Below are 72,089 nucleotides of genomic sequence, written 5' to 3'. Positions count from 1 at the left end.
TTAAGGCATTCCCCTCGTAATATGAAGGTTGCGGGTTCGAATCCCCGTCACACCAAACATGCTGTTTGGGGCATTATAATGAGACGTTCAATCCCACTATTTGTTGGTAAAAGAATAGTCCAAAACTTGGCGGTTGGTGGTGATGACAAGCTGCCTTCTCTTCAGTCTTACACTGCTAAATTAGAGACGTATAGCTTTGCGTGAAATTAAAAACAAACAACAAATATTAAGTGAATATACAATGAATTTATCATTTGGCTTAAAACAGCTGTGAGTACGTTTTAAAGTTACAATAAATCCAATTTTTATTTGGTGGTGGATCGCGTTGATTAGCTACCTTCCCTCTCATCTATCATTCCTAAAATAGGGGCGGCCAGCGCAGATAATCCTCGTGTGGTTTTGCGCTAAATTTTAAAATAAGCCAAACACTTTTGATTTTTGAGAATAATTATGTAGTGAATGCTCACTTTTTTCTTGGTCATGTGAACTCGCAACATTAAATTATGCTATTTCTTTTTAAGCCCCTGTAAACCACTGGATACAGGTTTCACAGTCTAACTCTTCCATTGTTGAAAGAGAAGAATTTTTTATTTTCAGCCACTCATCTTAATGAGTATTTGTAAATAGACTTTCAGCCCAACAAGTTAACCATTAGCTCGTACTGTTCTTTAAGAGGGGAAGACAACAGAATATATTCAAATAATCCATTGAAGGTGGTTTGATATAAATCTACTTTATATGGCAATGCGAAAAACAACAAATGAGAAAAAAATAACAACAATAATACATGCAAACATCTCCTCAGATTAGGATAACTATTAAAATAGTCTTTATTTCACGGGAAAATACCCTAATAGAATAACTGTCTTCCAATATCTATTAACTATTGGGAGAACAACCTCTGTGGTAAATAAAGAATTAGAAAAAAAAATTATTTCAGTAATAAATCACATTTATTAATAAATAAGTACTCCAACAACAGATGACGCTGTTAACAGTTTTTTCAAGATTTCAGGGACTAAGTTTTATATGAAGCAAAAACGTTATTCGTCTTGGAAACAATATTTTCAATGTTCGAACGATTTTAAAACCGGTATGCTATAAACAATAAGTTGAAGATATCTATGTTTTCTGCTTACATTTCTAATACTGAACTTTTTTTTATAAGTTTGTGATTAACCCGTCTAGTTTCTTTTGTGTTATTATTCTGTGTCTGTTCGTGCATTATATAATTAAAGACAACATCCTACGACCTTTCAATATAACTCTCGTGGACTCTCAAGGGTTCGGGGACTTCAGGATGGAAACCACTTCTAGATTCTACAGTAATAAACAGGACTGTAGAATGTTTAATCTTTCTACTTTGGCTTGCACGCACTATACAACTAAAAGACTTTAATTATGAATTAGAAATTAATTGTTTTTCCCTTCATAGCTATAAGTGTAATACTTGGGAAAAGAGGGGTAGGAGTGATAAATATAAGAGCTTGTGGTAAAAAAGGTCACATGAGGAAAACATGCAGAAACGCAATTTTGTATTTAATAAAATCCAGTTTCAATAAAAATACGCATTTCTTCTAATGTCTGTTAGGTTATGACGACGTATCTGGTACAAAATATTTAAATATACATTGTGGTTACAACATACATTTAGGGTTATTACCTTTGAAATGAAAAAAAAGAGAAAGAAACAAAACCTTCATTCCTCCCACCCCTGAACAGGGAACTATGAAACCCCTATAGACGGTTCAAACAGTGAATTAAAGGACTAAATAAATAACACACTACACTAGTATAATACGACAGCTGTAAGTTTTCAGATTTACAAAGCAGAAATTAAAGTTTGGTTTACCCTTGAAAAAAACAGCAGATAGCCCTTTATGGCGTGGCTGTAAGAAAAACACACAAAGACAGCAACTTATATTAGCATATTTACAAGCACTCTAGCAAATACTAACCAAATAGACACCTGTTATATTTTCAGTTTTGTTTTTCTGGTAACTGGAAAACACATTTAAAAAAATAATATCGGTTAAGCTGGTCTAAAAATTAGCAGTTATGAACCATTGATTACTTATAATACAGACTGTGATAACCCTAAGCACAGCTTACTTACAAATTACCTGAGCACTGCGGTAGAGTTACATTTAATTTCCATAGTGTCAAATGTACAGCTGATTACAGTGGTAATGGAAAGTGCCACCTAGCGGAAGAATAAAATAGCATTTATGATTAAACGATGTAGCGATTCATATATTATGAGCCAGCTTGCGTTTGGGAAGAGAGGTACTACAGTTCAGTATCATCACTAGCAATATCTAAATTATGAAACTCGCAGCAACAGGAAATTCACAGCTCAACCAAGGAAAGTCCGTCTTACTGCTATTGTTTAAACTGTAAATGTCTCATCCACTACATTCATGGAAACATTTTTTTCTACTTTCTGAAGAACTGTGTAAGTCTGAAATCTTTAGTGCATCATGGAAATGGGTTGAGGGAAGGAAAATAATGGTTCTTTGATGACGTCATCGATTAGATCGATTGAATGTTATTAAATATTTTCAATATACGAAGAAGAAACAGCGAAACATGAAGGGTTCGTAAAAATTAGAAGCCTTATCCCTGGGTCTTATTTAATGACTGCGTTTACTCAGAATAGCTAATGTCTTGCTTCTCTATATAAGATTATAACTGACTTTAAAAGTTGTGACAGCTTTAAACTACTAGCAGTACTCATAAAAGCTATTTGCTTGTTTCTATTTATATTATTATAACTGATTTTAAGTGTTGTGCTAACTTTAAACATGTAGCATTATTAAGAAAAACTATTTGCTTCTTTTTGTTTATGTGATTATAACTGATTTTAAGGGTTGTGCCAAATTTAAACTATTAACATTATTTAGAAAAGCTATTATCTTGCTTCTGTTTATCTGATTATAACTCATTTTAAGGATTGTGCCAAATTTAAGCTGTTAACATTAGTCAGAAAATCTATTTTCTTGTTTCTGTTTGCCCCCCGCTAGTACAGCGCTATGTCTCCGAATTTACAACGCTAAAATTAGGGGTTCGATTCCCCTCGGTGGGATGAGCAGATAGCCCTTTGCTCTAAGAAAAACACATAAACACACACTTGTTTCTGTTTATATGATTTTTAACTGATTTTAAGCGTGCCAACTATAAACTACAAACATTACTCAGAAAAGCTATTTGTTTGTTTCTGTTTATTTGACTGTAACTAACTGTAAGCGTTGTGCCAAATTTAAACTACTAGCATGAGAAGTCTTTTAAACTTGACTTTTAGCAACTCTCTATATTTACCTGTAACAAATGTCGCAGGCCGTTATACCTGAAGAAAAGAACATCGTATCAATGAAATCTCATTTCTATTTCTATAATGAATTATTTTTATTTGTGTTTTAACTTTCTTTCTACTTGCCACTAATACAGATATTTTTATTTTCCATGCCTTTATTAATTATATTTGTAGTAGATTTATATATCAGTTTGTCTCTTGGGGTTCAGCTAAAGCTTTAAAGCTTGTGACGCTATAATTCGAGGTTCTACACAGGCTACGGAGACAGTAAATGCATAGTATTTTGCAGCTTTGTGCTAAAACAAATCAAACAGGCATACATCGACCAGTCTGTCCTATTTACAATATTACGTCATCGAATGTAACTAGTTCTAATACAAAGTTAGTGCACTTAGTTTTCAATCATGTTTGGCTAAAATTATTGTCCCCCGCTGGTACAGCGGTAAGACTTCGGATTTACAAAGCTAAAATTAGAGGTTTAATTTTCCTTGGTGGACGCAGCAGATAGCCTGTTGTTCACTAAAATAATTCTCCAGTAGTTAAATCAAACAGTTTGAGACTACAATTTACTACCGTTTTCATGTTAATTGGCTATTTATGGGGCAGTGTTTTGATACTTGAGAACTAACTTCGCCTTATAATTACTAGTGATATAAGTTCAATGAGTAGCACGTAGCTACAGATGTCAGCTAAAACAAGGGAACTTTTAAAAGCCTAGGTATTTGGTTTATGACATATTCCGGTCCATACGATAGTGCAATGCTTTAATAGGTAATTTTGTCATTGAGGGTTTATATGACACGTCTCTACCAGGAAGAAGGTTTGCATCGAGAGAATGTTAAACCATGTTGAGCCAAATAACACAACATTTCGAAAAAGATAGCCTTCAGTGTTTTCTATGAGAGTAGAAGATTTCTTACAACAGAGCGTTTAGAACAATAGCATACAGGGCTTCAAACTTACAATCTGATCCAAACATCCTCACCTGTAAAGTGTAGGCTGTGAATACAAAAGAGAAGCTTTTGACCTAAAACAAATCATTGCGATAAAGGTGGGCACATCTCATGGTACATTTAACAAGTGAATAAGCCAGGATTTGAAGCTTATAAACGTACAATAGTTTCAGTTATATCTCTGTATCAGTCATTGTTTTCACGAGAAGGATGGCAGAGAAACTAGGATCACAACAAATACCTGTGATACCTCCCCCGCGAAAATACAATGACATATTGTGCATTTGGTCGGCTTAATCGTGGCTTTGTGGGTTGACGTCCATGGATCGTTTCTTCAAGCTATATGGTTTAAAAGTAGCTTCGCATAACCATAGTAATCAGACTTAGGAAAATCGAGGATGGAATAAAAGTTCCAGGAGCAGCATGAGATGTAAAATATCCTTTTTGTAAAATGCGATTAACCCTCAAAGAAACAGTTTTCTTGTTATACACTGTGTTGAAGCTAAATTCTATCATTTAGTAACAAAATGTATTATTGTATACTTCTTAAGTCTTCTTGTGGCGACAGCTAAAGTATCTTAGAGGAAAACTTTTTTCTTCAACTGAAATATAATATGAATGTAAAAGACAGATGGCACAAAACAAACTTTATGACTGCCTAATGTGAAAGATAATTTAATTTCTATTTCGATTTCATTTATATTTTATCTATCACGTGAGTTGGAGATCCGGCAAAGCATTCATCTAACTGCAGAGTCCGACATAACTTTTATTCGATCGCTGTCCAATTATAACTGTAATTTTCTTTTACGTCATCACTCAGCTCTCAGGTTTTGTTCCGATTTGATAATATTCATTGTAAGAAATTATTATTATTCATTCTTTCTTTTTATACTTTCTTCTAAAATGTTAATAACTGATGGACATGACGCAATCAGTTTCCGAGATCAGTGATTTGTGTGTACTACAAAGACAATAGCAAACTTTCGGTAATGATGTTATAACAAACTTTCCTTCTGGCTGCAGCTAACTGTAGTGATTATTCTTAACTCATTCTTCTATATTAGATAACTATTCGGTTCTCTGTTAGTAGCGGACTTCAGATTTTATATTAATGACATTGCTATATATTTTCTACATAAGATCAAACTTTAATTGTAAACCCATGTAATCTTATGATTTATTACCTTAATCTCTTAATCATGTCCTTTCTGCTCATTATTTCTGGCTGCGAGACTCGTTTAGATACTAAAATTGAGATCACTATAGGTCACAATAAAACTTTAACACCTTGAAGGTTTTTTTTTCGTCTCTAAACCAGACTACCCTTCGTCTCTCAAACAACAACAGAAAACAAACAAGTTGACACAAGAATACTACCCGGTCTGTTTTTTGGTTGTTTTTTTTCTGCAACTAACAGTGAATTAGAGTTAAAATATTATATTAATTTGCGTTACAGGTGTACTCAGATTTAAACACAGAGGATACGGTGATGGGTTCGCTAGTTTACTGTATACACTATAAGAAGGGTTGTAAGTGGATGGTTTGTTTTAAATTTCGCACAAAGCTACTCAAGGGCTATCTGTGCTAGCCGTTCCTAATTTAGCAGTGTAAGACTAGAGGGTAGGCAGTTAATCATCACTACCTACCGCCAACTCTTGGGCTACTCTTTTACCAACGAATAGTGGGATTGACTGTCACATTATAACGCCCCTACGGCTGAAAGGGCGAGCATGTTTAGTGCGACCAGGACGTAAGTGGATGGACGAACTTAGAATATTACAGGTAAGGCCTGATGAGAAAAAGAATTCATTTCTAGACTTAGCGATTTTATTTATTCACTTTAAATATGAATTAAAAAGAACTTCACATCAAAACATTTTCTTCTTACAAGATGTTCCTTTAAAAAAATTAAGCAATTTGTAAAAATTGTTCCAAATGAATAATAGCTTCACAACAACTTTTCAGATTACTGGTTAAGGGGCAAACATAAATATTTTAAAAGAATAGTTAAAGGGCGTGTTAAAATATTTCAAATAATTGGCCAAGAGCTTTGCGAAAACATTCCAACTGATTGGTCAAAACATCATAAACAGGTGACTTTCACTAATTAATCACAGTTCAATTTTATTTTGTTCTTCAAGCTTCGAATCTTAATATCGCTCGCAATCGGTGAAAGGAGAATTATAATTATATATGCAACAAAATTTTTACTTTTTCATGTTCCTGGGCTGAAAGTGTTATTTTCCAATTGCTTATGCCTCAAGTATATGGAAAATATTTATTCTTCTCTATTTTTCTCTTCAAACTTCTCTTTTGTTACCTGGGTAATTAAATTTTCAAATTTACCCATTTTCCAGAACATTTCAGGTAGATTCAGTGCTGAGTAGCCGATAGAGAATTTCTCGAACTTACAAGAATTTGGCGTGAAATCACTGACTACTCAAGCAATTACTTCTGCATGGTGGACTCTTCTAAACTTCAGGCTGGCAAGAATGCATCTGCGATCGTGTATCTGAACCTTCCATCATCCATCGCCCCAGTGCACTGCTTCGAGCTCCCTATATCCACTTCGTCAGAGAGAAACCAGCCATCCTTAGAAGAGAGCAGCAAATCAGAAGAGTAGGTAGACTTTGAAGATCCAGATTACAATTCCAGAGATGTAAGAGAAACCCATACTACCCCAACCAAAGAGCTCTCAATGACTTGATCACAGATCTTGGGCTAACAAAGTCAAATGCCGAGCTTTTGACATCTAGGCTTAAGGAATGGGATTTGTTAGATGAAAGTGTGAAAGTCGCAAGTCAGAGGAAGCGTCACCGATATTTTTCAAGCTTCTCTCGTCGAGATGGGCTCTGCTTCTGCCACAATGTATGTGGTCTGTGCGAGGCAATTGGAATTGCCTGTAACCCGGATGAGTGGCGCCTCTTCATTGATATATCATCCAGAAGCCTCAACGTTGTGCTGCTCCATAACGGGAATAAGTATCCGTCTTTTCCTCTGGCTCATTCGGTGCACCTTAAAGAGCAAGACGAGCGCTTCCGCCAAGATATACTGAACTTTGAACGTCGCTACCAAGGGGCGTATAACGAAAATATGATGGAAGACTATATTTGGGGACTCATACGTGAAAGTGATTTACATTACATTCGCAAATGTCGAAAAACTACTCACTTCAATAATTTTTGTTTATTTTTGTATAACATAAGTATAAATACATGTAAATCTTGATTCATATGTTGTTTTATTTAGTCCTTATGTAAATGAAAATGTGCAAATTTGCCCGTTTTTACATAGAAAATAGGTTAATTTCTAAACTTCATTATCCAGGTCACGAACGCAAAGTTTGAAGGAGAATAATGGCCATTTTCTGTATTTCTACAACATAAGCAATTAAGAAATAACATGTAGTATTCAAGAACAATATTTGTGTTACATAATCGGGTCTAGCTGGAAGAGCACTTACTTAGTGCACGTAAGGTTCTGAGTTCAAACCGTTGTGATTGGCTGCATTTATACCAATTCCGTTTTTGCATTTTCCACGAACAGGGTTGAAGTTGTTACATTAGTTTTTCAAAACATCTCATCCAGAAATAAAGGACTTCAATGCTACATAAGTTTGAGCGTTTCTTCATCGCTAGGATTATATTCGCGTGTAGGTTTATCAGCAAATATGAGGCAATTAGCAATGAACACAAATAGTGTAGTTGAAACAAGAATAACGGACAGCTGTTAGCCAGACATAGATATGATGTAGTCCTATAAGCAACGCAGAAGCTTAAAAATCTCTTACCAGCTACAATAAGTCCTTCTATTTTTTTTTAAATCCACACACATATTATTGTGGCACAAGTACAAATATCAATCACAAAACGAGTAGATAGTATCCTATTTATTTTTACGTGAAATTTTATCAGTAATGAAAGTGTAAGAAATTATGAAATAAAGTCAAAAGCAGAGACGTTTGCCTTTCTTGGTTTGGTTCGTTGTTTCTCAGTATATTCCTGTATAGCACATTCTACAGCTTGTTCTTAACGTGTGTGTACGTAGTAAATCTCGTATTTTCTAGGACCTAACGACTGACTGATGTAGAGAAATTGAACTTCTACTTTTTGCAAGCACTTTGTAAATTTCGACTGAAATAAATAAATGATATTCGAGTGCTTTTCACCACGGTAACAATATCAAGAGTGGAATAGACACGGAGGATTAGTTATACAAGTTAATTATTATACCTTCATTTGAACTGTAGACAAAATAACCAAGAGTAAGTTACTCTGTTCACAGTTTATGAAAAGGGTTCACTTAGTCAGTTCAGAAACTGTTTATATTTAAACAACCCGTCTCATAAAATCATTTATTTTTTTTCGACGTTTCGTGCAAAATATCATTGTTAAGCCTTAAGCCATTTTTGATTACAACAACTTTAGCATTTCTTACTTACAAAAATATCTCATAAAACATCAACTTTATGATTGAAAAGATCGATTGTACCACATTGTTCCAAAATAAATCAGGCTCGACACGGGAAGGTCGGTTAAGGCGTTCCACTCGTAATCTGAAGGTCATTGATTCGATTACCCGTCGCGCCAAACATGCCCACCCTTTCAGCCGTGGGGGTATATAACGTGACGGTCAATTCCACAATTCTTTGGTAAAAGAGTAGTCCAAGAGTTGGCGGTGGGTAGTGATGACTAGCTGCCTTTCCTTTAGTCTTTCATTGCTAACTTAGGGACGGCTGGCGCAGATGGTTATCGTGTAGCTTTGCGCGAAATCCAAAAACAAACTCTACCAGCTAATCTAATGGAATTATCCACCAGTTACTAAAGCACTTTCTATCAACTGAAACCACAACAATCTTTCATTCTCGCAAACAAAGCCTATTTTCAGTCTTTATATTAGAATCGTAGGATAACCGTTAAGGAGGCAGATCTTTTTCTGAGGTAATCCAGTTTTGTAAGCCTCTAACCCTAAAAATTTAATTTCGATAACAGCGGTGAACACTGGGTATATAGCTCATTGTGTAGATTTGTATTTTTTTTTATACAAAATTACTTTATTTTATTTTTTTAATTTGATTATCAATCCGAAACTTTTTGCATACCATAATTAATATATACTAACAGTTTCTCGTAAAGTAGGTTTTAAGAAGTCCAACTACCTTATGTATAAATCTTGCACATGGCAGAGTTCTGTCACTTTTATTATAATGTTTGACCTCAAAATACGAAATATTGCAACATTTTGTGCCATCACTAATCGTATCAAATAGATTATCTGTCGTTTGTGGCCCTTTTTTAATTTTTTTATCTCGGTGTTTCTCTTATTGGATTGTTTGTAATAACGCACAAAGCTACACAGAGCAGCGAAACTCGGTTTATAGTGTTGAAAGTCCGTAGATATTCCACTGTGTTACTGGTGGTTCTGAAATTGGAGTCTCGACTCAAAAGGAGGGTCATAAGGCCATAAGAATTGCGATAAAGGACAAATCAGAACAAGTACAGTAATATGCTATCAGTTTGTACGTGTGTTTAGAGATAGTTGAGTCGTAACATAAAATATTTTCATAGTTGCGAGGTGAGCGTTGGTAACCCCTGCTTTATGTTATCGTTTATTTATCTACCTACATCAAATTTAGTTCAGAAATGTTGTTTTGTTTATAATTAGTTTTTTTTAAATGAAAATCGTAAACCTGTCGAACTTTATGGGGAGAGGGGATAAAGGTGTAGCTGACTACTTGTATTGAATGGTATATTTGGCCCATCTACACTGTTCTGTCGTCTATATATGGGGTTTGTAATTTTTTTTTAAAAATCGTTATGATTCAGTTTTTCTGTATAAGCGGTTAAACTGTTCTTCCTAACTGTTTGAAAACGTACTGCTGGCGGTGTTATGTTAATATAAAAAATTGTACAGGTGGTTTAAAGTTTTATATTGTAATATATTTCTGTATTTGTTTTTAGCCGCGGCGTAGTGGCTCATAGAATTGCTATGAATTTTTGTTTCTTTAAGTACACGGTTTTAGATTACAAACTATTTCTTTAGCGCTTAGAGATCTGGTTATAGCCACGGCTGTTGAGGATTCCCTTTTGTTTTGTTACTATATCTATGCATATTACATGGTTTTAGAACACTATGCTAATGTTTAGTATTAAATGTAATTCACACATTCTTCATCTGATAGTCATTATTGGTAAAAGATAAATGACATATTGCTATTTCATGCTTAGGTTTCTGTATCTTTCGTTTACTTTCCAATTATGTAAATGATACATATTATGCTCTCATTAGTCGATTGTTTGAAACACTACACTTAGTTATAAAATGATGTGTTGTAATTATTACTAGTTCCACTGTATTTATGTTTGTTATTGTGATGCACATACGGGATATCCGGAAGTTGTTATCAAGTCACATATTCAGAAGAAAGTAGTTTCTTAACGATTTCCGGACATCCTGTTATATATTAATAACTTTTCTAACTCATGTTTTCTCTGACATTGTTTCTTTCATATACAAGTTTGAAATGTTTAAGTAAAGAGATTGTTTTTCATCGAATCGTTGCTCTTTTTTTTTCACGTAGGGCCATTTGAATACATGTAAATACGATGCGATCCCTTGCACCAATCAGTGTGCAGCTATGATTCCCAGGTTGCTGATGGAAGACCACCTGTTCTGTACGTGTCCTAATCGGAGGACCAGATGTAAATTCTGCAACATGGAGTACAATGAAAAGACATTAGAGGTAAGTTGCTCGTAGTTCGTTGTGCTGACTGTTTTTCTTTTATCTTTAAGGTTCGTCGCTTGATGGGACAGCGGAAAAACTTCGTATTTACAAGAGTAAAACCTGAGATTCGATTCCTTTTGGTGGACACATCAGATAGCTCATTGAGACATTTTGAAGCTCTTGAACGTGTTAAATCACTGAGAATGCTTAATACATTTCAACATTTGTTTTTGTTAATCTTAAAGCTTCAAAATAGGGTATCTGTGGTCTTGTTCACGCAAATATCGAAACCAGATTTTTAGTTTCCTAAACCCTCGACGTTACTCATTCTGATGCTTACTCATCACCAAATTGACTTTTATTTTTGATATAAGTAGATAATTTGTTTTATATCCACTCATTATTTCAGTTTACTTAGAAATGTTACACGCTCTGAATTTTCATGTACACAATATTGTTAAAGATAGAGATCAGAATTAGCAAAACGCTAAATGAAATTTTTTTACCAGAAAACTAAACTTATGGTGTTTAAAGTTACACTGTTGTATTTAACCATTTGTGTTACGGACAAGTCTTATTATGTAACGTACGTTACGTATTACGAATTCAAATAACTGGAAATTTAATTTTAATTCAGAAATTAATAAATGTTAATATGTATCAAATTTATGATATTTTTAATTATACTTATACACACAGTTTTCTTTACTTTAACACAAACATGTTTTAATATATAAACAAAAACACAATAAAATTTATAGTGAGGGTTATTAGCAACAGCTATTATAAATGATGGTTTATTTACAAGAGTTTTACAAACGTACAAACAATACTGAGTCTTATAACAGGTATAGAACTGAATATTTTATCGACGATCTACGTTGACGACGAAAAATTAATTTTGAGTGTATATTGTGACATCTCCCTTAAGCAAGCTAGCTTGATTGGCTTCATACCGCTGTCTTTTAACCGAAGGAAATATTCAATGTACTTGTAGAAATACTAACGTCCGAAGTTAATTCACTGAAATTAAAAAGTTTTTTCGAAATCTGTATACACTCTGGGTCAAAATTCAACAGTTTTCCGAATAATTGTCTTTAATCACAATTATAGCTTCAGAGACCTAAAGCACACTGACTGCAACTGTAATTTTCTATTACTGTCACTCGGCTAGCTGCTTTTACATAAATCATAAGGAATTTCCCGAAGGTTCAAGAATGTTCAAAAACACGCTAACGTTTTTATAAACCACATATTATTGTTTGCTACTTTCCAGAATCTTCCAAAAATTTAAACAAGAGACAGAACTTGCGCAATACGCCTCCAGCCATATACTTGACATGCTTTAAACAACAATACTAAGACAAACATAGGTACTAAAACAAATGTACAATGGTAAATCTGTTACACCTCCCGCCTTAGACAATTAAAAATTGGTGTTAGACAATTTTTAGTCAGATGTTACATAAATATACACATTGATAAGAATACATTAAATACAATACATTTTCAAAGAATTATACAATTTCACAAATCATGACAATATATAACAGAATTAATACAAATAACCTAGTGATAATAAAAATCCATAGCACTCGAAAGTGATTAAACACAAATGTTATTTTTCTGGCTTAACACAATCACTAGTTGTATGACTGAGGTGTTTTTTAAAAGCTGGGATAGGTTTGAAAGGAGACAGAAACTTTTTATAGGGTTTTCTATCTAATTGGTATATATGACAGGTTTTAAAAAAGCGAGAAACTTCTTGCCTGATTTTTGGCCAAAAGAAATGTCTACAATTTTGTCACACATATTATTAATACCTCCATGACCTCTTATGGGAAGTTCACAGCAACTTTGATTTGCTTTGCCAACAACTATTTAGTAAACTATAACCTAGTCCTCTGAAGGTGGCGTATCTGATGGTCTCCATATCCTCATAAGCGCACCATTTTGGAACAAATAATCGTTTGGAACTTTATCTAGTTCATCTTTTAGGACTGAATATTTAAATAGTGAAAACATATTTGGATCCTCTTCCTGCCTGATGATTAGTTTACATCAACCCGGCATGGCCAGGAGGTTAAGGCACTCGACTCGTAATCTGAGGATCCATAGTTCGAATCTCCGTTGCACTAAACATGCTCGACCTTTCAGCCATGAGGGCGTTATAATTTACGATTAATCCCACTTTTCGTTGGCAAAAGAGTAAGAAAGAGTTGCCGGTGGGTGGTGATGGCTAGTTGCCATCCCTCTAGTGTTACTCTGATAAATTAGGGATGGGTAGAGAAGATAGATCTCGTGTATTTTTATATGAAATTCAAAAACACACAGTTTACATCAAGGAAACAGAATCTCACCAGATGAACCATATTTCTTACGTTTATTATTTTCACTCACCGAAGAATTGTCAGTAGGAACAGTTAGTTATTTACAATATTCCCATCGGATCCAAAATATGTCTGAGATAAATCTATCATGTCTTCCTCTGAACACGTGTCTAACATATCTTTTTGACTTAATTTCTTAGCCTAAGTTTGAGTCACAGCACACGAGGGAAACACTTTTCGATTCTTTTAAACAACATAATCCTCAGATGAAACAGTGATCAGCTTCACAACATATCTGGTTCGTCAAAACGACTTTCCCCCAGTCAACTGTTTCCCTACAGTAATAATAAACCCTGAATTAGCAGGGTAGGTTTTACTGCAACAACAATTGGTCCTTAAATAGGTGTGATGCTAAGTAAATGTTACAAGAAGAATATTAATAAAACCACCCTCGATACCCTGAGGAATAACTAACTCACCAATGGCAGAATTTAAATATAACAACAATTATTGAGTCGTCACAGTGTAGAATACGTATAAGTATGGAATTAGCAGTCCCATTTGTCAAAAACACAGAACAAACAGACACAAAAGGCCTAAATACCTCTCTGAATACATCAACCTTTTTATCATGGGCTAAATCAACAACATTGTTCATATGTTGACACAAACATACTGTGTGCTGCCTTCTTTTTTTTCACCTTCTACCAATCGGTCTCAACATAAGTGGTTCTGTTAAAAATGGCCGACAGGTCTTGATGATTTTGACGAAGTTTCATTCTGATTCTCTGAAGATTTCGAACTGGAGGAGCTGGAATTTTTTGAGAAATCTTGAATTTTAGTGGTTCTTGTGCTCAAGCATCTTCCATAAATTTAGAGAATAGGCAGAACTTGTGCAGTACGCATCCCATAATATAGAGTACCTGATAATATAAGAATATTAGTATTTTTGTTATTTTCTTTTTAGTTCTGGGTATTAGTTCTGCCTAATATTTCAAGATAACGTTTCTGTTCAAACGTCAATTAGAAAATACATTTCAATAATATTTGTAGTTATACTCAGGACAATATGAAAATTTTCTGTATCGTCATGTCTCTTGAATTGATGATGTAGATTGTTTTAAGTTATTTAAAAGTTTTCTCTATAATGTCGAATGTAAATAATTGAAAATTCTCGGAGAAAACATGGATGCTCATTGAAGGACCACTAGCGATCCGTAATGTTCATTGTCGTTGGAAGTGATATGCGTTGGAAACTCATTGTAATTTTAATTCTGATATTCTTTAGTCTAATGTGTTCTAGTCAAACCTAAGTCAGGACAAAAATTTAAAGTTTCGTCGTGAATGTATGTGATTTATTCAGGATGGACGAAAAGCGTATGCATAAAACTTATAAGCCAAGAAGGTTCTATAAGACAGAAATGTAACACCAGTAACACTGGTGGCATGTCGATATTGCCAGAAAGAGTTTGTTTATGATACATTAAAGGTTAGATTTTCTTTAAAAAATTCCTTGTAGTCTAGAAAATTTTCTAAATTTGTCATAAGAAAAGCTTTGTGTGTATTTATGTTATTAAAATAACATGGTACCTTGTAGTACTGAATTATATATGTCGATCCATTTTTTGTATTCACAAATAAGTTCTTTATAGATGAAAGTTTGGAACCTACTTACGCAGGCCTACAACAACCCTATTAGCTGTCGCGTCACGTTTAACACCACAATTAATTTTCATTTACTTAATTTTGATGTTGTAAATTTATCACTTAAATTCTAAATTTTAAGAGATATCGACTGTAGAGGATAACTAATATAAATCTTATTGTTAAATTTCTAATTAAAGTATTTCATTAGGTAACGGTTAGTGATTGAATCACTTAAGAAGATAATGTTAAGTTTGTTCTGTGAAAGAAACGGAGTAGTGTCAAATTTGTAGTAGTAGGAGTCGATTGCAGACAGCGACATCGCAGACATTAAGAGTTAAACGAAAATTGCCTAAGTAAAATATTCTTCAAATGATAAGATATGGGAACATTTTACACTAAACTACGCTGCTGGAAAAAATTAAATTGAGAAAAATTTTTGTTATATGAAAAAGTTGCACTTTTAAAATTAAAAACCGTATAACATGAACATGTTTTCATACTTGTAAAAATATTGTTTCACTGATTGGTAACAAATATTTAATTGTTTTAATTGATAAAACATTTCAAAATTGAACTTTCTCTGCAGTGTAGGACTGTGGTCACTGTCTGACCAGTATTATTGTATTATCATATGTGCCGAAAATTATGGTTTTATTTTTTAAAGAAAAAGCTTAAATTAAAGTGTATTTTGTATTAACAGACAAACACGTATCCATTTTATTTTTGAGGTATTTCATTAATAAAGGATATACTAAAGTGTTCATAATAAATTGATATAAAAATCATGTTTTGTACAAAAAATAGCAGTTTTAGTTAGAAAGGCTTTCCATGTTTGGCAACTATTTCCTTATTTTTCGAATTACATATTAATCTCAACTAGAGAATTGTACAGCTGGCAACTGTTTTTACATATCAATAATTTCTGATTCTATATGGGAGTACTGTGTAGCTGACAGTGTGTTTTTTACGTCTCAATAAACTCCGATTCTAGGTAAAAGTAGTATTTGGTCGACAATGTGTTTTTACATCTCAACAATCTCTGATTTTGGATTGAAGTATTATATAGTATTATAAAGAACGAGTAAGAAAGCTGTTTGTTGACTAACTAATTAAATTTAGGAAGTGGAAAGATTGACTGTCGGAGGCCGAAAATATTGTTAACAACGATGGCACTGCCACCTAGTGACCTGGCATGGCCAAACAGTTAGATCGCTCATGTCGCAATCTCAGGGTTGCGGGTTCGAATCACCGTTTTATCAAATACGCTAGCCCTATGGCGGTGGGTGGTGTTGACTATCTATCTATCTTCCCTGTTGTCTTACACTGCTAAATTAAGGACGGCGGGCAGAGTTAGCCCTCGTGTAGCTTTGCGCGAAATTCAAAAACAACAATAACACCCCATCGTCAGTAGCACAACGACATGTCTGCAGACTTACAACGCCAGAAACCGGGTGTCTATATCCGTGATGGGCAGAGCACAAATAGTGCATTGTATAGTTATATGCTTTATTACAAATAATGCGATGGTACGCAATTAAAAAATAATGAATTCTAATCTTTATTAGTAGTTACTTAACTATACTAATGGTTTAAAAAAACCCATGAAGAAACTATTTCTTACAAAGTTTTACAGTAATGGTTTAGTTGATCTTTAGGTTAGTTTTAAGTACACAACTAACTGTGAGAGGAAGTTAATATTATTCATGCTTTGTTTCAGAGAAAGTATCTCACGGACAAATAAATTTCTTTGTTGCTCAACGTGTTAAGGCACTTTATAACCGAACAGCTTTTCGTAATGTTGTGAAACTGCAATGAGTTTTGAAAAAAATATTAAAAATAATTACACCATTGTTAACGGTACAAACGGTAGATACTGAGATATGTTTGTGTCATTGTGTCATTTATATTTACAGAACCACACAACCAAATGTCCCAGGTATCCAGTGCCACGTCCTAACCACTGTGAATCATCGAAGGTCCCCAGAGATATGGAAGTCCATCTGAATGGACAATGTCCATCTGTAGCACTTTATTGTATTTTCAGAGATATGGGTTGCAAGTTTCAGGTGAGGTTTTTTGGAACATTCTTTTGTAAGTCCTAAATGAACTAACTGAAATATTGAACATATATTGAAACAAATAAATTATTTCTAACTCAAGAAGAAACAACTGCCCAACATTTAGATAATTTAGACATTTTTGAAGATCACTAAACGAAGTCAAAATTTATACACCTGGAGTTACAGGCCTCTGTTTTTTAATTGTTTTTTAATTACCTTTTTAGAAATATGGTAATTGAGCCTTTATATGTATTTGACCTTGATTATACACAATTTTTGATGTACTGTTAGTTTGTTCGCTTTTGTAGTTTATTTAAATTGTCTTTCTAAATTTAAAAATAATAAGCATCGTTTACCACATTTGCAAAGTAGTTTCAGTTATATTTAACAAGGTTAAAGTAGATTCTAATTAAATTGCAGCACTATGAAATAGTTATAATGTGACAGTCAATCCTACTATTCGTTGGTAAGAGTTGCTGGTGGGTGGTTATGAATAGCTGCCTTCCCTCCAATCTTCCCTCGAGTAGTTTTGCGCAAAATTGATAAAAATACAAAACAAATACTATAAAATATTAACTTTTTGGTAATTTGTTATAAACTCATTATAAAAAACTAGAAACTTTTAGTGTTGTATTTTTAGTTCCTATGTGTGTGTTGATTTTTATTACTTACAGTTACAATATTTTTGTAACATCTGATCTTTTTTAAATCCGCTGTATTGAAGTTATATTACAGATTATCAACATAAAATTTTGGCGTTTGATATACTGTCACAAATAATTAAATGAGTAAGATGTTATTATTATTATTGTTTTGCATACTTCTAGATTGTTCTAGAACCCTCAAGAAACGTACCGGGAGGTACAGGTGGTTTCTGTGCTACTCCTAATCTGAGGGTCGCGAGTTTAATTTTTATCACACCAATAATGCTTGGCCTTTCAGTCGTGAGTGTGTTATAATGGCTCGATCAATCCCACTATTTGTTGGTAGATAGAGTAGTACCAAAGTTGGCGGTTAGTGGTAATGACTAACTGCATTTTTTCTTTTCTTACACTGCTACGTTAGGGACGGGTGACGCAGATAGCTCTCGTGTAGCTTTGAGCTAAATTCAAAAATAAATAAACCCACGAAAAACACACCTCTAGTATATAAACTATTAAAAGGCCTCACGACGTGTGATTTGTGAATAGTATGTTTTTGTGCGTGGACTTTGACATTATTTTTTCTTTTCAATATTATTTATTCGTCGCTACCACATGTTCAGGTTGTACAAATGACCAAACATATTTTGTTCTATTTTGTAGTAAATTTGATCTAAGTAAGTGTTTTATTTTCCTTTCCGATTTGTAAAAAATCATTGTGTGATATAAAAAATAAGATTATATTCGAAATCTGCGAAGCTGATTTATGGAAAATTCGATATCAAAATCAAAATAACTTTTATGAAGTTTAAATGTGCAGAATACATGTTCTAAATAACGTCAGAAATAACCTCACTTTAATTAATAAACTAATATAAAAGATGGATGGTTACGAACGATAACGAATATGTGGTTATGACTGACAACGTAAGTATACGTTAATTATGTTACGTAACGTTTTGTCACGCAGTATTGCAACAAGAGCGTCCAGAAGGTTATCAAAACCAACAATGATTTTGTGAAGCAGGATGTTTTGTTATTAAACTATGTTTTCAGAGATATGTTCCTATTCAAGTGGATCTAAAGTATGTTGGTGTTTTTTTTTGTAAGTAACTCATCAAGTGTGTTTTTTTCTTATAGCAAAGCCACATCAGGCTATTTGCTGTGCCCTGAATTTAGCGTTTTAAAACCATAGCCTTACCTCTGCCTCAGCGGGTGACTAACTGGTCTATGTTGAATTAGTATTAAAGAAAGAATGAAAATGGCGTGATTTTTTTCTCTCACGTTAGGGTTCACGTTTTGCTCTGGAGCTACACATGGAGTCAAGTACCAACGTTCACCTCGACCTGATGAGTGGTTTAGTCTTGAAGCAACAACACCATATCACTTCATTTCGAAATGTGTTTCAGAACCTTACACTTAATACATTTGGAATTCTGCTATGGAGGGTTAGTGATTACACCCAGAAGATGTCAGAAGCCAAATCCAGAAAGAGCTACGAGTTAAGTAGTTCTCCGTTTTAGACAACGGCAACAAAGCAGGAGAAGGTAGTCACTTGTCTGTGTATATAAAGATTTTGCCAAGAGAGTATGATTCAATCCTTTCTTAGCCCTTTTCACACACTGTTTCTTTTACACTTCATGATCAGTTGCCGCCTCTCCAGAAAACGCTTGTCACATTTTTGAAAGTTTCATGCCAGATCCTTCCTTTCAGAGGCCAAGTAAAGAACCAGACAGTTTAGGCTATGGTTTTCCGAAATTTGTTTCCTACGAAACTCTGAAGAAGCTCAACTATGTAAAAGACAACACATATTTTATCAAGGTGAAAGGAAACTGTAGTAAAATCGCAGAAGTATGAAGATATTACATATTCGTATTTGAAAGTCATGTTAAGCCTAATTTAATACATTTTTGATTATTACCACTGGTAAACTCTCTGTTAGTTTAAAATAGTATAACGTGTAGATTCGTTTGTTGTTGTTTTTTTGTGATGCTCACAGAAGCAAAATGAACATTTTTTTCCCTCGAAACAGAAAACAAGAGCTAACACATAAAAGTAAGTTCAGTTTGTATTTTCGTGTGATGTCAACCGAATTAAAATATCTAATCATGTTACAGAAAGTAGGTTTTTTCGTCACACTAATATATTTTATTAAAGGAAAATATTTTCATTTTGTACCGTAAACCTTATGGAACTTCTTTGGTACCACAAAGTCTTCTTAGTATAGTGAGTGACTACTACGTCAGAGTTATCGGTATTATAAATTACTATATGATAGTAGTTGGTTTCTAAGTAAATATTTGTTTCTGCTAGTCAAAAAGAAAAAAGTTGGTAATAAAACTATATAAAATGTCATGACATAGATATGTTCTGTTGTTAAATATTTTACTCATAAATGTTCGACAATTCTGTGTTTATCTAAACAAAAAATGCATAACTGGTATGATGTGAACAGTTTAGTGATGAAGTAATTTTTTTTCACCGTTGAAAATAAATAAAGTTACATATATATTATCACTGTTGGTTTTGTGCATTTATATTTTGAAAAGCTAAACAGTTATTGTATTTTTATGCTTGTGATAATTGGGTGAAGTTTTTATGAACTATCACATATAATTACAAGGAACTTTACCATGTATAAAACGTCATATCTTTAGGATCCTCTCTCCTTTAGTTTTGCACCCTTTGATATGATAACATTTCACTAGCTCATTTCTCTCCACACATGCCATATTCATGTTAGACTTAATTTATACGTATTCCTTGAAAGTATGAGGAAGAAGACTCATTGACACTTCTGGTGACAACATATATCTTTGGTGATATGGTTTAAATATCGCTCAAACCAAACAATGAAAGACTAGAAGGAAGCCGCCAAGTCATAACGAAAGTTGGTGAGACGCGGATTTGAACCTCCGACCCATAGCGTGGGAGTCGAGTGTGAAAACCATATATACGTTTTAGACTGCTCATAATATTGTTTTATGTAGAGTTATTGTTAAATCTAATTTTACTCTAATTTGCGGCTAACCAGTGATGTAATTAAAGACAGGATAAATTTATGTACGTGAGATTACCAGTATAGTGTAAGATTCTTTCATTGTATTTATAAGGTAATTTTTTTCGATCATACAATAGTGAGATCCTTGTTTATATTTATGGTACTGGAAAGCGTTTTTATTACGTGATGTGCAATCCCAACTTCACAAAATGTTTATCTTGTGTTCCTGTAGATTTGCAATGGGGTTCATGATTTCTCGTTTCGCTTCCGTATCCAGTAACAAAGAACTTTACTTTTCTCCACTCTCAGAGTACAAATATGACGTCATGAATATGTCCTACTTGGGCTCCACGGGTAATCTGCTAGTATATATAAAAACTGAATGCATTTCTATGCTTTAACAACGCCCAAGGTACAAATCAAAATTCATGACATTGTGATCCTCTTCTACAAATCTGTTAAGTTTCTAGGTTTTCATTTTAATTCTAAACTAACCTGGTCAACCCATATTAACATATTTGCATCACGTATTAGTCATCGCATTTCCTTCCTTCGATGAATCAGCAGTTTGAACAAAAGTTGTACCCCTCACACCATTATGTTCATATTCAAATTATACATTAGCTCCCTGGTCGGTTGTGGCAGCATGCAATTCCGTTACATGCCCGACTCTTTAAATGATAAAATACACACATTACAATACACGGCAATCAGGACTGCCTTCCGTTTGCCATGCTACACTCCTCACTGTTACCGAGATAAAATACATGACATACCACCTGTATAAACAAGTTTACTTCAACTAGTCACTAAGTGTTATAAAAAAGCAGGAAATCGTAACCCGCTTACAACTCAGTTAACCGATTTATCAGCCTCACTCTCCTCTTGGCAAATACACATTTCACCCTTTAATAGACTCAAACCAATTTACTAATGTCTTCTAACTTAATTTAGTAATGTTTATTATGTGTAACTATCTTTTTAGTTTGCAGCTCAAGCACTAACCAGATATATTATTTGGCAACTGGTTAGTGAAAGTGGGTTTTTTCTGAGGGTACTCCCGTTTTCTTCCCACAGCTAAATTGTCGGGTATTAGGATTTGTTATTGTTTTTTTTTAGTCAATATTTGATCTCTCGTAGATCACCGACGGACCTTTGTCACTCGCCGACAGCATAATCTCGTAAACTTATAATTCTTTCGGTTTAGCTCTTTATCACTAGCCCTGCATCAAATCTGACTTCGCGAGTTGGGCGAAGAGAAGGACTCTTCCAAGCGCCCTCGATTGCCTTGCATCTTCTCCTGAGGTGCAGAGTGTTAAATCGCAATACCTGCCACGATTTTTAGTTGTTTCTTTGTTTTAACAACATTTCAGAAAACTTGTGATCATGTAGATTCATAGAATTAAGTGTGTAGTGGTTCGGAATGAAACTGTGATTATGATTTTGATACAATATTACGTCTCCATATATCTAGAGAATATGAGGTTTTTATAATTTATACTGAAGGTGTGTATTGATGATCAATGTTAGATGTAAAGCGAATATCTTGTGTTTTAAATGTGTGATAAAACATTTAGTAAAGCGACAAAGGATTAAAATTAGGTCGTTATTTTATGTGCGGGCGAATGGACTTTGACTTTAAATAAATTAGACAGCACTATAGCTGTAATATTCGCTGCTAAAAAGATTTTTTGCTAAATACCAAAATCTATTCAGGTCGCCTGGAATAATTGAAGTCATGAAACTATTTAAGTCATCATTGTTAATCAAGAACAGCTTTTATTGTGTGAACTATATTAAATGAATTGTAATTATTATCTAAGGTAAGAATTAATAAAAGAATATTTATTTATTCATGTTATTACTAACATTGATTATTTATTTTTCATTATTTTTATTTTATCAGGATTAACTTTATTATTATAAAGACGAACTAGCGAACAAACAAGCGTTCAATCTCGTTCCCAGTAGCACAGCGATATGTCTGTGAGCTTTCAGTGCTAAAACAAAAACATATTATCCATATATTTTAACTACACCATGAACTTTCACATTCAGTGCGCGCACACACACAGTCAAGCTCAACTTAATAATATCACTTTCTTCTAACAGAATAAATTTAATATAACTAGCAACACAAAGCAACCATCTCTTGAACTGAAACATTGGTGAACAGAAAAACAATGTTACGAGTAGCTATTTTATCTGTATATTCCAAGGTTGCTGTTTTTTCGAATTTAATTACAAAAACGAATAATCCTTTTTACTTTTGTTCTTGTTCTGTTAATAAACTATATAAGATTTTGAGAAGACTACGGTTTAAAATAAAATTACAAATTGAAAATCATCCTCTTGAATATGTCCAGCTCAAAAAGATCACACACAATCAGTTATTTATTGGTAACTAGTTAAATGTCAGAATTGGGCCTTTTTAACCTCTGCATTGCTAAACTAGATCATATTTGAACAAACACACAAATATCCATTTTTTTTTGGAAATTACTCCGGTGAAGGTTTTCTCTGAATGCGTTTCTCAAACGTTTTCAAGGTAGTTCGATTTTAAGTACTGGTCCGGCATGGCCAGGTGGTTAAGGCATTCGACTCGTAATCTGAGGGTTGCAAGTTGGAATTTTGGTTGCACCAAGCATGCTCGCCCTTTCAGCCGTAGGAGCGTTATAATGTGACGGTCAATCCCACTTTTCCTTGATGAAAGAGTAGTCCAAGAGTCACCGGTGGGTGATGATAACTCGTTGCTTTCCCTCTAATCTCACACTGATAATTTAAGGACGGCTAGCACAGAGAGCCCTCGTGTAGTTTCGCGCAAAATTGAAAACAAAACAAAAAAATCGATTTCTTGTGAAAAAAGGAATATTTATCGTAACTATTAAAACATATTTCTTATCATCTACATCTATATTTGAGTAAGTTTGTTTATTGGCTTTAAATTAATCAATAACAGGATTGAAGAATAATTGCACTGACTGGAACAGCAGCTTTCAACTTATTGTGGTTTTGACAATGTAGCTTAATTGTAATTTAGTTTTTTTTATGCTGATATAATTTCAAGTTTGTTTGTTCTTTTAAATAACATATGCTTCTTTTTTGTCATATTTTGCGCAAAGTTTCGTGAGAGTTTGTGCGCGTACCCCTATTTAATTTTTATATTATATTCTAAAGGAAAGGAAGACAGAAAACCAACACCACCTAATGGCAACTCTTCGACGACTGTTAATTCATTTAGCCTACACTTGATGAACTTAGCCCAGGATCTATTTCACTTCTAATGTCTAATCTATTTTCCTTCAAATGAAAGTAGTCACACTCAGAAGGCTTGAAATATCATGAGGTCTACCAGCTTTTTCAATGTTTTTGTTTTTATCAGAAACCCAACGCTCACCTTTGCACCATCATCCAACACTGAAAGAGCTGGGCTGACTAGTAAAATATTTGGTGCAACTATTTGCTGTGATCTTTTCCAGCCAGTAATCAGGTCGAACTTGAGCTCCATCAGTTTTAGGAGCACTTTTCATAACTTCTGCCACTTGTTGCTGGTTATCCTGGACCTTCCAGTTCAATAGTTAGTATTGTTACCCTTGAATCCTAGAATAATAAGAATATTGTGAGTTCACAGATACCTACTAAGCCTTAGAATGAAGCTTATAGTTCTGCCATCTTCACTGAGCTGCAAAGTTGCAGCAGTTCATTTATCAGTGCCACATAGAGCTAAAAGGGAATCTGAAAATTTTCTTTTTTCTTCCAGAATGGCATTCAAGGAGAGACACGGCTGTGGCTCTCATATATATTGCATGAGCAGACCTTGCAGTAGCAAGTGGCTCTGTGGTGGAATATAACCAATTGGCAGACTTTGCTGAGGAATATATGTTGTGGATGGACCTCGCTGCTGCATATACCCGAACTTTACCATACTGTGTATCCGTGTGGTTGCCTTGCTTTATTCTACGTTGATGGATAGTTGAAAACCCTCTGATTTGGCTTAGTTTACTGTCATGAAGTCACCCAGATGTCACCTGTTCACTAAAGAAAGGTACTGCTATAGGCTTCTTCCTTTAAAATATTTATTAATATTTTTTTCATTGACCCGTTATGCAGAAAAACGTTAAATCTGCCTTTGTAGTTCTAGGATTGCTTGACACAAGACAATATTCTGGTGAAGGTGTTCCCGCAACAACAACAACAAGAAAAGAAAAACGATGTTATCTTTGCCCAAAAATCGCGGACAGGAAAGTCCGTCAAACCTGTCTAGTATGTGGAAACTATGTATGCGCTGATCACTTCACACCGTACACTGGGTGTTTGTAAAAATGATTAGTAAAATATACACTGCTGGCCAAAATCTTACGGCCAGTGAACATAAAGACAAAATATGCATTTTGCGTTGTTAGACTCAACCATTTATTTGAGTATAGCTTCGAAAGATTAAAATAAGTAAAGGGAAAATAAAAATAAATTTCTTTTTTTTAGCATTTAATAGGGAAAATGTGAACACTATGAAATTAGCACAAATACTAGTTGGTCTAAAGTTTAAGACCACACTGAAACGAGGCATTAATCGGTAAACACGTAACGAAATTTAGTCATTTGTATTCAACCATTAGTGTTGTCAACATATTTCATTTACACCTCCGGTGTTACTTTGGTTAAAAACATGGCAAAGGCTAAAAGGTTGACAGAGTTTAAACTGGCAGAATTGCCGAGCTGCAAAAGCAAGGTCTCTCTCAACTCGCCATCGCTGGTGAGATTGAGCGTAGTAAAACTGCTGTTTCAAATTTCTTAAAAGCCCTTGAGGGATACGGAACGAAAATTTCAGCCCAAGAAAATTTCGCTGGCGTTGAGCAAGAGGATTCGACTTGATGTCCAGCAAGACACCAGCCGATCGCCAAACCAGATTAAGGCCCTTACGGGCGCAGAATGCAGCTCAAGAACAATCAAACGGCATCTTCGAGAGAAAGGCTTTAAAAACCGTAAACGTTTTCAAAGGCAACGCCTCCTTCCACACCACGAAACAGCTCAGTTAAACTTTGCTGAGAAGCATCAAACATAGGACGTAGAAAAGTAGAAGCAGCTTTTGTTCTCTGATGAGAAAAAAATTTAACCTGGATGGTCCAGATGGCTTCCAACGTTACTAGCACGATAAGGATTTCCAACCGGAGACATTTTCTACACGACACAGTGGAGGAGGTTTGATCATGATCTGGGGTGCTTTCTCCTTCCATGGAACAATGTAGATTTAGCTTATACAGGCGCGTCAAACAGCGGCTGGCTACATTGGCATGTCGAGAGAGTATCCTTATTGACTGAAGGCCAACCCTTGTTTAGAAATGACTGGATCTTTCAACAAGACAACGCTGGAATTCACAGTGCCCGCAGGACAAAGGAATTTTTCAAGGCGAATAATGTGATTCTTTTGGACCATCCAGCGTGTTCGCCCGATCTGAACCCCATTGAAAATGTTTGAGAATAGATGGCATGAGAAGTCTATAGAAATAGACGTCAATTCCATATAGTGCATGATCTTCGTGAATAACATTCCAGCCAGCCTTCTGCAAACGCTTATATTAACCATGCCAAAGCGAATGTTTGCAGTTATTCGCAATCACGGCCGTGCTTGTCACTACTGAGAAGATCTTGTTGGGCATTTCCTACCCTCTTTATGACTGTTTTTTGGTATGGTCTTAAACTTTTGACCAGCTAGTATTTTGGCTAATTTCATAGTGTTTACATTTTCCCTATTAAATGCTAACAATGTTTTTTATTTTTATTTTCCCTATTAAATGCTAACAATGTTTTTTTATTTTTATTTTCCCTATTAAATGCTAACAATGTTTTTTATTTTTATTTTCCCTTTTCTTATTTTCGTCTTTCGAAGCTCTTCTCAAATAAGTGGTTGAGTCTAACAACGCAAAATGCATATTTTGTCTACACGTTTATTGGCCAGCAGTGTATGAGAAACACTTTATGTTTTGCTTGCATGATACCCAAAATTAGGCATTAGTTTATCTCTCAAACAAAGTTTGATGTAGTGCGACCGTCGTGGTCCCGTTCGGACCTATAGCACATTTTCGTTCAATTTGGTGTTTTTTGTTACGAATTCGAGAAATCTGTGTTTTCATTCAATATTTTATTAATTTTAATTGTGAGATGTCAATTAGAGAAGAAGATTTTTGTTTAAATATGAGAGAATTGATATAAATAAAATTCATATTTTGTATTAATAAATTACATATTGTATACTTATGGTACTCAGTCTTTCTTACAGTTTATCTGTACAGTGTTATGAGAAGCCAATATGCCTAATTTTTAACATTTAACTCATAGCTTCAAAGTTATGCGGGGTCAGAAAAGACCCCAGGTATACTGAAAGGTGTATATTTTAACGTGTTCTGTTGAAGACTAAGAAAATCTGTCTCATGACGTGACGTAACTACGCCAGTTGTGATATTTTATATTGATTATATGGGTTTATAATAATTATAAGTCTTAGGGTTTCTAATGTTAAAAGTCGGTGTCTCTGCCTGTGGTGTGCAGAAAACATATAAATTCACTGTGTAATTTAGCGTATAACCACACACACACAAAGAAGCCCAAAACTGCTGAACATCATGTTTCCCGCATTCATTGTTCAACGGGAAATCTAACTTGACAGATATATCTACTTAATTTGCTTGAAGGTAGACACAAAGCTGAAGAATACACTATCAGTGCTCTGCCTACGAGCGGTATCGAAACCTGGTTTCTAGCGAATCAAGTTCGCAGATATATCGCTGTGCCACTTGGGAGGGGGGCTATTACATCTACAGACATTATATTTTGTGTCTTTGTTTACTTGTGTAAGGAAAGAGGCGAACAAATGTCGTTTGTACTTATATTTACCAAACGGCCACGTATGGAAGACAAATGCGAAGCTTTACGTTCAGAAAGCACGACGTAGGAAGATTGTTACTTATATAAGTAGCTATAATTTCTTCTGCGCCACGTGTTCAATAACGTAAGATGTAAATATCATATAGGAGCAATGCCAAGTGACACACAAACAATTTAGTTACAACGCTCAGTAGTTATCGTTTAATTATGGAATACGTTATTTCATGTATTTTCGACGTAGGTAAAGAAGGCGTTACATTTCCTCTTCCTTCCTGTCTAAATCATTTAAATTCTGATCCAGTAAGTGGGCAACTGCAGTGTTGTTTTTCTTCGCATGTGGTTGTTTTATTTTGATAATACCATAGTCGAAGTGCCTTATTTCTCTAGGCTACTTTTGCTAAGGCTTGTTTGTTATCTTGAAGAAAGTCAGTTCTGTTTTAACTGGATGTGAGTAGACGTTATTTTAATTATTTTCCACGAAGCATTGCTACAAAGAATAAAATACGGAGTAAGTCTGTATTTTATGTTTCAATTTATAAATTAGGTTATAGTTTTACCTCTGAAAAGTACAAAACTTGTAAAAAGAAAAGAAAACAGAAATGTGATTAACAGTAGTGTTCTAACACCAAAGTAACAGTTCCAAATGTGACGCGTCTAAATTAGTTAACGAAACTACAATGATAGTGTGAAAACTATTAGCGTAAAAAAGGTAGAGCTTTATAAAACATCGAAACTGAACTAACAGTAGGAGATTGCACTCCTTGAGAGTAGCGAAAAAAAAAGGTGACAATGAATTGACAGTAGGAGAGTTGGTAAACAGTACTTGTTGAAAAAAGTGAGAGAAAAAACACTTTAAGTGATGAGAAATAAATGTGAAAATTCAATAAATACTCCAACAGCACAGGAACGTTTGATTAGTTGTATCATGGTTTCCTGGTTTGTGATTCACTTTAGTATGTAGTACACAGCTAGGAATAATCAAAGTGAAGTTAATAAGGTACATTATTAAGCAGTGATTTCAATTAAGCTGAACTGCTAATTTGACTTAAGGATTGAGATAGATTTTACCATAATATTCAGTTTACGTGGTTCAGAATTTATCTAATTTTGAGAAGTTATTGTTTTCCTGTTTTTAAATCTGGCCCGGCATGGCCAAGTGGTTAAGACACTCGACTCGTAATCTGAGGGTCGCAGGTTCGAATTCCCGTTTCACCAAACACGCTCGCCATTTCACCCGTGGGGGCGTTATAATATGACGATCAATCCCATAATTCGTTGCTGAAAGAATAGCTCAAGAGTTGGCGGTGGGTGATTATGACTAGCTGTAGCTGCCTTCCTTCTAGTCTTACGCTGGAAAAGTAGGTACCAGCGCAGATAGCTCTCGAGTAGCTTTGTCCGAAATTTAAAACAAACAAAACAAACTTTTAAGTCTGTACTAATTTGGTGACAAAGAAAGGCTGATTATGAATTTATAAGCATGATTAAAAACAAACTAAGTTGACTACCGATACTGTAAGGTAACTTATATGATACTAAAGAAGAATTGAAGGATAAAAATATATTGTATCATAAAGAAATAAACATAACTATTATTGGACGTAATAAAGATAATAGAGGAAGAAAAGTGACCGGAGTTAAGACAAGTGTTTCATATCACTCCTCTTATGGGCGTTTTGCTAGGATGTCATGAAAGAAAGAGGTGACAGAATTTACAGTTTAATGTGGAAGATAATTTTATGAAAACAAAAGTTTGACAAGTAAATTATAATACGTTGTCGTTATATATGATTATACATTATGCTTAATATTGAAAAAAAAACAACCTGTTAAAATTCTTCACAGATATAGTTTCTACATAAATTTAATTTGTCATGAAATACTAAGCTGGAAATATATAGATCAGTAATTTATAAACTGAAATGTGTTTGTGAATAATCTATTGGTGTTTGTTTTAAATTTCGTCAAAGCAACACGAGTTCTATTTGCGCTAGCCGTCCATAATTTAGCAGTGTAACTAGAGGGAAGGCAGCTAGTCAACACCACCCACCGCCAACTCTTCGATTTCTCTTAACCAACAAATAGTGCGATTGATCGTCACATTATCATGTCCCCTATGGCTGAAAGGGCGAGCATGTTTGATGTGACGGAGATTCGAGTCATGCACCACTATGTAAAATGAACACTTATCAAACATAGTTAAGTTAAAGTATCGCGAACATTAAATTTGTGTGGAGGATGTATGATTATGTAGAGTTTTAACAATATATTTTCAATATTAAGTATAATATATTATCATAAATAGTGACAATGTCTTAAACTGACTTGTTGAACATAGCATATTTAGTTTGTGATGCCAAATTAGCGAAACAGTAAGATTGTCGTTAAAATAATGGTTTTACTTGGACATTTATGACGTTATATCGTTCACAGTGTAATACCTTCAAGTGATACAATCCTGACTGTGTGAAGAACCGAGTGTGTTAAGTACATCACACTTAGCGAGCTCACTTTTATTCTAAACGTTTTAATCAGTCACTTTATTCATCAATATTTTAATTTAAATATTATCCAGAAGTTATGGTCACTGAATAATCTCATTAATTCGAGAACTAAAGCAATTATCCGTTCCATTCGAAAGTAGAGTGAAAATTGTTCTATTTATAAGACTTTTTATTGCTTTTCGTAATAGGTGGTTTACTTGTGATTTCACTTAACTATGATGTTAACTTATGTTTAAGTCACTTATTTTTTCTTAGTTGTGGTTCAGCACTGAACTTGTAGGTTTATATCACTAAGAACAGAGGTTTGACACTCACAGTGGGCACAGCGTAGGTAGTCCAACATGTAGCTTTGTTCTTAATTCCAAACAAAGAAACTTTTATTTTTAATTTGTGTAAATATAACTCATAAGTATGTAATGTTGATCTCATACCTATGGCAGAGATAAAGAAAGTAAATAAAATGTTCCTTCAACGTTCTTGAGATATCGATACTTATGGGGTTGACTGTGACATTAAAACTCCCGTATCGCTGAAAGAGGAACCACGTTAGGTGTGACGGATAACTGAAGTCAGGAATTGTAGATTTGGAGTAGAACGTCCTAACTACCAGGCCAGAAAATTTATAAATTCCTTTGCATATTAAGAACTTGATGAATATTTTATTGTGTTTTATTTGTCTAAAGAGCCACATGATTCCAAAGGTGTACAATTATGCAACATTAAAATCCGAGTAAATATGCCTTTAGTGCTGCCACCTACGGATATAGTATCCAATCACAGCAGAGAACGAAAAATATCTCAAAAAGAAGCAAAACAACCCACACACTTCATCTAATTTTTGTTACACTTCGTTCTTCACTACACTTTATGATGATTATTAAGTGCCTGCAATACAGAAAGATTAAGAAATGTTACGTAGAAAATAATATGGACACAATTGTAACGAAAATAAAAACAAGCGAGTTCAAGATAATAAAGTTGTATGTATATAGGATCTTACTTTAGTATTGGTCAGTAGAATCTTTGTGTTCAGTGTTAAGCTCTGTGGCTTTTGGAACTGGAGAAAAGCATATCTACGTAAGACAAAGACAGGAGTCAGTAGAGAGATTAATATGATAGTTAAGTTAGACTAAACTCACAATGATTTATCCACAATCCTTATATTATCTGCTTCATTAGTCATTCCTTCCACACATATTCAAGGGTAACGAGCTACATATAACTCATACTGAATGAAACATGTAATGGATTTAATATTATTTTGATATCTATGTTTGTTTCAGTTTAATATATATTTAGATATGTATGCAACTTGTATCGTTAAATGTGTATTGCGCAAATTTCACCTGTTCTCTCAATTTGTGAATGATTCTCGACTCTAAGAATCAACAATAAATATTTTACGAAAGCACTAGCGTATCTTCGAATACTTTAGCCAGCAGAACTTTCCACAACTTCACCTTAAAATCTTATAAATCGACAAGCCAAGAGACAGTTTAATAATGATGGGTCGCTGCAGTCAGTATACTATAAGTCCTGGAAGCTATATTTGAGTAGGGTTATTTATAGATTTCGAGCATAACTGCTTCAGTGAATTAACGTTGTACGCAAGTATTTCTATGAGAACGTTAGATATTGTCGTCGGGAAAAAACTCACGTGTCTGGAATAGAGCTAGCTAGCACTCCCGTGAAGTGAAGTGTATCTTTTCACCAACATAAAATTAATTTGAGCCTCGTGAACTGTCGACAAATTATTCAGTTCCAGACCAGATAGGAAACTCAGTATTATCTGTAACTTTGTAAAACGTTTGTGTAAAACTATTATATGACCGTTATTATAAATTGTATTGTTGTTTGTATACTAAAATATATTTGTGTTAAGAAACAAAAGCTGTTGGTATCTATCTTGTTGGCAAATGTCATAAATCTAATACATATTGTTGTTCAATTAACTTTTAAATCCAAATTCCAGTTACCCTTTCTTTTAAATTGTAATATCTCAACATGCGTGGCATTATAATTTGGATACCAATTCAAGAGATGTTATAACACGTAACAAACAGTATTTTTTGCGTATTCCTGATGCCACAAAATCAGGATCAACCAGTATAAGCCTTATTAAACAGTGATTGTGGTATGTAACCTTCGCTTATGCTAAAAGGCCACTACAATTTTAGAACATTTATATATCTACTTCACCAACATGAAAAATGTTTCAATATATCAAAATAACCACAAATTATTTATAGTTCTATGATATGAAATAACAGTTATTTCCACTGCGACAATGATATTCTTATCGTATTTTCAAATAAAAGAGAGAAAATGTGAGACAATTTAATGAATACTTGAACCGGTGAAAAATTGTACAGTTTACCATACAATACGAAACAGGCAATGGATTACATGGTTAAGTTAGTTAACTACTCAAGATAAAGTCTTTTCACATTCAGCTCTGTCACTTAAAACAATACCAGCAACGTTGAACTTTTTTTGTCTCATTATCCCTCTTCTTTCTGAAATAGTGTACTATAATAAAGTCACCAACCATATACTAAACAATAGAAAACAATTTGAACCATTTTTTCCAAGAAACATAACTAAGACAAACACAAGACCTGTCACAAATTATGAAAACACGTTACTAACAAAAGAAATATCCCTACAAGAACTACTTGAAGCAATAATCAGTAATAAACTCTCCACATTCTTGGAGATATCAAAATTACCAAAAGAACAAAATGGATTCAGAAAATTTAGACAAATGACAGATCACTGAATTAGATTAACCAAAACTATAATAAATAGCTTAAATAAAAATAATGCACTGTTGCTTCGTTCCTTGATATCGAGAAAGCATTCGACACTATATGGCAGATAGCCTTCGAGTAGCTTTGCGCGATATGCAAAACAAACCAAACATTTGCAAATAAAAGGGAGTCTGCAAAAGGTTTAAGGAAGAAATAAATTAATATGCTGTCATTTTCTTGATCTGTTCTTCTAATTAGATTTGCAGGTAACTTAAAAGATCTTGTCTACGAAAGAATGAAGTTACAACAATATTATATAGAGATGATCATACTTTAAAGATATATACAGTTTTATTGTCCGTGCTTCCTTTCTAAATGTTTCATAGAATCAACATATATGAGGTTTAAAGTATTTAACACTTGTACAGCCAAGCCAACCAGACAAAGTCTAATGATTTGTTCTGTAAATACTTTTTTATGATTTCATAAAATTAGGTTACATGTCATTTGTTAATTTCTTACACATTTTCTATTTGGTATTTCGTTTTACATTATTTTGCAAATTACAATCTGGTGTGTATATTCAACAATATTTTCATTTATTTTTCAGACCTTCATCACCTGTAAGTGCTAACACTTATAATGAACTGTATGGGAGTTGGTTTCCTTCTGATAGCAGCTACAGGAGAAGGTTTCTACAGCCTCGTCGTTCAACTCATTGACGAAATAAATATAGAGAACATTATTGGTTTTAATAATCTTTACCAACTTTTTATTTTTTTGCCAATTGTACTACACAGTAATTCACGGATGTTGTACGACAGAAAAACAATGTTAATTTTACTCCTTCGTGGTATTTTTGGCTCCTTAGCTTTGTCTCTGCTGACTTACTCGTACACTTTGCTGCCGATAGAGATGCAGTTTCGTTGTATTTCTGTAGCCCTTTGTATACAATGCTCTTCAGTATTTGTCTCTTGAAGCATCGTTGTAAGCCAGCGGACGTCCTCGCTGTTTTGTTGTGTTTGTTTGGAATCGTATTACTTTACAAACCAGCCTTTTTGTTTACAGACGAAACAAACAATGCAGACGAGTTTTAAAATCTAGACTTTTTGGCGCCATGATTGCAACATGTGGTGCTTTATCTGATGCCTTCATGTTTGTGTGTAGCAATTCTCTATTTAAAGTACATTGCACTGTGATCTCTTTTTACACAGCTCTGTGCACAACAGTTCCCTGGACTTTGTTACTTGTGATGAGAGGTGTACCTACACATTTTTGGAAATGTTCGAATAACAATTTATACTTGGTTTTATTGGCAGTTTTTGGTGTAGTAATTCTGCTAACTTTAAATCGAGGGTTACAACTAATCAGTCCAAAACCAGCGAGTATAATTTTTTCATTAGCAATTCCGCTAAGTTTCCTTATTCAAGTTTTCATAAAAGGTAACCCAATAACCCTAATGTCTGTATTTGGTGCTATGGCGATCTTTACATCAGTATCAATTTCCATTTCTTTTGAATGTACCTGTTTTTCTAAAACATTGGAATCTTCTTATATTTAAACCAAATTAAAAAGGGACTTACCTTTAATTTTAAAACTTTAAAACATTTATTTAATTTATTAGTTTTCAAATTCCACTTGTTTGAAAATGTTAAAAAGGTGCTTTATGTTATAAATCGAAGATGTAGTTAATAGTGTTGAAGTGTAACTTTTTGACTACTGCATGAAGAAAAAATTAATTCTTTTCTGTTTATATTCCACTGAAATCTCTAACGAAAAAGTTAAAGTAATTTAGATTGTAGAACTCGAATACAATTACAATACTCTAGTTTTCTAAATATTCACGCTCCAAGACGCTCAGCTTCTATCATTATGGTGGTAAAGTATACAATATGGTTAAGTCTCGAATTTAAAATTCATGAAATTACATTTGAATATCACGAATTTTGTAATATCCTAATATAATGTTTCAGTTTCACAACGCATTCCAAATCATGTTTCTTGTTGTTCCTAGATGTATAAATAACCATGTTTCAGTACTCCACTGAACATATATTGTAGAATTAACCTTATAAGAAGCTTAAAGTGTGCACTAATTTCTAAAATAGTGTATTAGTATACACTGGTTTGTCAACATTACATTTCAATATAATTTATCTTCATAACGAAGTACTTAACTTCATATAATGATTTGTTAACATTAAACCAAATTATGATATTTAACATTGTATCAACAAGAATTGAACCCAGTGCTCGTATGTCAAAAATATCTGCAATCTGACTTACATTTTTATATACAATTATGAGCAACATACTTTTTAACTGATCAAATTATCGAGACGAACCAAGCAGCAAAAAACAAAACAAACTTAGACATAGGCTATGGAATTCAACCAAAGCCAGAACATATTGGGTTCAAACTAAATGTAATTCAATTCATGTGTTGTGGGTATCATAGATTTTTTATTTATAAGTTTCGTTACTCATATTTATCCTGGTTTATCACTGGTATTTTGTATTTCTACTTACTTTGGCATTATATTGAACTCTCTTTGTAATTTTCTTATTTTTAATCTATTTATTTTGAGTCGAGCTTTAACAGCTTTTAGTAATTTGTTATCTTTGTTCACTTTGGTTGCGCTGGGTAAAGGTAATAAATTAACTAATAAACGGTTGAATAAACTTGATTTTTCGGTCGTTTAAGACAAGTGTAATAAACTAACATGAGAGTTGTAGAATTCCTACTATCAATTGTTCCTTTTATACCTTTAATAAAAAGTTTATAAATTTCGTTCCTGTGGTTTCCTTTTTGAGTTCCCTTTTTGTACACCATGCTAAAAATTCTAGTTTTCACGAATTAAAACTGTATTTGTCTTTTCATTAGTTTTTTGAACCTTATTGAACTGGAAGGTAATTTTTGAAAGTATTGATCAGTCAATAATATGAAGAAATTGAGCAGTTACTGGTTACATGGTCGAGCATGCTTCTACTCTCAACTTCATTATACCATTCGTATTATTTGTTTGAGTAACTACAGTTACTCAGTCGATTTACGAGTCATCCAATTCTCTACTAGTTCATCAAATTCATTCTCATCTAAATACTGTAGTAGTGATTACTGGATTATATTGAGTTAACATCAGATGTTACACCACATGTACCTCAGTCCAACCCATCTAATTGGAGAACCTGAAATGTTTGAAGAAACCGTCCAGATACTTCTTTGCTGTTTCTTTAAACACTAACTACACATCCCTAGTGGTACATGTACATACTATCTATTACATATACGTTGCTGAGATTTCATTGGTTTTTCTCCTGGACATCTAAGTGCATTTGACGAACTTATATGACTGTTGGGATTCGAGAGCGAGAGAGAGAATAATTACAGGAGATGAAGTCTATGGCAAGTATAATGACATCCACACTGTTGGCACAATACTCGACTACCTAAGTACGATCCAGGAAACAAACAAAAGTTGACACCAACTTCTACAATTTTCTTTGTCAACCTTCATCTTCAGTTTTATCTGTACCCTATAGGAGTGATAGTTCAGGAACAGGGTCAAGCAGTTATTATTAGATAGTTACGATGTGAGGTTATTTGTAAGACATTAGTGTGGTAGATTTCAACACAATGTGAAAACGATAAAGATATGGAAGAGAAAATTTCAGGGCTTTAATCTTTCAAGAATAAAAGTTTAAGAAAGAAGTTTTAAGAAGGTTTAAGTTTTAGAAAATGTTTAATTTTGAACTACAAATCACTTACTGGTTAAAAAAAGTTATTCTATTTATTGTCAACTCATTTATAATTTAATATAGTACCTCAAAGGTACGAGAGCAGCTTGATAAGTTTTCTGATATTGTTGAGCTTCCTAACATTTCATTATTTTGAGTGAAATGCAATATCTGACAATTTCTATATATATCTGGATTTAGTTAAATATGTTTTAGTTTGTTTGACTACACCATGCAATAGGTTATTGCAATCCATTTTAATAGGTAAAATATAAAAATTAGTTGGACAATCAGAATAAATATTTTTATTTGAAATAATTTTAAAGGATATCTAATACTTTCTTCTGCTAAATGCAGTTTTTTTAGGTTCTAGCTTGTGAAATTTATATCGCTTCTTGTATCCAAAAGATTCAGAATACTGTAGAAGTTATACCTCACATTGGATTCACATGCTGATTAGTTACCTCAGGGAAGAGGAGAGATGTTGATGTCATATTTACGTAAAGTGTCGTAAAAGATGTTTTTGTGAAGTGATGATGTCATCAGAGACGATGATGTTTATAAGTGGCACCAGATGGCATAGGCGGATATGGCGTCAAAAACGATGACGTCTACGAAGTGGAATCTCAAACATAATAAGTTCACCATAGATGTCTCAACATGTGACCAATGGCTGGGTTTAATATTGTTCTAAACTGATACTAATAAAACATTTCATGAATTCATCAACTCTTACATTTCCTGAAAATGACACTATTTAACTTTAACATGCAACTTATGGGAGTGTTATTGTTTCACTAATTTCTCTTTATGCTGGCCATTTAACTATGATCTTGCCCAAATATTTCATTTTACCTGTGTTACATGACGCAAAATTTCATTAGAATATACTTTTTTGTTTGCTTTCTATTTAATTAGAAACCGTAAATTGAGTATTGAGTAAATTGAGTAAACTGAAATATTATCACTGATAGAGAAACAATTAGGTCATAAAATACATGACTGTCTTTCACATACGGTCTCACAAAACATTTGTTTTGTTTGTTTGGGAATTTCGCACAAAGCTATTCGAGGGCTATCTGTGCTAGCCGTCCCTAATTTAGCAGTGTAAGACTAGAGGGAAGGCAGCTAGTCATCACCACCCACCGCCAACTCTTGGGCTACTCTTTACCAACGAATAGTGGGATTGACCGTCACATTATACACCCCCACGGCTGGGAGGCCGAGCATGTTCAGCGCGACGCGGGCGCGAACCCGCGACCCTCGGATTACGAGTCGCACGCCTTACGCGCTAGGCCATGCCTGGACGGTAAAGCTAGTCTGGTCTCACATAATTGCCCCCCAGTGGCTCAGCGGTATGTCTGCAGACCGGGTTTCGATACTCGTGATGGGCAGAGCACAGATAGCCAATTGTGCAGCTTTGTGCTTAACTCAAAACAACAACAACTCACGTAATTTTTTTTCACAGCTGAAGTTATACTGAATCATGTGATAGCAAAAATTCAAGATAAACTAATACAGACCTGTCATGGCCAGGGGGTTTAGACATTCTACTCGTAATATGAAGGTCGAAGGTTCGAATACCCGTCACACCAAAGATGCTTGTTCTTTCAGCCGTGGGGGTATTATAATGATGAGACGTTCAATCCCACTATTCGTTGGTAAAGAGTAGCCCAAGATTTGGCGGTGGGTGGTGATGACTAGCTGCCTCTCTTTAGTCTTACGCTACTAAATTAGGGACGGCTAGCGCAGATAACCCTTGTGTAGCTTTGCGCGAAATTCGAAACAAACAACAAATATAAAGAAAATATACAATGAATTTATCCTTTGAATGAAACATATTATTCGGCCATATTCACGAATGGTGCTATTCACATGTTTTGAAATTGGTGTTACGGGTGCAACAGGTATATTAATATTCAGATAGTCAATTCATTTGACAGCCTGAATGTCTGTGACAACTTGTTTCAGGAGAGAAATTTAAGAATGGTAAGGTAATACTTAAAAAATTGGCTTCAACTAATGAATAGAGCTGGTTGTATGACTGTTTTATGACAACATCCTTGTATTGTAAAACTATTTTAACCACTAAAGCTACTTATGACTGCTTATAAAATTGATCGTTTACCCAAATATCTTTAAGCTATTGGTATGCTCATGTTGTTGCTCAGAAAGGGGCGGAGACGATTAGAGTAGAAATTAGAAATTTGAGTCGTGAGTCGTGATTTCGTTATATGATAATACTTTTTCCAAATGTGGCAATGACATATTCAACGAGCATGGTATATCATACCAAAAGTTTTTCTCAGATATACTTATTATATCACAAATATTCTTCCTGAATACGCAAACCTTGCGGATAGACAAGTAACCACTACTACCCAATCTTCTCTTTAAACTTAGGAATATGACCCGCCAATTCTTAAATTTGCATCAACCAGACAATATTTTAATGCGATTTACGACAACAAATGGGAGATCTCGTTGTTTTCTTTTCTGCAAAATTGAAAAGAAAGCTGACTGAATAATATAACTTGTTTTTAAGAATAGAAAAAGTTAGAAAGATGAGATATTTCCAGAAGTAAAAGACAAAGAAGTTGACGAAGAGAACTAGCCCTCACTCAAGTGTTGTGTTCGGTGGGTATGTGCCTTCTTGAGTCACAATAACCTGCATAAACATGCTTTAGAACTTACTTTTATGGCATATAATTTAGTGGTTTATTTTTCTGCTTCCTATGTAGATTTTGAACAAAGCTTCTGGAAGCTTAAAACAACAAAACAAGTGTCAGAAGTTCACTAACGCTAATAACATTTGATGGTGATTGACATAAAAATTGATTTTAAAAGCAAGTTGGACGACAGTAGAAGAACTGACAATGTCGCCAACAAAAGCACTGAACTTGGAAATTTTATTGTACTTTTATTACCATTAGTAATATGTCTGAGTCCAGAGTGTTTTGTGAATCTGTTCATTTTGCTTTATGTTTGTGTCTATTTCATTCCAAGTGGTTAGGGTGTGTCACTCGAAATTTGCGGGTTCGAATCTACATACCACTTAATACCCTCGCTATTTCAGCCGTGGGGGGCGTTATAAAGTTTCAATCATTCCAATTTTTTTTTGGTGGTGGATCGCGTTGACTAGCTGCCTTCTCTCTCGTCCATCGTTCCTAAATTAGGGACCGTCCGCACATATAATCCTCATGTGGTTCTGCGCTAAATTTAAAAACAAACCAAACAATTTTTGTTTTCGAGAATAATTATGTAGTGAATGCTCACTTTTGTTCTTGGTTATGTAAACTCGCAACGTTAAATTATGCTATTCCTTTTTAAGCCCCTGTTACCTCATACTGTTGTCTAGGAGGGGAAGACATCAGAATATATTCAAATAATCCATTGAAGGTGGTTTGATATGAATATACTTAATATGGCAATGCGAAAAACAACAAATAAGCAAAAAATAATAAGAATAATACACGCGAACATCTCAGATTAGAATAACTATTAAAATAGTCTTTATTTCACGAGAAAATACCCTAATAGAATAATTGTGTTACAACACCTATTGACTATTGGGAGAACAACCTCTGTGGTAAATAAAGAATTAGAAAAATATATTATTTCAGTGATAAATAATATTTGTTAATAAATAAGTACTCCAACAATAGATGACGCTGTTAACATTCTTTTTTCCAAGATTTCCGTCTTGGAAACAATATTTGCTATGTTCGAATGATTTTAAAACCGGTATGCTATAAACAATATATATATGCTATATTTTCTGCTTACATTTCTAATAATGAACTTTTTTGATAAGTTTGAGATTAACCCATCTAGTTTCTTTTGTGTTATTATTCTGTGTCTGTTCGTGCATTATATAACTGAAGACAACTATTAGCAAGATACCAATATCGTGCCATCCATTCAATATAAAGTATTGAGCGCCACAGCGTCGATCGCCCTATTCACCTGATGACGTTTTTGAAAGATTCCCTCTTCCCAACAAATTGTTTTTATATTAGTGAATAATGAACCCGTCTAGTTTCTTATGTGTTATTATTCTTTGTCTGTCCATGCATTATATAATTAAAGACAACATCCTACGACCTTCCAATATTACCCTCGCGGACTTCCAGGGGTTCGGGGACCCCAGGTAGGAAACAACTTCTACATTCTAACGTAATAAACTGGACTGTAGAATGTGAAATCTTTCTACTTTGGCTTGCACCTACAATACAACTAAAATACTTTAATTTTGAATTAAAAATTAATTGTTTTTCCCTCTATAGCTATAAGTATAATACTTGGGAGAAGAGGGGTAAGAGTGATAAATATAAGAGCTTGTGGTAAAAAAGGTCACATGAGGAAAATATGCAAAGACGCATTTTTGTATTTAATAAAATCCAGTTTCAACAGAAATACGCATTTTTTTCTAATGTCTGTTAGGTTATAACGATGTTTCTTTTACAAAATATTTAAATATACATTGTGTTAACAACATACATTTAGGGTTATTACCTTTGAAACGAAAAAAAAAAGAGAAAGAAACAAAACCTTCATTCCTTTCATCCCTGAACAGGGAACTATGAAACCCCTATAGACGGTTCAAACAGTGAATTAAAGGACGAAATAAATAACACACTACACTAGTATAATACGACAGCTGTAAGTTTTCAGATTTATAAAACTGAAATTAGAGTTTGATTCCCATCGAAAATACAGCAGATAGCCCTTTATGGCGTAGTTGTAAGAAAACACACAAAGACAGCAACTTATATTAGCATATTTACAAGTACTCTAGCAAATACTAACCAAATAGACTGTTATATTTTCAGTTTTGTTTTTCTGGTAACTGGAAAATACATTAAAAAATATCGGTTGCTTATCAAAAAATTAGCAGTTAGGAACCATTGACTACTTATAATACAGACTGTGATAATCCTAAGCACAGCTTACTTACAAATTACCTGAGCACTGCGGTAGAGTTACATTTAATTTCCATAGTGTCAAATGTACAGCTGATTACAGTGGTAATGGAAAGTGCCACCTAGCGGAAGAATAAAATAGCATTTATGAACAAACGATGTAGCGATTCATATGTTATGAACTAGCTTGCGTTTGGGAAGAGAGGTACTACAGTTCAGTATCATCACTAGCAATATCTAAATTATGAAACTCACAGCAACAGGAGGTTTACAGCTCAACCAATGACAGCCCGTCTTACTGCTGTTGTTTAAACTGTAAATGTCTGATCCACTACATTCATGGAAACATTTTTTCCTACTTTCTGAAGAACTGTGTAAGTCTGAAATCTTGAGAGAAAACAGTGCATCATGGAAATGGGTTGAGGGAAGGGAAATAATGGGTCTTTGATGACGTCATCGATTAGATCGACTGAATGTTATTGAATATTTTCAATATACGGAGAAGAGCGAAACATGAAGGATTTGTTAAAATTAGAAGTCCTCTCCTGGGCCTTATATAATGACTGGGTTAACTCAGAAAAGCTAATGGCTTGCTTCTCTATATAAGATTGTAACTGACTTTAAAAGTTGTGACAACTTTAAAATACTAACACTAGACAGAAAACCGTGTGTGTAAGTGTGCGTGTTTTTTTTATAGCAAAGCTACATCGGGCTACCTACTCAGCCCACTGAAAGAACTCGAACCCCTGATTTTAGCGTTGTAAATCCGGGGACATCTCAGAAAAGCTATTTGCTTGTTTCTGTTTGTATGATTATAACTGATTTTAAGGGTTGTGCCAACTTTAAACTAACTACTAGCGTTACTCATTAAAGCTATTTGCTTGTTTCTGTTTATTTTATTGTAACTAACTGTAAGCGCTGTACAAAATTTAAACTACTAGCATCGGAAGTTTTTAAACTTGACTTTACAACTCTCTATATTTACATGTAACAATTGTCGTAGGCTGTTATACCTGAAGAAGAGAATATCCTGTCAATCAAATCTATTTGTACAATGAAATATTTTTATTTGTTTTTCACATTATTTCTACTTGATTATATGTTTATAACTCATTTTAAGGATTGTGTCAAATTTAAACTACTTGCATCGGAAGTCTTTTAAACTTGACTTATTTCTATTTCTGTAATGAAATATTTTTATTTGTGTTTTACTTCCTTTCTACTTGCCACATATATGGGTATTTTTATTTTCCATGCCTTTATTAATTATATTTGTAGTAGATTTATATATCAGTTTGTCTCTTGGGGTTCAGCTAAAGCTTAAAAGCTTGTGACGCTATAATTCTAGGTTCCACACATGCTACTGAGACAGTAAATGCAAAGTATTTTGCAGCTTTGTGCTAAAACAAATCAAACAGGTATACACCGACCAGTCTGTCCTATTTACAATGTTACGCCATCGAATGTAACTAGTTCTAATACAAAGTGAGTGTACTTAGTTTTCAATCATGTTTGGCTAAAATTATTGTCCCCCGCTGGTACAGCGGTAAGACTTCGGATTTACAAAGCTAAAATTAGAGGTTCAATTCTCCTCGGTTGACGCAGCAGATAGCCTGTTGTTCACTAAAATAATTCTCCAGTAGTTAAATAAAACAGTTTGAGACTACAATTTACTACCGTTTTCATGTTAATTGGCTATTTATGGGGCAGTGTTTTGATACTTGAGGACTAACTTCGCCTCATAATTACTAGTGGTATAAGTTCAATGAGTAGCACGTAGTTACAGATGCCAGCTAAAACAAGGGAACTTTAAAAGCCTAGGTATTTGGTTTATGACATATTCCGGTCCATACGATAGTGCAATGCTTTAATAGGTAATTTTATCATTGAGGGTTTATGTCTACCAGGAAGAAGGTTTGCATCGAGAGAATGTTAAACCATGTTGAGCCAAATAACACAACATTTCGAAAAGATAGCCTTCAGTGTTTTCTATGAGAGCAGAAGATTTCTTACAACAGAGCGTTTAGAACAATAGCATACAGGGCTTCAAAACTACAATCTGATCCAAACATCCTCATCTGTAAAGTGTAGGCTGTGGATACAAAAGGGAAGCTTTTGACCCAAAACAAGTCATTGCGATAAAGCTGGGCACATCTCATGGTACATTTAACAAGTGAATAAGCCAGGATTAGAAGCTTATAAACGTACAATAGTTCCAGTTATATCTCTGTATCAGTCATTGTTTTCACGAGAAGGATGGCAGAGAAACAAGAATCACAACAAATACCTGTGAAACCTCCCCTATGTTTCAATAAAACAATATAAGAATATGAATGTTTAACTTTCTAGATTAGCTGAAGTGTGTTCATCCGTATGTTTTTGTACAACTCGATATCTGTAAACAAGGATGGTTACCCGTTACATTGTGTAAGTCTGTACCACTGTAGTCTAGTAGTAGTAGAGTAGGAATATTTATAGTTAGGTAATGCTTTGAAGCAAGTATGAAATCGAAAACATTCCCAGTCTTGACATCACAAATGCACATATTTGGTATCTTGAATGCATATCCTGTGGTGGAATCAAAAGCCCGCAATGATCCATGTTGCTGCTCTGTTAAATTTACCGCAAACTACACCGCTGCTAAAAAGATTTGTTACGGCTACCGCTACGCAGATGAAAGTTGTATACTCATTAAAAGGGACCTCGTCTGTATTTATTTTATAGACCTTTGATAATGAAAGATGACATACGATAATACGTAAATAATAAATCCTTATTTTTAATAAATCATCAGAGCTACAAATGCTGAAGCGAACACACTTTATGCGACGTGTGTATTATAGCTGGATCCACTGACACAGCCAATAATGGAGTTACAAATGGGGGTGGCAAGACAAATCATTTGAAAACGGTAAAAAAGTGAAACATATATTGTGTTTAATGTGTGTTTCTTTAGTTTAATATTACAATCTATCTAAAAATCTCTTTAGGTACAAAGTATATTTAAATTTTTAAACTCTATACTTTGAAATCGAATGGTGCGAGATAGGAGCCAGCTCCAGGCCGTACACTATGAATAGACGGCCTGTGATCCTGCAAAATATTCCCCTAATCCCTCTCCCTTCTTTGCTTCCAGGGATCTTTCTCAGACTTTCGGTCCCTCCCATAATCCATACCGGTGAGAGACATGTAGGATCCGGGTGATATTGCATCGAGTCATCAGCAACCAAGTTGTGTAGTTAAAATAATAAAAATTGTAATCCCTTATGAAAATCGGGGGATACTATGGGGTTGTGGCAAGAATTTGCATTTTAAAGTACGTTTTTATTCGCTAGATTGAGGGCAGGTCCGACATTTGTTAATTGTTATTGTTGAAATTTATCATCAAATTTAGTTAAATAAATGATACATTTTACGTTCCAGAATGAAAACCCGTGACATTTGGATGCATGTCTTGCATGATATTTATTAATAGACACTGTGAAGTTTGGTATTCTTTGGAGTTAAACATAGCAGAACAGTCAGAAATTTTCAATATTTTCCCTTGTGAATGTGCCGAGTACTTTATGGAACAGAGGTATAAAACTTTGGCAGTGATGAGGCAGTTGATGGTAATAAGGAGATGGTTGTCATAGACAAGTGAAGAACCTTAACTAAAACAATTCTGCACCTGCGTGAAAATGAAAAAAAAAATACTTATAAAACTACAGGTAATTTTTTAAATTTGTCCTGTTCTATTATGGCTGCCAAAGATAAACATTTATTCCAAACCATAAAAAGAACATTGATCAGTGAGGGGGTTCCTACAAATAGTATAGTTACAGTGGTGGAAGCTTGCAAGATTGAAAGTCTTGACGTTCATTCATTCCATGATTGAAAATTTCACTGATCACAATAATTTTCAGTCTTGCATTGAAGATAATTTGTCATTTGTAAAACCTGTTGAGTATGACCTGGGAATTGCTGGTGATGGGAAACGTGACACAATGCAGTATGTTTCTTTATTAGATACTCTAAAGTGTTTGCTTAAACACGATGATATTTTTAGCCAGGTTGTTTATCCTCGCTAGTCAGCTGATGATTGTCTTAGAGATGTCGTTGATGGTGAACATTTCAAAAACCATCCATTCTGGCAAGAAACAACCCTTGACCTTCAAATAATTCTCTATTTTAATGACTTTACATCTGTGAACCAGACTGGAATACGAGCTGTTGCTGAAAAATATGCTGCTTTCTACTATCAGTTAGGCAATATTGAACCTGCTTTGAGATCTCAGCTTCATTGTATATTCTTAACAATCTTCGTGAAGAGCCAAAATGTAAAAAAACATGGGCTGAATACAGTTATGAGATCTTTGATTGAAGAACTATGTGTTCTTGAAAACATTGGTATTGACATTGTTAAACCAGAGGAACATTCAAATTCAGAGATGCACCTCTTGTTGTTGTTGCAGATAATTTGGGAAGCCATGCTATTGGAGGGTTTCTTGAATCATTTTCTGCTCACAGATCATGTGGATTCTGCATGGTAACTTGGGATGATTTAAGAAAGTTGACTGATATGTCCAAAGAATTCTATTGCATCCTATAATTACCAAGTTGCAATGGTTTAAACTGAACCGACTTTGTAAAGTACACATGGGGTTAAAAAAAGATCGCTCCTGAACGTTCTGCAGCAATTTCATTTGGTAAATGCTCTACCACCTGATATATTACATGACCTTTTTAAATCTGGCTTGGTATCAGAAATTTTAATTTCACTCATAGATCAGCATGTCTTGTCTGGATACTTCTGCCTTCAGTACCTTGCAGGCAGAGTAAAGGAGTTCCACTACAAAGGAACTGATAAAATCAATAGGTCTGAGCTTGTTATTTTGAGAGGGTCTGTACACATTAAGCAAAACACTGCGCAAGTTTGGTGTCTCTTAAGGTTATTTCCATTACTGGTGGGTGATGCAGTGGCAGAAGGCAACAACAAATGGGTAGTTCTGTTGGCTCTGCTGGATATGGTAGAATTGATAATGTGTCCATCAATGTCATATGCAAGCATTGAATTCTTAAATGATGTAATACAACAGTTCCATTCTCTTTATGAAAAAGAATTTCCAAATGGAACTCTCAAGTCAAAGGAACATTTTACTATGCATTGCCTAGAGATGACCCGCAGATTTGGTCCACCGAGGAATGTGTGGACCATGAGATTTGAGGCCAAACAAAGTTTTTGTTGATGTTGCAAGACGTACCAAAACAGGAGGAATCTAGCCAAAACAATGGCAATGAGACACCAGTATAAACTCTGTTCACATTTGGAAAACAATGGGTTTATTGGAATAGATGCCTTTGACCTAGCTAATCCTGTCAGATTCAATTTTCTTCAGTGACCTGTTGCTTTGTTTTTTGGGAAAACGTTTTTTTGTATTGTCAAAGATACCAAACTATTGGTTATCACAGGCATCTTCATGCTTACATTGTAGAGCCAATGAGAAGCTATGAACTCCTGAGCATTCCGGATCTTTATGATCATTGCCTTGTTATGTAAACAAAGGTGAAAATATGATCATCCTACATCACTACATTCGTGGCGACTGAATAATGACAAATTTTAAACAGAACTCGGTAATCAGTGGTAAATTTTAGCCTATTTTATGTAACTTGGTGTGTACCTTCAAGTGACAAATTTCATCAAAAGATTTGATATATTTTACGTAAATTTGTTTCTGCCTTTTTGTGACAAATTTCATCACAATTTTCAAACAGAGAGAACTTGTGTCATATTAATATGTATCATGCATATTTGCACCAAAATCACCACTATCATGACCATCTATTGAGGTCAGACTACTTATGTTTGCTTTCACCTTTTAAAGGCTAGTACTTGGTAGGGAAAAACCAAATTACTTATTTAGCTGATTTATACCAGTCCTGTTGATGTTAAATTCATGGAAATTTAATGTATCTTTTTGGTGTTTTGTAGTTGTTCTTCAATGACAACTTTTCTTCATGTGTATACATATGAATCATTTTTGATCAGTACCATACTTTTACATTCCAGAGAGATGGCTTTATTCTACCACATTACCCAGAATGAAAAAAAATGGGGTGTCAGTGGATGATCTGGAATTGTTGCCCAACTTGTCAGCTCAAGTGTACATTGAAGACTGGCAGAACTGGATGGATGTTCAATGGTCTGACATTCCAAAACCACGAGCAAAGTTGTACGTTTCTCTGGTTTCTGGGGCCTTTGACGGAGAGATAGCTGTTATGGTAAGTTGTTTGTAAGAATGCGCAACCCATTTAAATTTGAGTGATTATAATCATTTGTGTAGTTATTGGAAATCACTCTGCAGAAACTTTATTCCGAAACAAAGAAGTAAAATTGTTCAAAATACATTCTTTAACACAGCACAATTACTGTTGTTAATTTTTTACTACAAATTTAGACCCGTTAAAATTTATTTTTGACCAGAATCCACCGAACCCTGAAGTGCCTTCAAGCAGGCAGAGTGCATCTTCACCTGGTCCCAGTACTGAACAAATTCAGTCCATATTATCATGGTAGGATATGCTCAAATGAATGTCAAACAGATCTTTCAATCTGTTGAAGAAATGATTTCATTTTTCACTTGAGACAATTAGGCCATAGTTAGTATTTCATTTCAATCAGTCAACCCCAATTTGTAAGTGTTTTGAACTATTTGATATTTTCTTTGGTCAGCATCTTAGCATCCAAGCCTCGTCCAGTACCCTTCAAGCTGGAAAATGTGTCAAGTCTGACTCGATCTACTGCTTTGCTATTGTCGCAAGTGAAGCCTGTTGGGAAAGAAAGTCGCTTCCATTTGCTGGATGCAGTCTACACTGAGATTTCCAACTATACCTTTTAAGTGCTGTGCAGCAAATACCATGCGTACCATTTCTGATTACAAGCGTAATTACACTGATTATATTCACTGGGGAACACTTTTTCAGTAACTTTGAGTTGCATTGATATTTTAACTGATTCTGAAGGAGTTTTAGGCGCTGATTTCAAATCTGAAATTAGTTTTTCTCTACAAGCTCTAGTTTGTATACAATTTGAGGTTAATGAAATTGTACAAATATGAACTTGCGTAAACCATGTATAAGCATTTTCACGTCCATATATATAGACAGCTTCTAATATTTTGATCATTCTTCTTTTATTTCAGATCAAACATGGCTTCCAAAAATAGATATCATTGCAGAAACAAGCCTGATGCCTTCTGCTACATATGTGGATGCTACACACTCAATCGTCAGAGACGTAACATATCCTCGTTCGTCAAGCGTGCCTACAAGGCATATTTTGAAGTTCATCTTGGTGATCAAGACAAGCAATGGGGCTCCTCATGTTGTGTGCCACAATTGTGAGGAAATGCTTCGAGACTGGACCAAAGGAAAACGCAATGGTCTGCCTTTTGGTGTTCCAATGATTTGGCGCGAACCCACCAACCATGGTGTTATTTTTGCATGGTAAACACAACGGGTGTTGGGAAGAAAAAACCGACATAAGATTACGTATCCGAACATTCCCTCAGCTATTCGGCCTGCTCCGCACTCTGAAGAAGTTCCTGTTCCAGTTTTCAAAGGGTTGCCTTCATTGGACGATAAAGACATTGGACATGATACAAGCGAACAAGACAGTTGTGACAGTGAATTGTCAGAAAAGTGTACACAATCGGACAACTGTTCTTCAGACACTGAACCTTTCCCCGTCCCCAAGCCTCTTCCCCAGGCTGAACTGAATGATTTAGTGCGGGATTTAGGTCTTTCAAAGAAAGCAGCAGAGCTTTTGGCATCAAGATTACAAGGCAGAAAGCTTGTTGATCACTCTGTTAAAGTATCATATTTCAGAAAGCGTGACCAGTTTTAGTGACCTTCTTTTCAGAAGACAGACAGTTTGTTTACTGCCATGACATCCAAGGGCTTTCAAAGAACTGGGTGTACCTTACTATAGTCCTGCTGAATGGAGACTCTTTTAGACAGTTCAAAACGCAGTCTAAAGTGTGTTCTTTACATAATGGGAATGTTTATGTAGCAGTACCTGTCGGTCACTCAGTGCATTTGCGGGAAGACTATGATGATATGAGAATGGTCATGGACTTATTAAAATATCATGAGCACAATTGGATCATTTGTGTAGACTTAAAGATGGTCAACTTTCTTCTTGGACAACAGAAAGGTTTCACCAAGTTTCCATGTTTCCTCTGTATGTGGGACAGCCGAGCACGAGACAGACATTGGGTCCAGAAGGACTGGCCTATTCGTGACACCCTTGAAGCAGGCATGCCAAATATCATACAAGACCCAATTGTAAGCAAAGATAAGATCATCTTTCCTCCTCTTCACATCAAATTAGGTTTGATGAAGCAATTTGACAAGGCACTGGAAACCGAAGGTGAATGTTTCCAACACATCATCACAGCTTTACCAGGGTTATCATTTGAGAAGATCAAAGCAGGCGTGTTTGATGGCCCACAGATTCGAACCCTAATTCGTGATGATCAGTTTGTTGCTAAGATGACCGCTTTAGAAAAGGCAGCATGGTTATCCTTTGTGGCAGTCGTTCAGAACTTCCTTGGAAACAATAAGGCGGAGAACTACAGTGAACTTGTGAACAGAATGCTCCTCGCTTTTCGTGATCTTGGGTGCAACATGAGCATCAAGCTTCATTTTTTGAACAGTCACCTTGATAAGTTCCCTGACAACCTGGGGGCTGTGAGTGACGAACAAGGAGAACGATTCCACCAAGACCTAAAGGTCATGGAAGAACGCTACCAAGGGCGCTGGGACAAAAGTATGATGGCTGACTACTGCTGGAGCATTAAACGAGATTGTCCAGATGAAGTGTACAAACGCAAAAGTTACAAACGCAAATTCCTACATGAATAAAATACACAAACAAATTGATAAGCTATTCCTATAATTTCCCATAATAACGAAAAATTAAAAAATAAATAAAAATGTCAAATTGCATAAAATCTGTAGCTTGCAGACAAAAACCGACTTCAGATTTAAAATCAACACACTCAAATTGACTATAGAAAGGTCTTTTTTTTTAAATGCAACAAAATGAGTGTTCCCTAGTGTAATGTCTCTTCACATGTCTTCATCTGTACTTGATAGCCTGCCCAATCTCTATTTTCCAGATATCGTACTTCAAGGCAGTATGACCAAGTAGTAGATGAAATATTTAAGCGCTACCCTCAGCTGTCAGATGCCCCAAATCTAACACCCCAAGGTGTTCGTGTAAGTGCTATCCACATGTGCATTATGCTAAATTTGTTGTGAAATATATTTTCATCAAAAATATATTCTTTTATCTATACATTTGACTTTATGAGCCCAATAAAATTCGTCCTAAAGTGCATAGCAGGAATGACCATATCATCACTTGTAAGGGTGTATATGTATTCTGCAAGAAATATGTTCATCAGTCACAAAATAAATTAAATGTCATTTTTTTGTGTTGCTTTGTTTGTTTGTTTTGAATTTAGCGCAAAGCTACTCGAGGGCTATCTGCGATAGCCGTCCATAATTAAGCAGTGTAAGACTAAAAGGAAGACAGCTTGTGATCGCAACGCTTGGGCTACTCTTTACCAACGAATAGTGGGATTAACCGTCACATTATAACGCCCCCAGGGCCGAAAGGGCGAGCATGTTTGGCGCAACGGGGATGCGAACCCGCGACCCTCAGATTACGAGTCACACCCTTGGCCATGCCGCACCCGTTCGTGTTGCATAATATTAGTAAAGAAACAAGTGAAAATTTTGTGGGAAGTTATATTTTTTAAAATACACACAAGTATATATATCTACCAAGGAGGGGTTGTGGAAAATACTATTTTATACTTTGAAATATTTGTTTTGTTTGTATACGATATAACATGATTCAACTAATGAAACTAAACTAATTTGACGCTAAAGAGAATACATTGTCAAGATGAACTCGTACAACTGATTTATTAATCAGTATGTGTATGACCTTTGAATCTCTCAGATTAAACCTGAAAATGCCAAAAGTGGTCTAAAAGAAATACTGTTTAAAATAATTACAGTTATACCAGGGCAGTTTTGTTGTTCATTCTCAATAGAATTAATTCTGTCAATTCTAATTGCAGGAGATGTGTAGGATGAGGCTTCGTCAGAAATTCCAGAATACTAGAAAGCAGAAGGATTCATCATTGCCTATAGTCCAAGAAAGAAAGAAAAAGACGAAAACTGCAACAGATGAAACCCCATCTCCAAACCACATCTCAGAACAGAGGCTATATGGATTAAAGCAATACTTGTGTGAAAAGCCAGTTGGGGAGGATGAAACTTCCACCGAAAAACGCAAGGAATGGATGAAAACTCGTCTGCAGTGCAGAAAAAAGGGTGATCTTTGTAAAGTGGACTTGCTTATGGACAAAACTCTGCATATAGTAGGAAACTGGTCATTGACAACACTCCTGTCAATAAACTTATAGAGCATTATCCTTTCTTTGTGGCATCACCAGTACAGCTATTGAATGAATTTAAGCGGCTAGGAAATGATGCAGAAAAAGGAGTGTCCAACTTTCTTTCTTTATAAACGGACTCAGTAAATTTTCACGTGCAGGACAGAAACATATCGCCAGAAAATAATCCATTGCTAGCATTTCTTATGAAACAGTCCTCACACATGCCTGATGTTACATCTACTATTGCCATTCTTGGTATCCCTTTTCTTCTAAAAGAAAGTGAAAGTATCATGGTGGGTACTGAAGTTAGGGAACCTGCTGAGAGTGGTATATAAATTCAATGTGTTTCAATTTCTCAGTTTTGTGATCAGGAATTCAAACTATATGTTGATGGCTTTGATATTTGTGCCACTGAAAATTTTGTGGAAGCATTCACTGTGTATGTAGGGAGTTTTTATATTTTCAACTTTGCATTTCCAACAAAACTCGAGAAAACTTTCAATTTTGTTGAAAGAATTGTTCTGAAGCTCAATGATGAGTCCAGGAAAATTACCAAATCTGAAAAATATGCAGACAGATGTGTTCTTCAGTTGCTTGATCTCTTGAATGTCAAAAAACATAGCAGCGGGAAATCTATCAAAACGTCCAAAGGTAAAGGAAGAGAAAAATGTTCAAAGCCATAAGATTATATTAGATCTGGTAATAGTAACTTGTCATGTATATTTGATCCAGGGTGAATTTACAAAAAACCAAGTGTAAAGTTCAGTTGTTTATTTTCAAATTGTTACTGCATTTTGAATTTTATTTTGGTACATGAATATTGATGTACACTTCTGTTCAGTTTGGAATAAAATGGTGCTGCTATAATGCATTATATATTTTTCAAGATAGTGGCAGGTTACTGGGACTTAGGTTGAATCATCAGATGGCAGCGGGGTCGACTGCTCAGTGATGGTTCTGTTGACCCCAACTGACTGAAGATGGTCTCTTTGCCTGACAGTGACATTGCAGAGATGCTCCTGACCGGGTCAACATGACTTATTTTCCATAATCGTTGGATAATCATAATGACAACAATCCATTGTTAATGGATAGTCATAATGACAACCGCTCCTTGGACAAAGAAGATCACACTGACTATGTCATGACTACTCTGTAGTGGTTTGCAGGTATGCAGTGAAACAATTGTCAGATAGTCAGCATTGGTCAGAATGACTACCTAACGAAAGTCATAACGATTATCACTGAGCAATCAAATTTATTATCTGCCAGGTATCCCTGCCCCCATCACCTGACTATTTTCCGACTACACAGTAGTAAAAATGACTAATATTTAATAGTCATATAAGGTAGTCATCGATTTTAGCGACTACTTTGAGAGACGTTTTTGGCACCGCTTGACTACCTGATTTACTATTCAAAAGTCGTCACTTTGACTAGTTCTTATTTTGGGTGTTTCCAAACCTATACCATACGTTGTATAATCAGCGTATGAACCATGAAATGCAATTTGAACTGGCAACGCGAGCCACTTGGTTGTGTTCTATTTTAATCTTGACTTTTCAGTATATCTTAAGTTTTGGAGATCAGTGATTTGTGTGTACTGGAAAGACAGTAGCAAACTTTCGCAAATGATGAATAACGCTATAACAAAATTTCTTTCTGGCTGCAGCTAACTGTAGAGGTTATTCTTAACTCGTTCTTCTATATTAGTATAACTACTTTAATATCACGTCATTTGTCAACTTTGTTTATATAGTTGTGCCTTCTTGAAAAACTTTTTCGACTTTGTTCAGTCGTATCTCTGTAACTGGTGGACTTCAAATTTTAAATTAATGACAGTTGTGTATATTTCCTACATAAGATCAAACTTTAATTTTAAGCCCATGTAATCTTATGATTTATTACTTTAAACTCTGTATCATATCTTTTCAGTTCATTATCTCGGGATGCGAGACTCGTTTAGAAACTTTAATTCAAATAGGTCACTATAGGTCACAATAAAACTTTAACACATTCAAGTTTTCTTTTTCATCTCTAAACCAGATTACCCTTCGTCTCTCAAACAACAACAGAAAACAATTTCACACAAGAATACTACCCGGTCTATTTCTTCAAATGTGACTATGTTTTTTGGTTGTTTCTTGTTCTGCAGCTAATAGTGAATTAGAGTTAAAATGTTATATTAATTTACATTTCAGGTGTACCCAAATCCAAACACAGAGGATACGGTGATGGGTTCGCTTGTTTACTGTATACACCATCAGAAAGGTTGTAAGTGGATGGACGAACTAACAATATTACAGATAAGGCCTGGTGAGAAAAAGAATTCAATTCTTGACTTCGCGATTTTATTTTTTTACTTTAAATATGAGGTAAAAAAGAAATCATGGAAAAAACCTAGGAAATTCACATCAAAACATTTTCAAGGTGTTATGTTAAAATTTAAGAAGTTTGCAAAAGGTTCCAAATGAATAATAGCTTAACAACAACTTTTCAGATGACTGGTCAAGAGGCAAACAAAAATATTTTAATAAAATGGGTAAAGGGCGTGTTAAAACGTTTCAAATAATTGGTCAAGAGTTTTGCGAAAACATTCCAACTGATTGGTCAAAACGTCATAAACAGGTGACTTTCACCAATTAATCACAGTTCAATTTTATTTTGTTCTTCAAGCTTCGAATCTTAATATCGCTCGCAATCGGTGAAAGGAGAATTATAATTATATATGCAACAAAATTTTTACTTTTTCATGTTCCTGGGCTAAAAGTGTTATTTCCTAATTGGTTATGCCTCAAGTATATGGAAAATAGCTATTTTTCTCTTAAAACGTTTTTTTGTTACCTGGGTAAAGAAATTTGCCCATTTTCCAGAACATTTTATGTAGATTCAGTGCTGAGTAGCCGATAGAGAATTTCTAGAACTTACAAAATTTTCAAGAGCTTTCTAGAATGTTGTAGAACTTACGAGAAATTTCAAGAACCTTTTCGAATTTTCTAGAACTTTTTATAGTAATATATACAGACAGGGGCCGAACACTTCAGTTTAGTTCTAGCTGCCTGAGTGAACATAAAGACCTATCTGATTTTTTCAGAGATGACATTAAGAAGCTGCAAGCATTCTCCAAACTCATTCTGTTATGTATGTGGCCAATGTATGAAGACAAGAGGGAAAAAGTTTTCTGTAGAAAACTGTGTGAAACCTACAAGGCATATTTCTGCATGCCTGTCGGGGATCAAGACAAACCCTGGGCACCTCATTTTACCTTTAGAGCTTTGCAAAAAACCTCTGGAAGGTAAAACGGACAATTTTTCTTTGCTTAAATAGTAAGATTTTACATTATACACATTGTATACCTATTTAAAATTTAAATCTCTTTTAATTTATGTTTCAAAATTTCCAATGGAATAGAAAAACAATCACATATAAATATTTTGCATGAACATCTTACAAATTAGTTGTGGATGAAATAAATTAATTCTTCATAATAAAAATTGTATTTTGCTCTTTTGTAGGATGGTACAGAGGGGAAAAGAGAGACATGAAGATTGCTATTCCAAGAATTTGACGTGAACCCACTGACCATTCAAGCAATAGCTACATCAGAATGGTGGACCCTTCCAGACGTCAATCTGGCAAAAATGCATCTACTATCATGTTTCCGGACTTTCCATCATTCATTGCCCTAGTGCCACACTGCCCTGAGCTCCCGGTACTCACTCCGACAGAGAGAAAGCAGCATCCTTGGAAAAGAACAGCAAATCAGAAGAGTAGGTATACGTTGAAGATCCTGATTACAATTTCAGAGGTGCAGCTGGTGAGAAAATCACATGCTATCCCAACCAAAGAGACCCAATGACTTGATCACAGATTTTGGTGTAACAAAGTCGAATGCCAAGCTTTTGACACCTGGGCTCTAGGAGTGCCTTTTTTAGATGAAAGTCGCAATACACCGACATTTTTCAAGCTTCTTCACTCGTGAAGATGGGCTCTGCTTCTGCCACAATGTATGCGGTTTGTGCAAGGTAATTGGAATTGCCTGTAACCCGAACAAAAGACGCATCAATATTGATAGGTCATCCAGAAGCTTGGAAACTGTGCTTCTCCATAATGGGAATAACTACCCATCTCTTTCACTGGCTCATTCGGTGCACCTAAAAGAGCAAGACGAGCGCTTTCACAAAGATATTCTAAACTTTCAACGTCGCTACCAAAAAGAGTACAATGAAAACATGATGGAAGTCTATATTTGGGGACTGATACGTGAAAGTGATTTACATTACATTCTCAAATCTCGAGAAACTACTCACTTCTAAAAAGTTTTAAACATTTTTGTATAACATTAGTATAAATATATGTAAATTTTGATTCATATGTTATTCAGACCTTATGTAAATGAAAATGTGCAAATATGCCCGTTTCTACATAGAAAATAGGTTAATTCGTACATTTCATTATCAAGGTCACGAACGCAAAGTTTGAAGGGGAATAATGGCCATTTTCTGTACTTTTACAACATAAGCAATTAAGAAATAACACATATTATCCAAGAACAAAATTTGTGTTACATAGTCGGGTCTAGCTGGTAGAGCACTTACTCAGTGCACGTAATGTTCTAAGTTCAAACCGTTGTGATTGGCTGCATCTATGCCAATTCCGTTTTTGCATTTTCCACGAACAGGGTTGAAGTAGTTACATTAGTTTTTCAAAACATCTCATCCGGAAATAAAGGACTTCAATGCTACATAAGTCTGAGCGTTTCATCATCGCTAGGATTATATTCGCGTGTAGGTTTATCAGCAAATATTAGGCAATTAGCAACGAACACAAATAGTGTAGTTGAAACAAAAATAACGAAAAGCTGTTAGCGAGACAGAGATATGATGTCGTTCTATAAGCAACGCAGAAGCTTAAAAATCTCTTACCAGCTACAATAAATCCTTCTATTTTTTAAATTCACATACATATTATTGTTTCACAAGTACAAACGTCAATCACAAAATGAGTAGATGGTATCCCAAGTGTAAGAAACAATGAAATAAAGTCAGAAGCAGTATATTCCTGTACAGCTCATTCTACGGCTATTTCTTAATGTGTATATACGTAGTAAATCTCGTATTTTCTAGAACCTAACAACTGACTGATGTAGGTAAATTGAACTTCTACTGTTTTCAAGAAGGCCCGGCATGGCCAGGTGGGTTAAGGCGTTCGACTCGTAATCTGAGGGTCATGGATTCGATTACCCGTCGCACCAAACATACCCATCCTTTCAGCCGTGGGAGTATTATAATGTGACGGTCAATTCCACAATTCGTTGGTAAAAGATTGGCCCAAGAGTTGGCGGTGGATAGTGATGACTAGCTGCTTTCCCTCTAGTCTCACACTGCTAACTTAGGAACGGCTAGCGCAGATAGCTCTCGTGTAGCTTTACGCAAAATTCAAAACAAACAAACAAACAAAATGTTTTAAAACCAAAAACATCAATTAGTAATATTTAGCAAAAAAAAAAAAGAAGAGTGGTAATTTGTCAAACTAACGCAGTATTCTTTGTTGATATTAACATTTAGTACTATTTAGTTTTATTTCGAATTAAGAAATGTACTAAGAAACTCTACCAGCTAATCAAATGGGATTATCCACCAGCAACTAAAGTACTTTCTATCAACTCAAACCACAACATTCTTTCATTCTCGCAAACAAAACCTATTTTCGGTCTTTATATCACAAACGTAGGATAACCGTTAAAGAGACCCCTGCTTAAAGATAAACCGTTAAAGATACCTACATCAAATTTATTTCAGAAATATTCTCTTTGTTTACAATTAGTTTTATTTTGAGAGAAAATCGTAAACCTGTCGAACTTTATGGGGAGAGGGGGTAAAGGTGTAGCTGACAACTTGTATTGAATGGTATCTTTGGCCCATCTACGCTGTTTTGTCGTCTATATATGGGGTTAGTAAAATTTTTTTTAAATCGTTATGATTCAGTTTTTCTGTTGGAGCGGTTCAACTTTCTACATAACTGTTTGCTTGTTGGAAATTCTATAGTTGTGTGACACAATGAAAACGTACTGCTTGTAGTGTTATGTTAATATAAAAAAAATTGGTACAGGAGGTTTAAAGTTTTATGTTGTAATATAATCTTGTATTTGCTTTTAGCCGCGGCATAGTGGCTTATAGAATAGTTATGAGTTTTTTTCTCTTCAAGTACACAATTGTAACTCACAAACTTCTATCTCTATAGCGCTTTGAGATCCAGTTTCAGCCGCGGCATTTGAGGATTCCCTTTTGTTTTGTTACCATATCTATGCATATTACATGGTTTTAGAACACTATGCTAACGTTTAGTATTTTATGTAATTCACACATTCTTCATCTGATTCTCATTATTGTTAAAAAAATTACATATTGCAATTTCATGCTTACGTGTTCTATATTTTTCGTTAACTTTCCAATTGTGTAAACGATACTTATTATGCTCACATTAGTCGACTGTTTGAAACACTATACTTAGTTATAAAATGATGTGTTGTAACTATTACTAGTTCCATTGTATTTATGTTTGTTATTGTGATGCGTATCTGGGCATCCGGAAGTTGTTATCAAGTCACATATTGAGAAGAAAGTAGTTTCTTAACGATTTCCGGACATCCTGTTATATATTAACAACTTTTCCAACTCGTGTTTTCTCTGATATTGTTTGTTTCATGTACTAGTTTGAAATGTTTAAGTAAAGAGATGTGTCTTTCATGGAATCGAATTGTTCGTTGTGCTGACTGTTTTTTTTTTATTTTTAAAGTTTGTCGCTTGATGGGACAGCGGAAAGACTTCGAATTTACAACACTAAAATCTGGGATTCGATTCCTCTTGGTGGACATATCAGATAGCTCATTGAGCCATTCTGAAGCTCTTGAACGTGTTAAATCACTGAGAATGCTTAATACATTTTAACGTTTTTTTTGTTAATCTTAAAGCTTCAAAATGGGGTATCTAGGGCTTTGCCCACGCAAACATCCAAACCAGATTTTTAGCTTCCTAAACCCTCGACGTTATTCATTCTGATGCTTACTCATTACCAAACTGACTTTTACTTTTGATATAAGTAGATAGTTTGTTTTATATCCACTCATTATTTCAGTTGGCTTAGAAATGTTACACGCTCTGAATTTTCAAGTGCACAATATTGTTAAAGATAGAGATCACAATTAGCAAAATACTAAATGATATTTTTTTATCAGATAACTAAACATATGGTGTTTAAGGTTACACTGTTGTATATAACCATTTGTGTTAAGGACAAGTCTCCGATTTATTATGTTACGTACGTTACGTATTACGATTTCAAATAATCGGAAATTTAATTTTAATTCAAATGTTAATAAATGTTAATATGTATTAAATATATGATATTTGCCAACAATATTTATACACACAGTTTTCTTTTTTAACACAAATATGTTTTAATATATAAACCAAAACACAGTACAGTTTATAGTAAGGGTTATTAGTAACAGTTTTTATAAATGATGATTTATTTACAAGAGTTTTACAAACTTACAAACAATACTGAGTCTTATAACTGATATAGAACTGAATATTTTATTGACGATCTCGGTTCACGACAAGCAAATTAATTTTGAGTTGATATTGTGACACCTCCCTTAAGCAAGCTAACTTGATTGGCCTCACACCGCTGTCTTTTATCCGAAAGAAGTATTCAATGCACTTGTAGAAATACTAACGTCCGAAGTTAATTCACTGAAGTCAAACGGTTTGTTCGAAATCTGTAAACACTCTGGGTCAAAATTCTATAGTTTTCCGATTAATAGTCGTTAATCACAATTATCGCTTCAGAGGCCAAAAGCACACTGATTGTAACTGTAATTTTCTATTACTGTCTCTCGGCTAGCTGCTTTTGCACAAATCATAAGTGTTTCTCGAAGGTGTAAAAATGTTCGAAAACCACATATTATTGATTGCTACTCTCCAGAATCTTCTAAATATATAAACAAGAGATAGAACTTGCGCAATACGCGTTCAGCAATATACTTCACATTCTTTAAAGAACTATACTGAGATAAATGTACAACAGTAAATCTTAGAGAATTAAAAATTAGTGTAAGAAAATTTTTAAATCAGATGCTATATAAATATACGTATGGATAAGTATACGTTAAATACAATACATTTTAAAAGAATTATACAATTTCAAAAATCATTACAACATATGACACAATTAATACAAATAACCTAATGATAATAAAATTATAATTTAGATATGACTAAAATGTATTCAAGTCAAACCTAAGTCAAGACTAAAATTAAAGTTTCCTTTTGAATTTATGTGATTCAGTCAGGATATACTATAACATATGCATAAAACTTATAAGCCAAAAAGTTCTATAACACCGAAATGTGACACCAGTAAATTTTAAATAATTCTTCATAACAACGTCTAGTTACTGATGAAAACTCATTTAACGGAGCTCCAAATCTTTTAAGCACTCAGCGACGCCTCTGGAGCCTGGTAACAGAACGGTATACATAATACATAAAAAACTAATGTTTATGTAAGTAAAAAAATAACAAATTAATTACCAAACTGTATTGCAAATGAAAATACTAGTGTAATCCAAAATAATTAGGCTTAATCTATTTCCAAGTTGAAAGTTTGTTCCATTTTTCTAACATAACATTATAAACATTTGAGCCCAGATCACCTAAACAGGAAATATAATTTACAGACTACCTATTTTATATTAAGTGATGAGGTAATTGGACGCCCGTGGTTTGCTTTTAATATAAACAGCATTTTATGAATGTTTTGTTTTAACCTTTAGTAACCGTAAGATCGTAACAAGTACATGAGAAATTATCTGTGATTACAAGAAACGTGACAGCAACTCATTTATAAAGCATATTTGTTGATAACCGATCTTTAGGGCCACATGAGTAGCAGCCAGTATGAGCCAGTATTTTGTGAGAATAAATGTGGACTAAAGATTCTGCGAAGATTTGTTACTACTCACCAATTGAATGAATGCGCCAAGAGGCTGGTGGCGTGTCGATATTGCCAGAATAAGTTTGTTTATGATATATTAGAGGTTAGATTAAAAAAAAAGTTCTTTGTGGTCTAGAACATTTATTAAACTTGTCATTTTTTTGTCTATGTTAATCTGATTAAAATAACATTGTACTTTGTAGTTCTGCATTATTTATGTCGATCCATTTTCTGTACTCACAAATAAGTTTCTTATAGATGAAAGTTTCGAACCTACTTACGTAGGCCTAAAACAACCCTATTAGCTGTCGCGTCACGTTTTACCCCACACAGTTAATTTTCATTTACTTGGCCTGGCATGGCCAAGCGCGTAAGACGTGCGACTCGTAATCTCAGGGTCGCGGGTTTGCATCCCCCTCGCGCCAAACATGCTCGCCCTTTCAGCCGTGGGGATGTTATAATGTGACGGTCAATTCCACTATTCGTTGGTAAAAGAGTAGCCCAAGAGTTGGCGGTGGGTGGTGATGACTAGCTGTCTTCCCTCTAGTCTTACACTGCTAAATTAGGGACGGCTAGCACAGATAGCCCTCGAGTAGCTTTGTGCGAAATTCCCAAAACAAACAATTCATTTACTTAATTTGCAAATTTATGATTTAAATTCTAAATTTTAAGAAAAATCGACTGTAAAGGATAACTAATATAATCTTATTGTTAAATTTTTAATTAAAGTATTTCATACGGTAGCGGTTAATGATTGAATCACTTAAGAAGATAATGGTAATTTTGTTCTGTGAAAGAAACGGAGTTGTGTCAGAATTTGTAGTAGTAGGGATCGCGGGCGTGCAAACAGTGACATCGCAGACATTAATGGTTAAATGAAAATTGCCTAAGTAAAATATCCTTCAAATGATTAGATACGGGAACATTTTACACTCAATGATGCCGCTGGAATATATTAAATTGAGAAACATTTCTGTTATATAAAAAAGTTGCACTTTTAAATATTTAAAATTAAAACCGTATAACATGAACATGTTTTCACACTTGTAAAAAAATTGTTTCACTAATTGGTAACAAATATTTCATTGTTTTAATTGATAAAACATTTCAAAATTCAACCTTCTGTACAGTGTATGGATGTGGTCACTGTCTGAGTAATATATTGTATTAACATATGTGCCCAAAAATTATGGTTTTATTTTTTAAAGAAAAAGCTTAAATTAAAGTGTATTTTGTATTGACAGACAAACACGTATTCATTTTATTTTCGAGGTATTTAATTAATAAAGGATATACTAAAGTGTTCATAATAAATTGATATAAAAATCGTGTTTTGTACAAAAAATAGCAGTTTTAGTTAGAAAGGCTTTCCACGTTTGACAACTATTTCCTTATTTTTCGAATTACATATTAATCTCAACTAGTGAATTGCATAGCTGGCAACTATTTTTACATATCAATAATTTCTGATTCTATATGGGAGTTCTGTGTAGCTGACAGTGTGGTTTTTACGTCTCAATAAACTCCGATTCTAGGTAAAAGTAGTATTTGGTCGACAATGTGTTTTTACATCTCAACAATCTCTGATTTTGGATTGAAGTATTATATAGTATTATAAAGAACGAGTAAGAAAGCTGTTTGTTGACTAACTAATTAAATTTAGGAAGTGGAAAGATTGACTGTCGGAAGCCGAAAATATTGTTAACAACGAGGCACCGCCACCTAGTGACCTGACATGGACAAATAGTTAGGGCGCTCAAGTCGCAATCTCAGGATGCGGGTTCGAATCCCCGTCACATCATATACGCTAGCCCTTTCGCGGTGGGTGGTTATGACTATCTGTGTTCCCTCTTGTTTTACACTGCTAAATTAAGGACGGCTGGGAGAGATAACCCTTGTGTAGCTTTGCGCGAAATTCAAAAATAACAATAACACCCCATCCCCAGTGGCACAACGACATATCTGCAGACATGCAACACCAGAACCGGGTTTCTATATTCGTGGTGGGCAGAGCACAAATAGATGCTTAATTACAAATAAAGCGATGGTACTCAATTGAAAAATAATGAATTTTAATCTTTATTAGTAGTTACTTAACTATACTAATGGTTTAAATACCCATAAAGAAACTATTTCTTACAAAGTTTTACAGTTAGGGTTTAGTTGATCTTTAGTTTCTCTTTAAGTACACAACTAACTGTGATAGGAACTTAATATTATTTAACTTTTTTTCTGAGAAAGTATCTCACGGACAAATAAAGTTTTTTGTTGCTCAACGTGTTAAGCAGCTTTATAACCGGACAGCTTTTCGTAATGTTGTGAAACTGCAACGAGTTTTGGAAAGAATATTTATGATAATTACACCACTGGTAAAGATACAAACGGTAGATACTGAGATATGTTTGTGTCATTGTGATATTTATATTTACAGAACCACACAACAAAATGTCCCAGGTGTCCAGTGCCATGTCCTAACCACTGTGAATCATCGAAGGTCCCTCCACAGAGAAGATATGGAAGTCCATTTGTAGCACTTTATTGTGATTTCAGAGATATGGGTTGCAAGTTCAAGGTGAGGTTTATTGGAGCATTCTTTTGAAAGTCTTAATGAACTAATTGAAGAAATTGAACATGTATTGAAACAAACGAATTATTTCTAACTCCAGGAGAAACAACTGCCCAACTTTCAGGTAATTTAGATATTTCTGAAAAGCAGTAAACGAAGTCAAAATATATACACCTGGAGTTACAGGCCTCTGTTTTTTATTTGGTACACAGTAAATTATATTATTATTTCATATATTCCAGTTTGAAATTAAATCAAGACTGAAAGAATTATTTTTAATAGCGAATATTGACGACCATATTTCTAAAAAGATAATTGAGCTTTTATATGTATTTGACCTTGATTTTACAAAATTTTGATGCACTGTTAGTTTGTTCACTTTTGTAGTTTATTTAAATTGTCTTTCTAAATTTAAAACTAAGAACCATCGTTTACCACATTTGCTAAAAGGTTTCGGTAATATCTAACATTGTTAAAGTAAATTCTAATTAAATCGCAGCATTATGAAGTAGTTATAATGTGACAGTCAATCCTACTATTCGTTGGTAAAAAGAGTTGCCCAAGAGTAGTTGGTGGGTGGTGATGAATAGCTGCTTTCCCTCTAGTCGTACACTGCTAAATTAAGAATGGCTAGCGCAGATAGTTCTCGTGTAGTTTTGCGCGAAATGAATAAAAACAAAAAACAAATATTACGAAATAATAACTTTTCGGTAATTTTTTTATAAACTCATTACAAAAAAGTAGAAACTTTTATTGTTGTATTTTAGTTCATATGTGTGTGTGTTGATTTTTATTACTTATAGTTACAATATTTTTTGTAACATCTGATTTTTTTGAATCCTCTGAATTGAACTTATATTACAGATTATCAACATAAAATTTTGGCGTTTAATATACTGTCACAAATAATTAAATTTGTAAGATGTTGTTATTATTATTGTTTTGCATACTCCTAGAATGTTCTAGAACTCTCAAGAAAAGTACCGGCATATCCAGGATAGTACGCTTCTGCTATTCTGAGGGTCGTGAGTTTAATCCTTATCACACCAAACATGCTTGGCCATTCAGCCGTGAGGGTGATATAATGGCACGGTCAATCCCACTATTTGTTGGTAGATAGAGTTGTACCAGAGATTGCGGTGAGTGGTAATGACTAACTGCTTTTCCTCTTTTCTTGCCCCCCGCTAGTACAGCGGTATATCTCCGGATTTACAACGCTAAAATCATGGGTTCGATTCCCAGCGGTGGGCTGAGCAGATGGCCCTTTGTGGCTTTGCTATACGAAAAACACAAACACACCTCTTTTCTTACACTGCTAAATTAGGGACGGCAAGCACAGACAGATCTCGTGTAGCTTTGAGCTAAATTAAAAAACAAATAAACCCACCAGGAACACACCACTAGTATATAAACTATTAAAAGGCCTCACGACGTGTGATTTGTGAATAGTATGTTTTTGTGCGTGCACTTTGACATTATTTTTTCTTTTCAGTATTATTTATTCGTCGCTACCACATCGTCCCGTTGTGCAAATGACCCAAATACATTTTGTTCTATTTTGTATTAAATTTGATCTGAGTAATTGTTTTATTTTCCTTTCCGATTTCTAAAAAAATCCTCGTGTGATATAAAAATAAGATTATATTCGAAATCTGCGAAGCTGATTTATGGAAAATTTGTTATCAAAACGAAAATAACTTTTATGAAGTTTAAATGTGCAGAATACATGTTCTACATAACATCAGAAATAACCTCACTTTAATTAATAAACAAATATAAAAGATGGATGGTTACGAACGATAACGAATATGTGGTTATGACTGACAACGTAAGTATACGTTAATTATATTAGGTAACGTTTTGTCACGAGGTATTGCAACAAGAGCGTCCAGAAGGTTATCAAAACCAACAATGATTTTGTGAAGCAGGATGTTTTGTTATTAAACTATGTTTTCAGAGATATGTTCCTATTCAAGTGTATCTAAAGTATGTTGGTGTTTTTTTTTAAGGAACTCATCAAGTGTATTTTTCTCTCATAGCAAAGCCACATCAGGCTATTTGCTGTGCCCTGAATTTAGCGTTTTAAAACCATAGCCTTACCTCTGCCTCAGCGGGTGACTAACTGGTCTATGTTGAATTAGTATTAACAAAAGAATGAAAGTGACGTGTTTTTTTTCTCTCACGTTAGGGTTCACATTTTGCTCTGTAGTTACACATGGAGTCAAGTACCAACGTTCACCTCGACCTGATAAGTGATTTAGTCTTGAAGCAACAACACCAGATTACTTCACTTCGAAATGCTTTTCAGAACCTTACACTTAATACATCTGGAATTCTGTTGTGGGTGATTAGTGATTACACCCAGAAGATGTCAGAAGCCAAATCCAGAAAAAGCTACGAGTTAAGTAGTTCCCCGTTCTACATTAGCCAGTATGGTTACAATCTGATGGCAACTCTTTTCCTGAACGGCAACGGAGCAAGAGAAGGTAGTCACTTGTCTGTGTATATAAAGATTTTGCCAAGAGATTATGATTCAATCCTTTCTTGGCCCTTTTCACACACTGTTTCTTTTACACTTCATGATCAGTTGCCGCCTCTCCAGAAAACGCCTGTCACATTGTCGAAAGTTTCATGCCAGACCCTTTCTGGAAAACTTTCAGCGGCCAAGTAAAGAATCAGACAGTTTAGGCTATGGTTTTCTGAGATTTGTTTCCTACGAAACTCTGAAGAAGCACAGCAATGTAAAAGACGACACACTTTTCATCAAGTTGAAAGCAAACTCTAGTAAAATCGCAGAAGTATGAAAATATTACATATTCGTATTTGAAAGTCATGTTAAACCTAATTTAATACATTTTTGAGTGTTACCACTGGTAAACTCTCTGTTAGTTTAAAATAATATAACGTGTAAATTCGTTTGTTGTTTTTTTTTGTAATGTGAAAAAGAAACAAGTTGGTAACAATAGAACTATATAAAATGTCATGACATAGATATGTTCTTTTGCTTAATATTTTACTCATAAAGATTCGACAATTCTGTGTTTATCTAAACAAAAGATGCATAACTGGTATGATGTGAACAGTTTAGTCATGAAGTAATTTTTTTTCACCGTTGAAAATAAATAAAGTTGCATGTTGTATTTTACTACTGTTGGTATTGTGCATTTATATTTTGAAAGCCGAAGTGCCTTATTTTTCTAGGCTACTTTTGCTAACGGTTTGTTTGTTATCTTACTGAAGAAGAAGGTCAGTTCTGTTTTAACTGGATGCGAGGAGACGTTCTTTTAATTATTTTCCACGAAGCATTGCTTCATAGAATAAAATAAGGAGTAAGACTGTATTTTATATTTTAATTTATATATTAGTTATAGTTTTACTTCTGAAAAGTAGAAAACTTGTAAAAAGAAAAGTAAACAGAAATCTGATTAACAGTAGTGTTCTAACACCAAATTAACAGTTCAAAATGTGACGCGTGTAAATTAGTTAATGAAACTACAATGACGGTGAGAGAACTACTAGCGGGAAAATTGTCGTTGTTTTTGTTGTTGTTTTAAATTAAGCACAAAGCTACACAATGGGCTATCTGTGCTCCGCCCACCACGGGTATCGAAACCCGGTTTTTAGCATTGTAAGTCCGCAGACATACCGCTGAGCCACTGGGGGCACCGAGAAAAGGTAGAGCTTTATAAAGTAGCGAAACTAAACTAACTGTAGGAGATCGCACTCCTTCAGAGTAGCGGAAAAAAACGAGTGACAATGAATTGACAGTAGGAGAGTAGGTAAACTGTGCTTGTTGAAAAAGTGAGAGAAAAAACACTTCAAGTGATGAGAAATAAATGTGAAAATTCAATAAATACTCCAACAGCACAGGAACGTTTGATTAGTTGTGTCATGATTTTCTGGTATGTGTTTCACTTTAGTATGTAGTACACAGCTAGGAATAATCAAAGTGAAGTTAATAAGGTACATTATCAAGGAGTGATTTCAATTAAGCTGAACTGCTAATTTGACTTAAGGATTGAGATAGATTTTACCATAACATTCAGTTTAGGTAGTTGAGAATTTTTCTAATTTTGAGAAGTTATTGCTTTCCTGTTTTTAAATCTGGCCCGGCATGGCCAAGTGGTTAAGACATTCGACTCATAATCTGAGGGTCGCAGGTTCGAATTCCCGTTTCATCAAACACGCTCGTCATTTCAGCCGTGGGGGCGTTATAATATGACGGTCCATCCCACAATTCGTTGCTAAAAGAGTAGCTCAGGAGTTGGCGGTGGGTGGTGATGACTAGCTGCCTTCCTTGTAGTCTTACGGTGCAAAAGTAGGTACCAGCGCAGATAGCCCTTGAGTAGCTATTACCGAAATTTAAAACAAACAAAACAAACTTTTTAAGTCTGTACTAATTTGGTGACAAAGAAAGGCTGATTATGAATTTATAAGCGTATGACTGAAAACAAACTAAGTTAACTACAGATACTGTAAAGTAATTTATATGATACTAAAGAAGAATTGAAGGATAAAAATATATTGTATCATAAAGAAATAAACATAACTATTATTGGACGTAATAAAGATAATAGAGGAAGAAAAGTGACCGGAGTTAAGACAAGTGTTTCATGTCACTCCTCTGGTGGGGGTTTTGCTGCGATGTCATGGAAGGAAGAGGTGACAGAATTTACAGTTTAATATGGAAGATAATTTTATAAAAACAAAAGTTGAACAAGTAAATCATAATACGTTGTCGTTATATATGATTATACATTATACTTAATATTGAAAAAAAACAACCTGTTAAAATTCTTCACAGATATAGTTTCTACATAAATTTAATTTGTCATGAAATACTAAGCTGGACATATATAAATTAGTAATTTATAAACTAAAATATGTTTGTGAACAATCTATCGGTGTTTGTTTGTCCAAAGCTACACGAGGTTTATCTGCACTAGTTCTCCCTAATTTAACAGTGTAAGAATAGAGGGAAGGCAGCTAGTCATCACCACCCACCTCTTGGACTACTCTTTTACCAATGAATAATGGGATTAACCGTCACATTATAACGCCCCTACGGCTGAAATGTCGAGCATGTTTAGTGTGACGAGGATTTGAACCCGCGACCATGGGATAACGAGTTGAGTGCCTTAACCGCCTGGCCATGCTTGGCCTAAATGCGACAGTGTATTATAGTTGATTTGTTGAACATTTATTTTATAAATGTTTCTTCCATGGTGAATTTAAATTCTATTAGCCCCAATCTTATGACGCCTTGGAAACGCGTCTTCGGGTTCCACGTCATCATCTCTAACCCTCTGATATATCGCTTGAGGTTTACACAACAGCAGCCCTTACTACTAATGTTTAATGAATTTAAATGTATTCGAAAGATCCAATTTTTATGATATACAACAGTTTGCAGAAAGTTTAGTTAATATTTCAGAAAGAAGAAGCTTTAAGTCAACAAGTTTATGAAACATTTTTCTGACGGCATACCAACCAAATGTTTTATGTGGAACACTGTAGAACCAGAAATGAAATGTTCCAAATTTTTTGGATTATATACAATTACACCGTGTTTTCTCTTAACTTTGTTTGTTTAAGAAGTTTTGAAAGTAAGGTTATGAGGTACACTCATAAACCCAAATTGACAGGAACAAAGTTATATTCTGATGGAGGAAAAGTATCGAAGGTTCATAATTAACAATGTAGTTGGTAAACATCTGTAGTACGATTCTGTAAGTACAGTAGTTGGACAATATGAGAATACTAAAAGATAAAAAAAAATAGAATGGACAATCAGGAGTGCAGTTTATGAAGTCACGCTAACACGTTGTGATTGTAAATTTATTTATACAATTTCTTTTGAAATTTAGGAATTATACTGTAAATAATTTTAAAAACTTGAACTACAATATATTTTGATAGTAAGTTCATTGACATATATTACTAATAAAATACTTTACTCTGAACTTTTAATATAATGCTGCAAAATGTCGTGACATGCACAGTTTAATTCTCCTGTAAACGTGAGGTTAATACTTATTTATTGTGTAAGTGCACCATTTGGTTTATGCAAGATTCGTGAATAACTTTACATATTGTTCATATATGTATGTACGACTACACACGTATATCACCTGTACACATTTTTATGTACTTCCAGTTAAATATTGTAAACTATTTGAAGAACATATACCACATTAAACATAGTAGTGCTTCGTATGCAGGGAAGGACCAAGAAACAACTTTCTGTGACATTCAATCTATTACTCTGTAATGCTTAGAAATAAGTGTTAATGCTGAGTTATAGACTTGAGCACCTAATTGCTATTATCTAGTGTTCCACAAGAATATAGGAACGATACAGCTATACAATTTTTTACGTTTTTTCCTTATTGTACGTTCCTTAACATTAAACTGCAAAAAATAAGATTAATAAAGTACTAATTTATTGTAGCCAATATTATGGTATGATAGCCATATCTGAGGTCATTCTACAAGTACAATGAGGAAACTGAGAAAATAATAATATTAACGATATATATTATTATTGAATCATAAAAATAAAACAAATGTTCACTTATTAACCACTTCAAAGAAACTGTTTACAGAAAGAGGTGAACAAATAAAGGAATTGTTTTGTACCATAATATCTTTCGGATGAATCTCCGATTTATTATATTACATGTTACAATTTGAAAAGCCAGAAATTATATCTCTCGCTGCTTACACCTTAGTTTTTCACAGACGAAAATACGTAATGTCCTTGTAAAATACTAACGTTCGATGTTAATTCACTGAATATTATAATGTTTGAAATTTATATACGTTCCTGGCAAAGTATCTACACGTTCTCGATTAAGAAGCGTTAATCACAACTATAGCTTTCTTGGTTGAAAGTATACAAACTGTAGTAAAACAACAATATTATTATGTCTCTTTGTGCGTAGTTTAGGGGTAAGGCGTGCGAAAGTACAGTTGGTAACAATATTCGAAGACACGCGAGTGCTTTTCTAAAACATATATTGTTGATTCTTACACTCGAGAATATTCTACAAATTTAGAAAATAGACAAGACTTTTGCATTAGACATCTAATAGTATAAATTACATGTATTTTTAAATACATTTTCAACTGAAACAAAATAGATATTAACTTAAATATATATCAGTAAATCCATTAGACGATGGAGACATTGATTTAATATCCTGCAGTCAAAATAGAACTTAAAACCATTAATCTTCCTTTTAACCAAAAAATGTCTGGATAAGCCCAAGAAGAAGTGAAAGGGTTCAAGTAACTCATCGCGAAGCATTTCATCCACTTGATCATGTAACACATATAATTTTGTGTGAGAATAACGATACAATTTACTAAACAATGTTTTTTTCTATCGTGGTTAGAATATTCTGTTCCGACAAATATTAGCATATTTAATACAAGTTGCGTTAAGTTTAACTGTTCACAATTTTTACTTTTTAAGTGTGATCATTGTACTTATTCAGTCAGTATCTTTTCAGACACAAAGTGATGCCTAAAACATGACACATTTAATTTAAGAACATTCGCGAATATCTTAAGGGTTACTTCGTATTGCTGAATGAAATCTAATTCCACAAGATACAATCAAATATCTGACGATAGTAAAACATTGGTACTCTGTGCTATTTGGTACTAATTTATTTCTATATATATATATATATTGTTATTTATTAGTGAATAATCCGAAACAATATCTATACGATCTACAACTTTCACATAATTAATTTTTGGGGTTAGACATTGTAGATCCATTTCAGTTACTGTTAAATAGTTAATGAAAAGTTTTACTTCTACGGGACTCAAAAACTCATTTTTTTTAATTCCTACTCTTGTATTCCAATCACAATCCTTCGTTTCTTTGTTTCCAGGTAACATATTTACTTTCTTGGGACAAATCACAGATAAGATCTCTATTTGATTACAAGTGTAGCATCAACAGTTACTCAGTTTTAACCAGTTCACGATTAAAAGTTCACTCCATCGATGCTTCTATTGTCAAGTAAAGTCAACCACATCAGTGATAAATATAACACAGTGGCGTTCCAAGCATTATTATCAAGATATGTGCAGTTGTAACTCCATAGACTTCACAATTTATGTTTCTGTAGTTTCAGGGTTTTGTAATATATAAATTTTCACAGTTTTCCAAACAAATGTTTCAACTGAATCCCCTTCATTGGCATGGTACTTCATAATAAAGAGTTCATTAACCAATTTGATATTATCTAACACCGCTGGGTACAAATTAATCAAAGCTTCTTTATAATCATCCCATTGTTCAATGTGTGTTGGTGTGTTTATACACAGCACAAAGATATTATCAATGGGTTTGACGTTATAACGTTCACAGTGTAATACCTTCAAGTGATACAATCCTGACTGTGTGAAGAATCGAGTGTTATAAGTACATCACACTTAGCGAGCTCACTTTTATTCTAAACGTTTTAATCAGTCACTTTATTCATTAATATTTTAATTTAAATATTATCCAGAAGTTATGATCACTGAATAATCTCATTAATTCGAGAACTAAAGCAATTATCCGTTCCATTGGAAAGTAGAGTG

The 72,089-nt window shown here is 34.3% G+C and overlaps 2 pseudogenes across 1 annotated transcript in view; both read left to right on the top strand.

The window, feature by feature from the left end:
- Positions 1-22,455, top strand: part of LOC143237717 (TNF receptor-associated factor 4-like) — a 27,482-nt pseudogene extending 5,027 nt beyond the window's left edge. The window contains exons 2-4 of the transcript XR_013020206.1: positions 10,850-11,011; positions 16,884-17,036; positions 18,961-22,455. The product of XR_013020206.1 is annotated as a TNF receptor-associated factor 4-like (transcript). The remainder of the gene's footprint in view (positions 1-10,849; positions 11,012-16,883; positions 17,037-18,960) is intronic.
- A 38,412-nt stretch (positions 22,456-60,867) lies between these two features.
- On the top strand, positions 60,868-66,292 carry LOC143240443 (TNF receptor-associated factor 4-like; annotated as a pseudogene).
- The last annotated feature ends 5,797 nt before the right edge of the window (positions 66,293-72,089 follow it).

Source organism: Tachypleus tridentatus, chromosome 13, assembly GCF_004210375.1.
Source record: "Tachypleus tridentatus isolate NWPU-2018 chromosome 13, ASM421037v1, whole genome shotgun sequence".
Taxonomy (NCBI): Eukaryota; Metazoa; Arthropoda; class Merostomata; order Xiphosura; family Limulidae; genus Tachypleus; species Tachypleus tridentatus.
This window is presented reverse-complemented; position numbering and strand designations above follow the sequence as displayed.